This window comes from Diadema antillarum, unplaced genomic scaffold, assembly GCF_040938485.1.
Source record: "Diadema antillarum isolate AM-2024a unplaced genomic scaffold, OU_Dant_1.0 seq00000994_RagTag, whole genome shotgun sequence".
NCBI classification, from domain to species: domain Eukaryota; kingdom Metazoa; phylum Echinodermata; class Echinoidea; order Diadematoida; family Diadematidae; genus Diadema; species Diadema antillarum.
The window spans coordinates 438,227-510,315 of record NW_027271832.1 but is presented as its reverse complement, the minus strand read 5'-3'; the positions used below and the strand labels follow the sequence as shown (position 1 = coordinate 510,315).

Sequence of the window (72,089 nt, the reverse complement as noted above, 5' to 3'; positions counted from 1 at the left end):
TAGACACTAAATTTATAAACTATACACAGCGAATATACGAGAAAAAAAATAAAACAAAGAAATGCATATAGAAACTCTATTCAACGCGTCTAGGAATGAACACTACCGCTCGCGCTCCGACATGATTGGTAAAATGGTTCGTGATGAAACCCACACTATCTAACCTACCACCACCAATACTTCTAGTACCACTTCGATACGGAGGCGGTGGTTGCAACGACGCCAGGCTCTCTGGGGGTGCTCGGGTAAACAATCTGCCAATCCCCGTGCAGCACAGTTATTCTAACTTGCGGAGTTGAAGCCCCAGCCGAGTATCTTGAATACCTTGGTCTCGCGTTTTTAACTCAGCTGAGACCTAGATCTATCTCGTAACACCGGCATAAATGATCAAAATAATATATCCTCCTCAGACACAAGACTTACACATTTCCTTCCAAGAAGCTCGAAGAACCGCCTGACAGCGTACCGCACGGCGAGTTCATTTACCACCCGTACCCGCGATCCTCAATTTTGTCCACCCGCCGTACCACCAACACCTTTTTGCTACGTTTCTGATCCGCGTTTTGGTATTGGGATTTGATGCAGGTCAAACGTAGTGAGTGTGCTGGCGCTATCTTTCAGTGTGGTCTGCAGTGTAGATGGGGCATGGATAGTTTTGATCGCTGCGGATCTCAGGCAAAGACTCACACACACACACACAATACTTGAACACGATACACTAATAGTAAACACACGCCCAAAAATAGGACACCTGACACAGAATTTAAACGGTTTCTCGTTTCAGTTAGATGACAAGCTTGCAAATTCAAAGATGAACTGTTGCAAATTAACTTCACTTCAAACAATTAAAGCTACACATCCAATTCATCTTCTGCTGTTATTATAAAATTCATATGAAATTTACTTGAGTCTGTGTAGACAGATAGACTACTAGTATCAAGATGCAGTTTTCTCGTAGATGGCGCTATACCAGTGAGTGCAGAGCGATGTTTTGACACATTAGTGGAACCCATTTCTAGGACTGCTTGATTGTCCTTTTTACTCTTTCAGCTTCGCAAAACTGCTTTAGAAATCATTCTTAATGAAAAATTGTCAGCATGGCCGGCGGAACGGGGGGGGGGCACTTTTTGTGCACCATACTTGTTTGCAAAGGAATACATATGGTGTCATCACTTTGCCCCCCCCCCCCCCGATTTTTTTTTTTTTTACCCGGAAGTACGTAAGTGGCACTAAAGAGAAATAGATAGAGATCTTAAAGTGTGATCGCGGTAAGGTTATGTTTTTCCGCCGAATACCCTTTTTTTTCTTTGCTTGTCAGCTGAAGAAACCCGGAAGTGGAAGGGGAGAGATGAGCTGATGACCTTTTTTTTTTGCTTGTCAGCCCAAGTAACCTGGAAGTGGAAGGAAGGGGAAAGATGAGCTGAGGACATTTTTTTTTTTTTTTTTGCTTGTTAGCTCATCAAACCCGGAAGTGCCCCCCCCCCCCCTTTTGAAAATGCTCCGCCGGCCCTGGTAGGTATAATCAATCAATGAATCATTAAAACGGAATACCATGCATTGAAGCTATGAGTGGGTTGGGGAGGATGGCCTGAGGGCCTAAGTCATTTAGTTGGCTCTTTCCAGACCCGGGCTGCCCAACCTGGTGCCCCCTTACCACTCCAATGTACAATTTTCTGATTTCGAAAAATGTATTTGTGATTGAAAGCTGAATAAATAATAATAATGATAATGATAAAAAGTAAACAAGTGAAGAGTTTGTTCACAAAAACCAATAAGTCCATTTTTGAAGATTTTTAAGTATGGTCTCTGTCATAAAGTACAAAATAATACCTTTTAAATGATATATTGGTTACTACATATAAAGGTACATTTTTGAAGTAATGGTCAAAAGGAGCAAAAAAATTTTTGTTATTCTCTGTATTTTTCTTGACCTTTAATCGCAAATATCTCCATTTGGCAAATAAGGACTTATCGGTTTTTGTGAACAGACTCTTCAAGTGGTCGCGATGATAATGTGTCAATTTAAATACCAAATATCACTCAATGAGGAAACAGTCACGTCTACCTCCAGTGCAAGTCTTCAAACAGAGACTTCAAATGTGAAACACCTCTCCTGCCCTGCACATACACAACCATACTTCAATGTTGGTGGGGGTGCAGTTAATTCTGAGTATACCAATTCAATTTCAATTCAATTCAATTCAATTCAATTCAATTCAATTCAATTCAATTCAATTCAATTCAATTCACTTTATTGATAATCATAAAAATGGAAATATATACAGAGTAAAATGTGTCGGGGAGTTCGCAAAGAAAGCCAAAGGCTTGAGACAAGTGATCCCCTTTACGAGAGTTGGATACATAAGAATATACATGCAAATGCAGATTCAGAGTTACATTCAGATTACTTAATGACAGTTACAGATAACATAGACAAATAGATGAAATAAAAGACATATGCTACTACATTACACAAATAAAACAAACAGACAGAACAAGACTAACAAAGATGGACTGATACAATTCAATAGGTATTTAAAAGATATTGCTTATATCTAGACTTAAAAGCACTTTGAGTGGATACATTCTTAAAAATTGAATCCAACAGAACAGAAACTGAAACACTCTCACAATCAATTTGAAATGAAATATAAGAATGTATTTTCATGCATGGATGGGTGTAAACACACAAATATACAGTAGTCAATGAATAGGCCTATGTTTTGTGAGGTATAGCTCTATAGAGTAAGCAATATGATTTCATTTTTGGTTTTGTTCATTGGTCTAGGGGTGAACAGTAAGCTTTACTCTATCAAAAGCCAAACGGAGCAAGCTCGCCAACACTGCGTTCAAACTTCGCAAGGAAAAAAAACCTGTCAACGAAGATAGCCGTCGTCGGCACCGACGTAGTCTTGTTTTGCAAGGAGAAAGGTACGAGGAAATGGGAAACATACAGAGATTAACTCTCCTGATCACTGTGCAATGCTACCTTATATAACATAAACCTGTTTGTTCATTAATTTTGGTTGTTTTGTGATATCATTTTTTTTCTCTCTCTCTGCTGGCATCTAATAGGCACTTTATGAGAGAAATTTCTTGTTTGAATGATGTGTTTTTATTCGGATAAATCCTCCCGAATTTCTTATATAAAACTCATTACGATAAATCTTTCCTTTTTTCTTCATATGAGAACACGCTTTACGCATTATAGAACAAGCGAATCTAATGCATTTCTCTGGCATGTTGTTTGGTGCCATGTTAATGAACCTGGTGGTGGTGGGATTCCATTCCAGCCCAACTCTAGTCCTGTAGTTCTTTTTACGTCATTATTTCAGTCACACCAGATGTGCGTTTACCGTTCCATAATTCTGTAGCCTTTCGCCTCATCATAATGTTCCATTTATTCATAGCCATTGCATACACATCACAGAGTCTGTTTCTATGTAAACCGAGAATTCAGTTCACCAAAAGTCAAATGCCACATTTTTCTCATGCTTTCTTGTATGTATCACGTCTTGTCGAGATCATTGTACTTCAGATTTGGTATTCCCTAGTCTCCCGTGCGACGCATCATGCATCTTGTTATGTATTATGCATTGAAACACATGTATCCATGAATCTTCCGCTCTCAAGAAATCAGGTGCTTTTCGTTCACATATTTGTTGTCGTCCTGTTATTCATGAATTGGATGGAGGTGGGACTCCTTTTCACTTTCCCCCAAGTTCAATTTCATTGCTTTCCATCGGTCATACCAGATAGATGGTTCCTTAATTCTCTTGCCCTCGCCTTCTCTATGATGTCACTTATTTACAGCTTTCTTAGTCCTTATACTGAGCCTATTTCTGCTGAAATCAAGCAAACAGTTCATTGAAAGTTTGTTGTATTTTTGTCATACCTCCTCTGATGGTACGTGTATTGTCGATTGCACGATACGATATATGGCTTTATTGCAGTCAAGTCAACCGTGCGACAGATTGTGTGGCTTTACATGTTCACATTGTTACGAATTGGTTGACCAAACTGAAATGTCCTATGTTGTTGTATTCTTTAGAAACTCTGGGGGTGATTCCAACTAATGTTATATCATCTTGTCATCTTTCTCAGGTATGTCTGTTACAAAATGTTAGCGAATGTATGGAATGGAATCGAAGATATCGAAACTCTCAATGCTGATATGCCTGATCTTGATTTTATTCATGATAACCATGATATTTTTCCTCACCAGAAACCAAGAACATCTAGTTATATATTACCGCAACATGTAGCAAAGCTGAAGTCTTTTAAAACGGAGTATTATACTTTTTCAGTTTTGCACCATAACATTAGGAGTTTGATTAAAAACATTGATCAATTAAACTTTTTTCTTGATACTTTGAATGTAAAACTCTCAGTATTGGGGTTGTGTGAAACCTGGATGACCGAAAACCTCACTTCTCTAGTACAATTAGACGGTTATACACTGGTCACAAATAATAGAGTTTGTGAAAGGGGTGGAGGTGTGGCATTTTATGTGAAGAATGATTTAAAATTTGAAATGGTAACCCAGTTGAATTATATGTCGGATTCAATTGAAAGTATTTTTATTGATATAAGTATGCCAGACGGTAAGAATGTGTTAATAGGAGAAATTTATAAGCCACCGAACTGTAATCATTCTGATTTTATGTCAATCCTTGAATTTATTTTAGATTCGCCCTATCTCCGCAACAAACACAGTTATATAATGGGCGACTTTAATTTAGACTTACTCGATTATGAAAAGCCACAAACACGTGATTTTCTAAATACCATGTATCATCCTTTTTCACTCCTTGTATTACCAAGATAACAAGATTATGTGGAGCTTCCGCAACACTGATTGATAATGTATTCTCAAACAATCACACTTATGGTGATCAATGTATTGTTGTAACAGACATATCAGATCATTTTCCCGTTATAGTTTCTAACTTTCTACCAATCCTGTTATACCTGAATCACAGAAACAAAAGATGTGTAATAATTCATCGCAAACAAGAATATTTTCTGATTATAATATTCAGCTGTTTAAACATAATTTATCCTCAATGGAATGGAATGAAGTTTTTGATTCCACTGACCCGAATGATGCGTATGATAGATTTATGAACACCTTGTTACCCTTATTTCACTCACATTTTCCATTGAGAAATCAAAGAGGAAATTATAAAACAGTTCCACGTTCACCTTGGATAACTAAAGCCTTACTTAGATCCATAAACAAGAAAAATACTCTGTTTTACAGATATAAATCACATAACACAGCTTTGAATAAATCAAAGTACACCAAGTATCGAAATACCCTTACATCTCTGTTACGTAAAGCGAAAAAGGATTATTTTTGTTCTTTGTTTGAACAGCATAAGTCAGATGTAAAATCTACTTGGTTTATAATTAATAATGTAATTCATAAACATGAAAATAAAAGTGTAATTGATAAGATTGTTTATGAAGGCAATAATATAATAGATGATGGAGAAACTGCGGAAGCATTTAATTCTTTTTTTTGTTAACATTGGTCCAAATTTGGCACGCAACATTTCGTCTGCACACAGACCTTTCCACTCATATCTACTAAATTCCAATCCTCAGTCTTTATTTTTTCTCCCTGTATTTGAAGCAGAGGTCTTAGATATTATTAATTCTCTTTCCCCCAAGAAGAGTGCAGGTCACGATGGATTTTCTAATCATCTCATAAAATGTATTATAAATGAAATTCTTTCAACCTTAGTCTACATTTTGAATTTGTCTTTACTTACTGGCATTGTGCCCGCTCAAATGAAAATTGCCAAAGTTTTACCAATCTATCGAAGAAGGGTAGAGAGGATGAGTTGGGAAATTATCGACCAATATCATTACTGTCTTCTTTTTCTAAAATACTTGAGAAGGTGGTTTATATTCGTTTACTTAAATTCTTAAATGAATGTGATATTTTAGCTGATAATCAATTCGGATTCCGGAAAAAACATGCAACCACTCATGCTATATTATTATTAGTAGAGAAAGTTGCGAAAGCTATAGACTCAAAGTCGCATACAGTCGGCTTGTTTCTGGACTACTCCAAGGCCTTTGACACAATAGACCACGAAATACTTTTGTACAAATTAAATCATTACGGCATTCGTGGAAAGGCCTTGGAGTGGTTCAGAAGTTATCTTACCGAAAGAACTCAGTTTGTTACTGTGAATAACCACGACTCAGAAATAGGTTCGATTTGCTGTGGCGTTCCACAGGGCTCCCTCTTAGGTCCTCTTTTATTTATTCTTTATATTAATGACTTCCGCAACTCATCCTCTCTGCTGTCTTTTCTTCTGTTTGCGGATGACACGAGTCTTTTTTATTCTCACTCAGATCCTTATGTGTTGCTTGATTCTGTGATTAACGAACTGCAACTGGTATTTGAATGGATACAGGCGAATAAATTATCGCTCAATATAAACAAGACTAATTATATGGTTTTTAGTAATACAATAAAGTTTCTTCCAGGTTCAGTATTAGTGAATGGTTTGCAGTTAAATCAAATATATTCAACAAAATTTTTAGGTGTTTATATTGATAGTAATCTTTCTTGGAAGGTTCATGTTGATTATCTATGTAAGTTGTTGTGTAAAAACGTTGGAGTTATTCACAAATTGAAGTACCTCTTCCCCAAGCCAATATTGCATTCCCTCTATTCAACTCTATTATTACCTTACTTAAAGTACGGAATATTGGCCTGGGGTAATTGCTCTGAGACTAAAATCGATTTGTTATTTTTGATTCAGAAAAAAGCCTTGCGGATTATAAATCGTGCACATTTTTTGGATCATACAGATGAATTGTTTGTTTCCAGTAAATTACTAAAAGTTTCTGATTTGTATTTGTATCACGTTGGAATTTTTATGTCTAAGTTGAGTATTGGCGATCTTCCTAGTTTATTTTCCTCAATGTTTGTTAAAAACAGTGGAATTCATAATTACCCTACAAGACAAAGTGGATCATATCACTTTTCCCCCGTTCGTACAGTTCTAGCCCTTAAGACAATTACTTCTACCGGTCCTTCTTTCTGGAATGAGTTAGATTCTGTTCGGTTGCAATCAAGTTCTCTAAGTTCCTTTAAGCAAAATCTAAAAGCCAATTTTTAAAAATCTCATGTATAGTTACTTGCTGTGACCATTTTGATATATCTGTTCTTATTCTCAATGATGTCTCGCTCGGGTGTCTTTATTTGACTTCACTTGATCACATTTCTTTGACCAATAGTGCAATTTTATGGAGCATTGAAACCCTGAGTTTTACCTTGACCATCATAAACTATTTTGTACATTCTGTAGAGTTTATTATTATCTCGACATACCGATTTTCGCTTGTGTTTCGTCATCTTTCTTAATTAGCATGTTGTACTAAACGCTTATATTGTTTCTTTGGAACCTACATCCTACAAGCATTGCTTTTTAGTAGGTTCCTCATATTTACACATCATTTTATTACATGTCCTTATACATTTGTGAAATTATGTCTAAAATTGAATGTTGTGTTATACATATTTTACTCCGAAATCAAATGGGATATGAAGCCTGAATATGGAATGTGGAATATGGAACTTGAATTAAAAAAAAGAAAAGAAAAGAAAAAGTGTTATTATTTTTATTTGAGTGATTACTATAGGTTAGTTACAATGTGTTTTTGTTTTTTTCACAAAACTACCTCTACATGAAGTTATATTTACATTCACACCTCAATGTTGGTCTTTTTTTTTTAGATGGCTTAGTCTCAAACTATTTGAGACTTTGAAAATGAGAGCAAAAAGCAAAAAAACTATCAGCAAAGTGATGCCAATTAAGAAGTTTGAAACTATTGTAAAGAAAATGGAAACTTGTGAAGTAATTTATTCCTTTATCAATTGAGCAAAAGTCCATTTCTGAAGCCTATTGAACAGGGTCAAGTAGCCTTTTAGCTTAATATAAACAGAAAATATACAGCAAAGGTAATCCCATCCCATGGCTGCCTCGAAGAGACTCATATCTCATATTTCATACTTGTCTTTAGTAATTTGCCATCATTTATTTTGATTTTGGAATAAACACGTCTATAAATGTGTAAATCTATGACTGATTTTTAGATTGGAATGCAGTTTTTTATAACCAGTTGAGGACAAGCTGATTTAATTTTTGACTGTTTTATACAACAGTCAAAATCTATTTGAATTGGAACAAAATAAGAAAGAATTTTGAAGTCTAGCATTGCTCTTCTTGTAAATCTAAATTCTAGTCTTAATCATATATACATGAAGTGATCATGTCAATGTGCCCCACAACTATCTATGCATTCACACTGTACTTTTGTACTATATTAATCCACTATTAACATGTATTATCATTATTATTATTATTATCATCATCATCTGTATTATTATTATTATTATTAATATTATCATCATCATCATCATTATTATCATTGACAGTAGCAAGAACAATAATGCAGGCTGGTGATGATCCAAGAAAAGCCAAATCACATTTTATTATTTTTTTTAAATGATTGTCATCATTAAAGAGATAATTCAATCCAGATATTGATACAACTGGCCTACACAAAATAATTCTCATGATCAGTCCCCTTAAAGATCATCTTAAAATAGTAAGAGTTACACTGCTGGGCTCGTACCTGCACACCTAGTGATCATTGCTTTAGCTGTATGCAAACAGGCAATGGACAACAACAGTTTTTTGTTTTTTGTTTTTTGTTTCAAAATGCTAGGAGAGAGAGAGAGTTGGTGAAATCCAGAGCGGGTTGATAGATATATTTATCAACCCGCTCTGGTGAAATCCATATGCTGCCCTCTATTGGTGGAACATCAAGAATGTGTGATGTCACAAAACTCAGAGTGAAAGAAATATGTATTTACTAGACAAAAATGTAATCAGAACATTGTATTTTGTATGATTACCATGGGTTGCACAAATTCTCTTTACTTGTTACTAATCAAGGCTAATATCATTCTCCATGCCTTCTGAGTTAGCCAGATCAATTGCTCTTTTGATGTCACAGATGTGTAAAAAAATTGTGAAATCCTTATCAAATTTAAGTTATTGATCTGTTGGGAATCACATATTATTGTACAGAGATTGGCACATGGAACTAACCAACATTCTAAAAAATCAAAACTTTTGAACAGATTGCATAATACATGTATTCCTCTGATTTTCACTGGTATTTTCAATTATTTCTTGCGTTCACTAAAGCTTGCATAAGTTGACATGCATGGACCAGTGAAGCTCTTTTGATTGTACAGTTGACTAAAAGGAAAATTTGTGACTTTTTTATTCCCTTGACTTTCACAATTTGTTGACTTGTGCAATGTAGACTTATTTGAGGTTTATTGTGTATATTCTGAAAAATTTCCCAGTAACAAACAATACGTTAACCCATTGAGGACGGACTGATTTTGCTACAACACACATTTTCCATAGACACCTGCCCAAGTATACTCGGCACTCGTCCTCAACAGGTTAAGGTTCATTACCTAATAAATGTCAGATTTAGCATACACACACATACACCTACTCATTAAGACTAACAAACTTGCACACACACACACACACACACACACACACACAAACAAACAAACACCTCACACACACCTTTTTCCCCTCTAAGTGGTGGATCAAAAAACAAGCCACTGTTAATGTCCTTATGAATATGTTCTTTTTCTTGTTCTGAATGTTATATTTTGTTTTGTATCATGTGTTGTTTTATGCTTAACACCAACATACAGATTCAATGAACAACAGCCCAGGGGCTGATAGTGTTTTTTTTTAAACTGTATTGAAAACAAACACACCTAACTTTTTTTTTTTAACTCTATAGCCTCCCATAGAGCCTTACATACACACAATAATTTTCCATTGAGAAAGAAAGAAAAAACAAAACAAAACACAATGAAAGAAAACACCCTGTGCTAAAAGTCAGAAATCTATTAATTGGATTTCCAAGGTTGGCGAGTGTGCAACATGTGATTGACCAACATTTGAAGGCAGTCACAAAAAAAACTTTCACAAAGACACACTGGAGCATAGCCTTCCACCCACACCAACACACATATCACATTATCAAGCACAACAAATTTCATTCACAACAATCCCAATATTGAGTATTGAAGTATAAAATACTCTTTTTATTTTCACTCAAATTTGGAATTCGCACAGGATTACTGACGTAGAAAATTCTCACAGGTTCTGCTTCAAAACTGTCAAACCCTACTGTCATTTACAACACAGCAATTCAATGACATGACACATCAAATACAAAACAAAAAAGATTGGAAAAATTATTTCATAACAATTGCAGAGTAGAACACAGAAGTACAGTAAACTTTTATGTGAAATAAAATGCAAGATATCTCATATACTATAAGCATTTGTCATGCTTAAATCTGATATATAGCCCAATATGTGTGGAAAATATGAACCCTACACTTATGCGAGTCAAATATAAAAATAGATTGTGGCTTCTAGTACTGAAAAATACCTCACCTAGTAATACATTAGAATAAACAGTGACCTCAATTCTGTATCATTAGCGACCCCACAGAAACATGTATATTCCATGTCAAATACAAGTGTAAAACTGTAAAACTCAAGGATTGTATGAGATTCCATGCTCCAGTCATTCCGTCCATGAAACAGATGACGATTTTGACACGGGGCTAGTCACAGCAGTCAAAATAACAGTCGCAGGGCTTGCCCTATTTTATCATTGCCCCCCATTGCCATCACGCGCATAGTCTTCAATTTCATGTATCCTGTCTCACTTGGCTCTGACTCTCACTTGAATTTCTGGCAGCCTGAATGGCTATCCCTTTGTGTTGTTTTCATTTCACTTCAAACTTTTATATTCTTAGGGTGGACATTTTCCTCTTTAGAAATATGGCCCTTATCAGGGTAAACACTCAGTTACATGATACCCTAAGTAGGGCTTTTATCACATTATGAGATGAAAGTGAAAGTACACTTTAAAAAAGGTCTCCTCATTTACTGCAATTAAAAAAATACGAAGAAAACATCACAACAAAACAAAAACAAAAACTCAAAATCATAAAACCCCAAAGCAAACAAATCACACCTACTTTCAATTCCTATGACAAAATTAGGGACATGAACAATCATTTATCACACATGCTGCTTATGTTCAGCAAATTGAATTCATGAAAAGTACACGCTTGATGGTTGTGAGATGGTCTTTCATCATTCTTTGATGAATTAAAAAATATGTTTAAAAAAAAGACACCAAAAAAGAGCACCAGCAAGAGAATTCTGACAGGTAAACTCCAAAATATTACAAGAAATATCAAATAGAATGTAAACATAGACTCTGTTCTAATAAGAAATACAAACAAGCCCTACCTATGACTTGCAATGTTGGGCACTCAAGCTCTATATTCCTGAACACATGACAGTTTCACTGTGACTTGCTACAATGACAGAGTGTACTTCATTCTTTCATTGCAGTAAATGCACTCTGTACAATGTACATATAAAAAAGATACCCTGCAGTGTAAAGCACACATATACATTTGTTCTCCAGTACTGTAAGATTTATGTGACCAAACTAAAAAACACTGCCGTTTATTTCTACTTCTTTTTTTTAAAGCATGTGCTCTTCTTCAGTGTTCATTTTGTTTTGTTTTCCTTCCATGTCCAATTGCAGTCTCATGCCAAGTCTTTCAAATGGCGCTGCTGCTGTACTATTGTTCTAATTCACACACGTAAATGCAAACTTGTTTTACACAAAACTCCTTCCGGTCTCCAAGTCAATCACAAATCTTGCTGCCCATCACTCCTGCTGGATCTAATCTCTCTAATTCGCCCTCTATCTATATATTAAAAAAAAAACAACTGTCACATCAATAAGAGACTGTTAACTGACAACAAACAGCACTACAAATATTCAACTGTTTTGACTGCTATAATCTCCTACACATGGTTGCTATAACACTTAGAAGTCCATCGTTACAGACAGTAACAGGTAATTTTTCCATCATCTTTGCTGCTAATATCATGTATATTTTTTTCTGAACATTATCAAGAGATACAGTGTGAATTAAAAGATCCCCTATCTTACTAGGAATTCTAACAGAAAGCTGTACGTTATAAGGTTGACTCAAAGTGCTTCCTAATTATAGTATGCAACTGCTCCCTCATATAAAATACAATTGAGAAAACAGGGCGTATTAACAGTTTTTGTTTGATAAAAGGCGATGGTAGAAATTATATTCAAGGCACACAACTCTGAAAGATATTCAGCCAAGGCTTCAAGATATAACACTCCACAATTGCCAACTGATATCTGTTCACATATTTGACCTTAATATTTGTACAACTCTGGATATGACACTTTCCTTTATAGCTTTTTTCCCAATTATTCAGACCTACATACAAGATACAGAGTATGTCAATGTGCATACATCTGATTTTACAAGGAACAGTTATTCCAACATTCATTCATTCATTCCATTTCAAGGCATAATAACATTTACAAAATTCAAAATACAACTGTCATGCTATATGTCTGAAATGACGGAATAATAAGACAGAGAAGGCCTGGTAGAAACGATCCCTTACAAACAATTATCATGTTACCTGATTCCCAACACACCCCCCCCCCCAAAGGAAAAAAAAAATGTCAAGGCTTGGTTTGAGACTGGAAGCCATTACAAGGGAAAAGTTTCAAAGCGTTTGTGCTAGGATCATAATGGCTGCAATGCTAGACACAGAGCTTGTGTCTGCAGTCAAACCAAGGCTTTGCAAAAAAAAAATCCACATAGATTCAGGCCGAGAACAAGTGAATGTCTGCTGCAAATCCGGCATGGGAGATATAACACAGACAGCATGTTAATGCTTCCTGCAATAACCACAGTCAGTTGGAAACATGACCGAGCATGCACCCAACACTTCCGGACTTATGTGAAGAAAGGGAGCTAATGTTTTTATTCACTTTCTTTTTATTCTTTATAAGGAGAAATCTATGAAGGAATATATATTACAGAGATGATTCAACACGACATAGATTCCTGGATAATATTCAAGAAATGATCAAATCTAATTTCGAAAACAAAGATTATGGGCACAATTATGACAGAGGCACTGTAATAACATTCCTCATGAAATAAAAAAAAAAAGGTGCAAATAATACCCAAAGCAGTTATAGCCAAACGGAGTAATATTATTGCGGACAGAGATGTGTCATCTTGCATTTTTGCGGTACTCATCCGAAATAAAAAAAGAAAAGAAAGATGCACTAAGCACTTTAGAAAAGAGAACATTTAATGAGAAATAGATGAACGCAAGTTGATTCCTCATGTTACACATGACAATCAGTGCAAAAATATCCTCATCTATCGCCAAAGAGATATTGGCAAAATGTAACATTTGCCTGGTCATTTTTCTTCAACCACTGTGTCCTGATTTCTTTTTTTATTATGTGTCCAATATTTTCCATCCTAGCTCTCCTCAACCTCTTCACTTTTGTAATTCATTACTGTTGTCTACGTACATGTCACAAACCAATTTCACCCTATAAATGACACAAGTCAACATTGGCCTGTTCTCACACACATTTTTAATACCTGACAGTCATTTTAGGCAACCGTTATGCTGCATATCAACTAATTTCTGATGATAAAACTTCTTTGGATTCATTTAGACCTGTTACTCTCAAATAACGACATCAGTACGGATAAAGGACAAAATCCTCCTTGCTTTGAAGTATTTAAATATCCTATTGTTCAAAAAAAAATTTTTAAATACTGCTAAATAAGAGTTTTAAAAACAGTACAGGTTGCCAAAAAAAAAAAAGATGATAGATTAAACTGAATAATGTAAGTTGACATATCAAGCGAACGTTACAGTATTTGATAAGACAAATAAGTCATGACGCTTTGGGAGCTATTCAGGGAGCAAAAATAATGCAGCTGAAAGTGAAAAAAAGAAAAGTCTACATAAGTTTGATGTTTTCCCATCTACAGCTCTTCTTCTTTTTTTTTTCTTTTTTTTTTTGGGGGGGGGCACATTTTCCTATCTAATGAAGATAATCCATTTCCCTGTTGGGACAGCTGTTTGCTACAAATTTGTTACAAACGATCTAGCATCCATAAATACAATGAAGCTGCTCAACACCCTCAATAAACAGAACAGTCACAAAAATTGAAACAAACAAGCTCTTCATAAAATTCAGTCTTTATACTAACATCACATGGGACCTAGTGTCAGTTTTACAAACAATTTGGTAACTTGCAAAGGGAATTTTCATCAAATGGCAAAGGCATACACTTGGTAATCCATAAATGAGTGGACTATTATTAGTTTGCAGTCACGAGGTTAAGGTTTACTATTTGGTCTCTGGTTTGCTCATTCTGAAATTTCTTGCCCTGATCTTTCAAGTTTGTAGAGAATTTGTATACAGCTTTGACATCATAGAAGCCATTGAACCAGATTGAATGATAAACTGACTGCAAACGGTCAGTATCAGCTAGTTTTATATTTTTGGATTGTCATCTTGTTTCCGTTAAAGACAATGTCAGTAATCTGGTAAAACGATGTATCAAAACTAAATTGCTTATTCGGCATGGGGAACATTACTGATCAGCAGGATCGCTTATCTACAGTTTTGTTGTCAGCTGCGATGTGAAGTGGAAAACATGGATTTCATAGAAATAAAAAGATAACTGACCATATGTTATTCAAAACTAGTACCAGTATATGGACCAAGGATTCGGCATTTGGCAAAGGCAAATCTCAGATCTTAAATGACACATGAATACAAAGAGCCCCAAGTAAATTGCATTCACCTTCATACACTACAATAGCACTGTCTAAAATGTGACATAACAATTGTGATTGGTGCAGAAAGTCAGTGGTACCTAACAGGAACTTGTTGGCATCTGAAAAGGGCATAATTGTAAACATAGGTGTGTTAGTAAGTCGCGTATCACTCTAAGGGAATAATAATTGAACATTCCACTGTTTAAAAATATCTTTGATTGTCAAAGCAACTCATGACTAAAATATTTCCACATATTTAGAGGAATATACCACTCATTCTGTATATCCATCATCATTTCAAATGTTTTAATGCACTGGAGTTTGCTTGTTTGTCTTTTCTTTCATAGCAGCAACATCTAAAACAAACATGGTGCTGCTTCACGCAGAATTTGAAAAACCATCCAATCTAGGAGTAGAAAAACACATTAAAATGAATTGACAGGTAACCCTACATAGCTGTACATATACTGTATATTTACATGAGGTTTTTATTTTCATGAATTTCTCGAGTCAGGTGCTATTTGCGAAATTAAATGACTCTGATCCCAATATGAATGTGATGCACACGTATACATTTCTCCGTTCAGCACAGTACTCCACGATCACGATTTCAAACACTCGCGAAATCGTCGGGAAGTCCCGATTTGCTAAATATATGGCGTATACTATACAGTAACATTATGCTCTCTTCCCTTGGGGCAGTTAGTGGTGACATAGGACAGAGGGGATTCAGTGTGAAGTATTCACATTTTTGTAGATGGCGGTCAGTGTTTGAAAAGCTGGGAGAGATTATAGGTGATCCTGCAATTAATGAGTCAACAAATGGACGGGAGTGATGGATGTGCTGACTGATGAGACGGCATTTTCCTTCCTGAAAGTACTGATATTTTAGTGACTGTGACTGCTGGATATCTCACCACACGATACAGCATTGCAGCATGTGTAAGTGCATCTGACAAACCACTCCGAATGTAGACCCACCCATGCAAATCTGTGTGTGTGTGTTTTGCCGGATGTCTATGAAAATTTGGGCATTGAAAAAATTTTACAATGACAAGCCATTCTGTTGAGCATTTCTTTTTACATAATTGAGTATGATTACCTGGTATGCACTTCATAGAAGTTCTTAATGAGCAATAAAAGGTCTATTATTTTTGTTGAGTGTACTAAAAATGTCAAACAGACATCAAAATGTGTTTTAAATATTACTACTTCCATTGATAGCTGCATCCCAAAATGCAACAAGTAATGTGACTCAAGTCATGCTTGCTGCTAGATAAAAGATAAATTGTGAAAACACCAAAATATCTTTCTCCCTTGCTGCATCAAACCTGTATGTTGTATACTCTATCCAACTGTCCACAGGAAATGGGTATATCATGCAGCAAATTTGTTAGGAATTATTATATTTTGGATTCTAAAGGATACTCTTTGGACATGTGCTTCTGATAACAAAAGCATTTTTTTTTTAATGAACTTTAGTTAAAAGTAGGAGGCAATAACAGATAGACTTTAAACTACAATGGTATTGAGAAAGATTCTGATCTTTAAGGCAAATGGCACAATCATTACCTTGCACATTTTCCTTAAGTTAAGAAGATGAAGGATTGCCAAAGCCCTGTTGTATTAAACAACACAGGCTTTGCACAGAAAAGAGAAAATAGCTTCAGTAGCAAGACAAATTCAATGACCACATTGGTTCCTCTATGACTGAAACTTTGTGAACTTCATCACTTACAAATTCTTGTTTGTTGTCACTATGACACCCTAGTTTTTTGGTTTAGAAGAATGCTTTCAGGTCATTACTATCGACCAGGCATAGCAGTCTCTGCAGAAATGGATTCCATTTCAAGACAAGCAGCTATGACATGTAAAATGCAGTAGCCTTATCTTTCTCTTACCTCTTTTGACTGAATACTCTGTAAAAGGCAGAACTCTTCCTGATAAACTTTCTTCATTCCCATACTGCTTCCTAAAACTCAAAGACACTGGAATGATGATTGATTATGACATAACCAGAACTTCCAACCTTTCTGACTGATAAAACAAGATGATTTGGCTTCTGCATAACTCTCCAGTGCAAGACTAAATTGAGGGACATAAGGACTACATCTGTGGTGATATGTGCAATAGCAATGTGTTTTGTTTGTTGTTGTTTATTAGAATTATAATTTGTTCATCTGATGAAGCCAGATTTAACAAAATGGCTTGTAACCAAATTGCTATTACTGTTCTGCCCTTTAGTTGGTTAAGAAATTTGTCTCACAAAAATTTGTGCTTATATTATGAAATGATAACACAAGCCACTTCGGTATGAAATTCCTGATGTAAGATGGCTGGTGTAGGAACATTTGTAATCAAACGTTGTTACTATGGCCAATTAAAGTGTTGGGCTGCTTCTACAAGACTAGGAAGAGATTATTCACTGAATATTGATAGGAATCTAATCAGTACATATAAAAGGCAACAATATCAGCAAGAGACTAACTGACAAACTCAATCAAGGTTATTCTGACAATGTATAAAATGTCAAGATATACTCAGGGGGGGACTGTAAATATAAATCCAATAGCTCCCTCTATTGAAACGCCAGCACTACCCTGTGCTATGCTGAGAATGTACAGAGTGCTGTTTATGTGAAGGGGCCACCGGGGTATGAAGGGGGCTCCTGCGACTTTTCCCCCTCTCCCGTGGCAGCGGTCACTGTGGTGGTGGTGGTGACGGTGGTGGTGGTGGCTGCAGTGGCCCCGCCCCCATCCCGCAGGCTGGCCAGTCCACCCATGGCCATGAACTGGCGGAAGTTGAGGAAGGTGTGGACGCCGTACAAAACAAAGAGACCCCAGCCGCAGATCTGCAAGAACAGGGCAAAGCAATAAATATAAAAGATGATTGAAGGCAAGAAAAAGTCCAATACAGGCAAATAGAATGAGACAGTTGGGACCACAATATTTTTTTTTGTTTTGTTTTGTTTTGTTATAACAACATCTTGTTACAGTGGACAAAGTAGGTAAGGAAAATAATGACAGTTTTACTGGACCAATCCTTTCGTTCAAATAAAATTTCATTGTATTAGTGTTTGTCGTAATGAGGTTTGATGTACTCAATTAGGAACAGTGGTTTCACAAGGTATTATTCACAAGAAGCAGAAACAGTATTAATAAGGTAAGACAGGAAGCAGTATTGTTTCTACTAGTCCGACTACTGCTCATAGTAATGATCATAAACTCAAAGAGTTGACAATGTTGATGAAAAAAATCTTCAGAGTCCATGCCATCATGAACTCATCAAATTATGAGACGAGGTATAAGCAGCAGAATCCACACTGCACGGTAATCTATACCTCACAGAGAGAGAGATCTGTTTCATATAAAAACTGGTTTTACCCAACTACCGGTCTCATGTATCAGTTAAAAGTAGACATGCAACAAGGAAGTCAGAATTGTTTACATGCATGTCAGTGAACCATTTCATGTGGTGATGAGTGCCAAACCCAATCCCACTGTATTGTTCCAAAACATGATACAAATGCAGCATAGTATGCAAGTGACCACAAAGAATATGAAGCTATTGAATATACATCTCTCCTCAAGGCATGTTCTCTTTTCATCAGTTTTTTCCCTAATTCATTCAGTCCATAACCTCCCCACACCCCACCCTTTCAACAAAAGTGACAAAACTGTACTCTTCACTTTTTGAGCATTCAAGAATGACCCCAGTGCATTTCGGAATTTACAAGTGAATGTGCATTCTCTCCAAGCAAAACAGAAGCCATCCATGCACTTTATACATTACAAACATTATTGGTTTCTGCTTGGCTGTTTTCAACAGCTCTTGTTAAATATTAATCTATGTTTTGTAGAGTCTTTGGTTGTAGAGATCAGTGCAGATATTTGCCAACTGTAAGATGGCTTGGCTTCTGACTTATTAGCTTATACCACTTACCTTGCCACTAAACTGGACTAGCCTAAGGTCTATTATGTCAATGCATGAGAAGCAAGATGTTGGTATCTACTCAGATTTCTGCCATGTGCCACCCTCTTAGGAGCCTACAGAATGTCTCTCAAATACTCATCACATTATCGCATAATGGGAAAAAACCTGACAGGCTGATGAGCCCATAACATACTATAGTGCTTCCAGCAATATATCAATAAAAGCAATATAATGAAATAAATGATGCGGATTTACTCTTGCAACATGTATCTAGGTAATGGATTTCTATTCAGTTTATCCATAAGAATTTGACAATGGAATCACAATGATGAATGTTGAATTCTATACATGCATGCTCATGATTGTACACGAACAACTGAAAGTAAATGTCCTGCCTTTGATTTCTGTGGGAGGGATTTTTTTTTTTCAAATACTGGTACAGTAGCTCTTTAGCTTTGTAATATTCCCATCACACAAAGATATGTTTAAAACACAAAATGGTCTATTTCAAATGCATCAAACCCCACAGTCCACAAATGGAAACGTGGGAAGGGTCGTTTTGTCATCAGATTACATCTGAAAAAATGTAACAGCGACACTGTATTCATTAACATGTGTGGCTCTCAAATTTTGCAGACATCTTCACTGAAATTCCTTGGAGTTCATGTAGATAATAAATTGAATTGGTTGAATCATATCAATTTTGTTTGTAATAAATTATCAAAAAATATTGGTGTAATGTACACACTTAGTTTTCTTCCAAAGTCTGCTCTAAAATCAATTTATGCCATAATTTTACCTCATTTTTACTATGGAATAACTGTTTGGGGCAATGCTCACGAATGTTATATTCAAAGACTTTCACTGCTTCAAAAAGGCGCAATACGAATAATTTTCCATGCCTCTTTTCTTGCCCACACCCAACCACTGTTCTTATCCCTGAAGATATTGCGGTTGAATGATATGTACAAATATCAAGCTGGAATTTTTATGTATTTGTGTAAAAATCATTTATTACCAAAGACTCTCTTAGATTTGTTCACTTTTAATAATCAAATTCATAATTATAGCACGCGATCCACCAATGATTTTCACCTACCTCTATCTCGTACTTCTTTTTATCAAAGATCTATCATTTACATTGGTCCTTCCCAGTGGAATTCTCTCCCCTGTGCAATTCGTAATGCTAACTCTTTGAATACGTTTAAATCTGGTTACAAAAAAGCTCTTCCCCATAATTACAGCCAAATTTATTAAGGTCAGGAGTATATTTTTTACCCCTATGTTTCAAGACATCCTGTATTTTGTTATTGTCATTTTATGTTTTGCTTTGTCTTGTCTTGTCCTGTTCTAACGTTTTTACTTTCATTGGAACACATTATATATAATTGAAATTAAATGAATAATTTTAGGTCAGCTAAAAATAAGGGACATCTCCTTTCTGGCTGCTACCTACCATAGCATAACTGTTAACCTATGTATGTGTAATTGTCAATCTATTTATTTATTTTTGTTCCTTTTCACTGTCTTCCTGATATGTTTGTAATCATATCCGAATATTGATATATGGTATGTAATTTTTTTTTAATATGTTCCTTGCTTTGGTAAAATAAAGAAACTTGAAACTTGAAGTTTATAATTCATGCACATACACAAACACAGACCTCCCAACCTTTCTGACTGAAAAATAGGGATGATTTGGCTCAAACGTAGGAAAGAAAAAGCAATTCCCATAGGAGTGTGTAGTAAAATTATCCAGAGAAATAGGACACTCCTGTTGAAACAAGAGCTGGGAACTGGCAAAATTCAGATTCTTTCCTACAAATTCAGTATGGGTGGGAGGTCTGCAAACACACACAGACACACACAAACAAAAACATATAAAGCACTAACCACTCTCTCTGTCCATGTAAACCAACTATTGTGAGGTATAACAGGTACACTTACACATCCAAACACCAGCTTCCCATGCTCAGTGAGTCTTGACAGCTGGCCGGATCGCACACTGATCAGCACGGCGGCGATGAAGTGCAGTACACACCAGGCAGCATTGTTGATCAACTCCTGGATGAGGAAGCGGGGGAAGCAAGCATTGACAAACAAATATGGCAGAGTAATGTCAAAGTTGCTATCATCCCCGTATCAGTGGTCCTAGTTTTCTATCAAAAGAGCACTCACTAGTAAATGATACTACCGGGTCTAGGGCAGTAACTCCCTGGGCAATTACCCCAGACCCTTCCCTTGACCCTAACCCTAAGCCCAATCCTGAATCTAATCCTAACCCTAACCAAAACTAACCCTAAACTCGACCCATACCCTAATCTTTACTCTAACCTTTTAAACAACCAGTATTTAGCCGGGGTGGGGGGGGGGGGGGGGGAGGGGTAATTGCCCTGATACGGATGTTACCCTCAATATTGGTGGTAGGATATAATCAAATTATCTTTATCACTATTGTCATTAAAGATAATTATTACTGCAGGTGACTCCCACCACACAAAGTTCTTGGGACCGGCAATTTTCTTTTGCTACATCAAAATTTCAGTGTAACCAATCAGAATGTCTACTCTGTAGTGAGTGCCCTGTACTATTATTATCACTATTATCATCATCATAATTATCATCATTGCTTTTATTTCTCTTTGGATATGCTGTATCTTTAAAATGCAGTACTGGAAATCCAATCTATGGGCCTGCGTCATACAAAGATTTGCTATGTACACTAATGAATGGGTAACAAAATGTTATTATTGGTGCCATTATTATCATTATAATTATTATTACTATTATCATCATTATCGTTATCATTATTATCATCATTATTATCATTATCATCTTCATTATTATTGCTATTATAATTAATGTCATTAACTATCATCATATCATTTTCTAGTGAGTTAACGTCATTTGTTCCAGATTTTTGTATAATCCCTCCATAGTATAAGTTTATTTTCTTTATAGCTCGGCCCATATATCTTTTATATTCTATTCATATCTTATTTATATTCAAACAGTTTGAATCTTTTTATCCCAATATCATTATCAATTTCATGTTAGGACCCCATGGAAGAACAGCCATGTGTTCGTAGACTGAGCTGAATGGGTGGTCCTACCATACATATTCATTGTTTGTTTGTTTTTTTTCTTCTCTCTCTCTCTCTCTCTTGCTTTCTTCCCTTTTCCATAGTGTGATGTATTTCAATCCTTTTTAAAGTAAATATTCTTCTGTTGATTATGTGTTTGTATATTGTCAGTCATACTTTTACTGTACTCTTTTCTTAAGAATTTACGGTGAATAGATAAATAAATAAATAAATAAATAAATAAAATCAGCATCACTTTAGCAACATCTTCATTCATAAGCCTTCATGGGGTCATAAACTGGGCCTCATTTCAGCAAAACTATGATCTGCTCACCAAGATAGTTTTCAAAGCTTACAATAAAACAAGAAAACAAATAACAATATCAGAAGTGTGAAAATATGCACACAATATGCACCAGTGAGCAAAGTCAGCATGACAGGCAATCACTCAAATAATACACATAGGAACAGCACAAGACTTACAGTCAGGACCCAGTTGATGACGGTCACTCGTTGGGTCAGTGCGGTCACAAAGAGGACGTAGAGGATGACAGTGAAGACCCAGGCCGTCACTCCCACAAAAATGATCCAGCCTTTCCCGCTGAAGGACCAGTAGTAGCTGGCAATGACTACCCAGTAGAGGAAGCCAACCACCTGGCATTGATTAATTCACAATCAATAGTCAACAGCAATGAATTATAAAAATAAAAGTACATGTACCATCAGGTATACTGATGTTGCATTAACTCCTGAGATTGATCACAAAATAAAAATCTTAAAGTCCACTATCAGATGTAGAGGAAAAGAAAACCTTTACAATGATACCTCACTTGTTGGAAAACAGGAAATATTTTTGAAAAATATCCAATTTTTATGAAATTTCTATTCCTTTGTTTTAGTAGGTTCATATGCAAATGTCCAAAATAGACAAGAATGGAATTAACTCGTCTTGCAATTTAATGCTTCTATGCAGATGGGGGGGGGGGGGGGGGGTGTTACCCTGAAGAGACCCAGAGGTCTTGGGCTCACCAGAGCAGTGCACTTTGCTCCCGTGGAATTCCAAAATCCAGCTCCCATTTTTCCAGAAGAAGATGAAAATGTCATAATTATAGAGGAACACAAATTAAATGAGATGGCTCAAACTTTTCATTCAATTTATATGATTCTGACCAAGCATGTAATTTCTAAAGTACTTCAAATATTTTGTTAATGCTGCATAATCTGCTTAAACAGTCCAAATAATACCCAGTCCTCCTAATACACCAGGCATGTAATCATAATGCATTTTTTATGCATTTTTGTGCTCGAATATGACATTTACAGAACAAATGCATGAGCGATTCCATTTTTATTGCACGAAACATGTAGGTATTACACATGCTACTAGAGACTTGTGATACACAGCAAGATAAAGGGCAGTTCCACATGTAAAGATTTGTTTGCACTTTTTATCTGGAGCAGCCATTGATAAGCTTAGTATTTATGACCATTTCTCCAAGGAGGCAAAGTCAGGTTGCCATGGAGACTGTTCTTTGAGGACACAATATACACGAATACATGAATCCATTACGTACAGTTAGCATGACACAATCCTCTTCACACACCCAAGGATTAGAAGAAAAAAAGAAAGAAAGAAAAAAGAGCCATATAAAAGGCAAGCAGAACATCAAATAGCTGACATGAAAACGTTTATTTCCATTAAGTGGATATGATGTGACTTTCATATCTGTAATTTTGCTGGTACTGACATAATCTATCCACCTACACTTTGTATTCTGACAGTTACCAGATGAGAAAATAGTAAAAAAATAGCATGCTTGTACATGGTACACTGCAGATGTTTGTGGCCAAAAGGTCTGATGTCAGATGGGTTCAACTAGTTTGGCATTTTCTTTGGAAGAACTCTGCATGTAGGAAGTGGTCTTCATGAACCTACAGTACCACGTGTGCTGTCAATTATCTCCCCATTTAATATGTGAAAATGGCCTGATCAGACATGAGCAAATTAACTGCATACTAGGATGCAAACAGTAATATTTGTCATGAAGATAATCATCATTTAAAACCCCAGGTTGGCACATACATTCACAAACTAAACTGTCCTGGCAATAACTGGTCTAAAATGAGATGTTGTGCAGACCTAAAACATCAAGCTATTGAGCAACACTCACAGGCTATTACCTGTGCTTGCTATCTAAAAACAGCTCACGCTAAATCACACAGCGGCATTGCCAAACATTGCCTTTTTAGGTTTTCTCGATTTGAAATTATGAGTCACTTTGCCGATCTCAATAAAACAGAAAGTAAAACAGAAAGTTCTTAACTGGCAATTACACTAGGCTACTGTATGTCATAATGTACCTGAAAGTAGACATTTTGATTGCTAGTGGCACTTCAAAACTGCCTTTCTATGAAATCTAGGCTTTATATGAAATCTACAGTGTAGGCGTTGTAGTCATACCTTTATCACAACAAAATCATGAATGAAACTCAAGATAAATGCATAGAGAGTATCCACCTAAGGCAACAGTTATTCTTTACACAACTCTCAAAATACTGGGTTAATAAACTGTATCAAAAGTTGAGGAGCAAGTCTTTGTACAGGGTCAGAGGAAAAATACAAATGTAAATGCTTGCTAATGCAGAATAGCAAGAATGTCTTGGCAGGTACAAATGATGAATCTGTACTTCTTGCCTTTTAAAGGACAAGTCCACCTTCATATACATAAGGATTGAGAGAATGCAGCAATATTAGTAGAACGTATCAGTGAAAGTTTGAGGAAAATCGAACAATCCGTTCAAAAGTTACAAATATTTTAAGTATCTGCGCAGTCACTGCTGGAAGAGAAGACTACTACAGTGTATGATGTCACATGCGTACAACTATATAAGGAAAATAAAAGGAGAATTTGACAAAACTTTACTTTTTGAATAAAGTGCACATTTCTTCGACTTGCTACTGACGTATATTAAGGGTAATATTATTCCCCCTGCCTTCTGAACGAGAGAAGTCGAGTGCTCTTTTGTTATGCGAGAAAAATGGAAATATGTTGAATTTTCTTTATTCTTTCTTTACATCGTTGTACTCATGTGACATCACAAGCTATAGTAGTCTTTTCATCCAGCCATGACAGAGCAGAAACTTCAAAAATTCATAACTTTTTAACGGATTGTCCGATTTTGCTCAAACTCTCACTGATGTGTTCTACTAAATATTGCTGCATTCCCTCAACCCACACGTCTATGAAGGTGGACTTGTCCTTTAATTTCATCAACAAGAGTACTTTCTTCAGTCCAAAGGCACATTAACGACGACAGTGAAACTAATGGCTTAAAATTACGACAAGGTGAGAATCACACAGCAAATGTACAGTATTATGTACCGACAGCCCTCCACAACATTGCAGGAAAATAACACACTGGCAAGCAAATATCTTGTCACAATCTGCAGAGAAAATCTAAGAAAATTCAGAAGCCTTGACTGGATGTCATCTACAAAAGGACATGTGGGTTTTGTGAATGCAGTAATATCAGTAGGACACATCAGTGAAAGTTTGAGGAAAATCAGACAATCCGTTCAAAAGTTAAGAATTTTTAAAGTATCCTCACAATCACTGCTGGATGAGAAGACTACTACAGTGCATGATGTCACATGTGTACAACGATATAAAGACCGAAGAAAGAAAATTCAACAAATTTTCACTTTTCTTGCAGAACAAAAGAACAGTCCTTTTTTTTTTTTTAAGAATGGGGAATGATATTACCCTTAACATACACCAGTAGTATTCCTAGTAAGGCAAAAAAATGTGCACTTTATTTAAAAAGTACAGTTTTGTGACATTCTCCTTATTTTCCTATATTGTTGTACGCATGTGACATCATCCACTGTGGTAGTCTTCTCATCCAACAGTGACTGCACAGATACTTTAAAAAACTTAATAACTTTTGAACGGATTGTCCGATTTTCCCCAAACTTTCACTGATGTGTTTACTAATATTGATGCCTTCACTCAATCCACGTGTATATGAAGGTGAACTTGTCCTTATAAAGAGATGTACCTAAGAGGCCAGCACATGTTCTCTTGGACCGATACCAGCCATGTGACACATGAACCAAACTTTCAGGGTCTAGGCTGAAAATATCTGACACTACATGTACAATGTACACTCATACATTTGTAGGTATACCTTTTACAAATATAATCATGTGAAAAAGTCCTAAAAAGGCAAGAAGACATCTTGAACCAATTTTGAAGACATAGACATACAGTATGCTCTTCTTCCATCTCCACACCTGTTCTTTTTTTTCTTTTTTTTTTGAATACCTAAAAAGTGTAAATTTGTATTTGAACATGGTAAAAGAAGAAAGAAATAACAATACAAGAAAACAAATCTAATAAAGAGGGGAAATGGGGTATAAAATGGAGTTACACAGAAAAGCTGCGCATAATAATTTAAAAGCAGAATCCATCATTTCAACCAAATTATTAGACCTGTCAAACATATTGGCCAATATGATACCTGGTCCGTTCTATTGCCACTAAGTTAAATCCACCCTCCCCCCCCCCCCAACACACACACACACACACACACACACACTACTTACATAAATCTATTTCATATTATTATCATCATTTTGTTGTTTGTTTTTTGACCATGCACAAGAATTCAAATTCGTCTGGCCCATGACTAGCACTAAGTAAACTGGTAATGTACCATCACGTTAACATACTCGAGTAGTCTAAATTTCAGGGGAGTCTCACCATAATAAAGTGATTGTTGGGCTTGGTACATTTGGCCTTTTGTGTATGTGTCTGGTTTGCTCTCCTAAACCTGATGAAGCTTCTCAAGACACACAGATTCTAGTTGAAATCTGATATACCAGCAATCAATGCATATTGTAAGATTGTATAGCCTACAAGATGAAACTATCCATTAGTTTCTCCTTTTTTGAAGCACTATGAAACCAGAAGCATTAGCAGCACAAAACTTTGGCAAATTGGAGGTGATGGATCTTTCTTGAGCATTAAACTTCCGGGAATGAGTGACTGGCATTCAATGTACTGTATGCGCCATATATTTCGCGAGTCTAAATTTTCGCGAATCGAGAATTCCCAACAATTTTGTGAGTGGTTAAATTCACGATTGTAGAGTCCTGTACTGAACGGAGAAGTGTACACGCGTAGGTCACATTCACATAGGGATCAGAGTCAATAATTTCGTGTGTCTTTGATTTCGCGAATAGCACCTGTCTCACGAAATTCCCGAAAATAAAAACCTTGCGAAATATTCGGCGTATACTGTAATGCATCTTCCAGACATGAACTTTTGTGTGCATTTAACTTTTGCAAATCTTGGCTCCTCATGAAATTCAGGAAAATATCAGGCACACAAAAAATTCTTGATTCACAGTACACGTACGTATCCTCTTGGGCATAGCATAAAACGCTGACACTACTACTAAATGCGAAGTGCATTAAATATGCGTGAATGTTATGTTTGCGACCACCACTATTAAGTGCATTGTGGAATTACCAATAAAGAAAACTTCCTGAGAGTGTTTATGGGACATGTAAACACATTTAAGTGCAAAAACAAAAACCTGTCAGTTCACAAACAAGGAAAGGTTTCACTCATGAATTCTATAAATTTGTGTAGAGTAGTTCAGCAAAACGTGTTAGTACACCAGCCAATGTTACAATATTGTGGGATTTGGCTGACGTCCCAAATAGAAGGAATCACTTTGATGTTCTGTGTCTTCCACATTGTTCTGACTTTTCATCTTATCTCCACAACAGAACCACCACTATGCTAGATCATGCCAAAGAAACGTTGTGTGTGTGTGTGTGTGTGTGTGTGTGTGTGTGTGTGTGTGTGTGTGCGTGTGTGTGTGTGTGTGTGTATTTCCGTCACTCTACATCAGTCTATCCATTATCAATTTACTGCTATTGATATGTTTGCCTGTACATCCATCTCCCTACAATGTAATTCATGTACTTACACAGATGTGTAAATCTCAAAGAATGATGGTTTCATTTGCTTATGACAGCATGATAACCATCAGGTGATTATTCATTAAATGTATTATAACATCTGAACAAATTGAAAGAAAAGTTAATGAGAAAGCATCTTAAAAAGAGTAATATTTGTATTGGTTCGCTTTCATGTTATCTTATTTTTTTCTGTACAGGGCTGATCTCAGTGAATTTTACTATTTATGACTTTATGGATGACAATGTTCCTGTATGATATCTCCTACGATATCAACATGTTACCTCGTACCATCTTTTCCTTAGTTCAGCAGAGCATGAAATTCATTAAAAAAAAGTGTAGACAGTGAAATACTCTATGCTAATGGCATCTTGCCACGAAGAAGGCCAAACAGGGGTATGATTTGATTGCTTGAGAAGGTCACAGTGCCATCCAATCTGCTAAGTGAACAACAATGATCATGGGCATACAGGGTGAGACCATCATTACACGCATCCTGTTGGCTAGACTTGCGGCTGAGCACTTTCAAATGTGGGTGTATGGTACTTTAGGTAGTGTTTTATATTGCTGTTGGGGGGACAAAACCTCAAACTTCAAATACGTCAAAATGTTCAGAGAGTGAAAAAACATGGCATCCAAAGCACAATTGAAAACAATGGAATTGCCTTTCCCAGAGACTCCAACCCAAAGCACCCTCTGATCTGGAGATTCTCCGCCTGAAACCCCTAGCAAACGGGAGACTCCAACTTGATGTACGCAAAGCGCACATCACGAGCGCAAAGTCCTTTGCAGTCTAGGGTTCTACAATGCTCTCTCGCGCTATTTAAGGATTATTTATCAACATACAATGAAATTCTAAACAAGGCAATCGCCAAATTGTGTCTCGCCCATTCGCGCACAAGGAATTAATATTTTTTATCACTCCCAGAAGTTAATTGACCTGCTTATGACCTTTGACCTTGTGGTGACCTTCAACACCCTAAGGGACATTTACCATCCAAGTTTGGTCACAAACGGACAAAGGGATCAAAAGTAATGAGCCATAATCGAAACGCGCCATAAAAACTTAACATTGGGCCCTAAACATTTGTTGACCCCTTTCTGTGACCTTTGACCTTGTGATGACCTTTAACTCCCCAAGGGACATCTACTGTCCAAGTTTGGTCACAAACAGACATAGGAATCAAAAGTTATGAGCCACAATCAAAACGCGCCCTAAGAACATAACATTGGGTCCTAAAAGTTTGTTGACCCCTGTCTGTGACCTTTGACCTTGTGACGACCTTCACCTCCCCAAGGGACATCTTCCATCCAAGTTTGGTCACAAATGGACAAAGGGATCAAAAGTTAGGAGCTATAAACGAAATGCGTCCTAAAAACTTAAAGACCTAATAAAATGCTTGCAAAATGTTTTAATATGCAAAAGAAATGTAAAATATATGTCATGATTATCAATGTAAATATGTTGTCAGTGTTGTTCCGGTTTTTATCGCTTCTAGAAACTCCCCCAAATATCACATTTTTGGAGGACCCCGTTGCAGCTTTTGCGAAAAAGATAGTCACGTGACCAACACCCCTGAACCGATTGATGACGTATAAGCACGGAGTTGTGCTCAGTTAGCAGACGCCGCTCAGCACAAGCACTCAGATTACTAGCTTGGTACACGCGCGTACACGACAGCTAGCCCGGCCAGGCCCGGGCCCCGCGGGATGTGCGCTCCCGGTCGACCCACTGACTGTCGACATGTATGCATTACCACATACATTATCACTAAGTTAGCTTGCACAGATACCTGGTACCTCGAGCATAATGTCTTCCCCTATATGGGTAAACTTCGACATTGATGATGATGATGAAGACTGCAGCTCTGACGATAGCGGAGAAGAAGAGGAGGGACATGAAGTTGAAGGGGAAGATGGGGAGGGAGAGGCAGCCGATGAACCAGAACGTTATCTTGGGGCTGCATCTCCCCCGCTGCCAGTGCAAGAGCGTATGAACATGGCACCAAGCCCGAGAATATACCTCACGGAAACGATCGCCTGGAAATACAGAGTGGTATGTCTGGTATGCCCCCATATAGTTTAACGTTAAAAAGGATATACTGTTTTCTACATGATTGACATTGTAAGTTGTAACTGTTTGTCTAGTAAGTAGATTAGAAGAACAGGCCCAGCTCGCTCACAAAGTGAGCGGCTACTCCGGCCGCAGCAAGCAAGCGGGAGCGTCCCGGTCGTGGCCTGGCCCGTCGGCCGGCGCTTACAAGTTAAGTAGAAGTAGTCTAATAGTAGTCTAATAGTAGTCTAATAGTAGTCTAATAGTAGTCTAGTAGTAGATCTAGTAGCAGTCTACTAGTAGTTATAGTAGTCTACTAGTAGTAGTAGTCTACTAGTACTACTACTAGTAGTAGTACTATTACCACTACGACACTAGGTCTAGTAGACTAGTAAGTAGTAATAGCAGAATCTTTGGTAGTAGTATACAGAGGCTACACTCTAACGCCTAACGGTTAGGGGGATATGTTGTTACAGGGTGGGTCGTGGCTCCAAAAAAAAAAAGGCCTAACCTGTTTCCCATAGTCAGTTTCTGCAATATTTGTTATCAGTAATTTAGATGCGCTATTTTCTAAAAAAAACGATACCAAGAATGATCGTCAATTTTGGTCGAGTAGTTTTTGTTTTATGCTAAAAATCATACTGTGGAAGGAAGCCCAAACGCCGTGCTTATCTACCGATGAATGCCATGGTGGGACTGGATTCACGAGTAGGTCTAGGCCTATAAAGCAGGCGAGTCGCCGTAGTATTAGTACAGACACGCAGTGGTGGTGGGGCTATCTTGAAATAGGCCCACCGCAGTGCGCGTGCACCGTACCCGTTCATTTATAGCAAGCAATTGCCAAGGGTAGGTCCTCCTAGGGTTTAGGGTTATATAGGTAGGGTTGTATTTATGGTTAGATTGGCCGTTAAATTAGTCGAGGGCCATGAAGTCATTTTCGCCGCATTCACGAGTATTGACTGTGGAAGGCAGCCCCACCGCCGTGCTTACCTACCGAGATGAACGCCACACGGTGGGGCTGAAACAGGCGAGTCGCCGTAGTATTAGTACAGACACGCAGTGGTGGGGCCTATTTCACGAGTAATGGATATCCAAGCGTACCACAGTTGTAATCTGTATTATTGGCAGTATTAAATCTGATACAGTTCATTAAATATTCTTTTGTCTAAAGGCTTTGGTGAATAGCCAATGACAATAGTGCAGCGCAGCACCTGCTATCCGCTCGCTAGATCGCTCCCCCGCCAGCGCTAGCCAGTGCAGCCGCCGGCTGGCTGTCGCTGCAGTGCGCTAGAATAGCCTTGCCAGCTCGCTGGCTACGGCAGGCTAGACTGGTCGTGAACGACTCCGTTCTTAGACGTCATCACAATTTAGAAGTGATAGTGCGCCGCATGCGGCGAAAGTATAGCAAGTTTTTCAAAACCGAGGAAATTGCATCCATTATGTTAACAAATATAGAACAAAATTCAGAACAGTAAAAAACCCCGCACAACCATAGAATTACTTAGAATTTAACATTTAATATTATTACATCATTGAGAAAAAAATGCCCAAACCATTTTATTAGGTCTTTAACATTGGGCCCTAAAAGTTCGTTGACCCCTGTCTGTAACCTTTGACCTTGTGGTTATCTTCAACTTCCCAAGAGACATCTACCATCACCCAGGTTTGATTGCCATTGTAGCAACATGTGCTGAGTTACGTGTGATAAGAGTCTTGCAAGTAAACTTTAACGTATGACCTCAAATGACCTTTGACCTTATCATGTGACCTCTTACGGCACCATAACATGAAGGTACCCCCAGTGCATCCATCACCCAAGATTGATTGCCATTGTAGCAACATGTGTCGAGTTACGTGTGATAAGAGTCTTGCAAGTAAACTTTAACGTATGACCTCAAATGACCTTTGACCTTATCCTGTGACCTCCAACGGCACCATAACATGAAGGTACCCCCAGTGCATCTATGACCCAAGTTAGGTTGTAATCCAAGCAACTTATGTGAAGTTATTTGTCAAAAGAGAGTCTTGCAGGTAAACTTTAACATAGAAAAGAGAGTCTTGCACATACTCTTTAATATATGACCTCAAATGACCTTTGACATCATCACATGACCTCCGACAACACCATAACATGAAGATACCCCTAGTGCTTCTATCACCCAAGTGTGGCTGCCATTGCTGTAACAGTTGCCAAGTTATGCATCATAAGAGAGTCTTGCAGGTAAACTTTAACATTTGTGACGGACGACGGACGGACGACGGACGACGGACGACGGACGGACGGACGACGGACGGACGGACGACGGACGGACGGACGACGGACGGACGCCATTTGGATCCCTTAGTCTCGCCTTCACCTCCGGTGGGCGAGACAAAAAGTAAAAAATCGTTTCAAGCGACAGAACGGGAGATTCTGCAAAAATCGGCGGGAGAATTCCCGTCGAAAGTGGGAGAGTTGGAGTCTCTGCTTTCCTTCAGCATGTCATAATGGCTTTCATATTTTGGGGTAAGACAGGTAGGATTTGAAATAGGACATCACCTCATTGTGATTTTCACAAAAAATTTATGATACAAGGTCTTGTCATCCCGGCAATGATAAAGATGAAAATGGTAAAATTGCATTACAGGTATACAAAAAATTGCACAATTACTTATCCCAAAATGGAAGAAAAAAAAAAAAAACTATCGTGGGGGAGGGGCACTCACCTCCTGTACCCCCCCCCCCCCCCCCCCCCCCCTCTCGGTTGTGTGCAGTCTCCCAGGTACTCACTACTCGCTTCCAGCCAGTTGAAACACTTGGCATCTCTGGTACATGTCAAAGCCGGAGTGTATCATTTGAAATGAAAAGAAAAATGACACATTGTCACAGTAGATATATTTATGAATTATGTAAATATACACAATTAAACATTTCTCTGTTAACTGGACGGTCAAGCCGCTCTTGATACAGCTGGATACCTGTGGTCAGACTGTACAATTAAAGAGTGGTGGTAATGTGAGTATGTGGAAAAACAATGTACATAGTGTCGGTGGCAAGCTTTCACTCCTTTTCTCTATCACCTTGATCACAAAGATCTCTTGTGATTTTGCCCCCCCCCCCCCCATCCCCCCCCCCCCCACATGACTAGCATGAATAGCAACCTTGTACATTGTACTATATGAGTGAATAAATAGATAAATGAATAAATGAGGGAATGAAGTAGGAAATATGAAACCATTTCCTAGCACAACATTCACATATTCATGGGAATAGGCATTTGGGGAGCAAAACCAAGACATCTTGGAATTTATATGAGCAAAAATGAAACTGATAGCAAAGATGGACCACACCAAAAAAAGGCAACGAGCTGAGATTCAATAATACAGACATGAACAGTACCAATGAGTTATCAAACATGCACAAGTATGTCTACTTTAATATCTATTGCTTGTGGCAATATCTTTATCTCTTTTTATTCAAATCAAATCACATGTATGGAGATACTTGTATGGCCAGAAGAAATACCTTATTTCTACTCCTGTATACATGCACCAGGTGAATGTACAGTTAGACAAGTTCATCTTGTTCATAATAATATTCTTGAAAATAAAAGGATTTCTATAAACTATTCGCTTGCAATTTCTTTACACAATGGCAGAAGTTCAGGAGTTTCACAAACATTTTTCACACCCTCAAATGCTTCATATTTACAATGAATGGGATTTTCATATAAATTATCAAAAAGAAATTAAAAAATGCACTTTAAAGAAAAATCGGATCCTAGAAACAACACATCTCTGGTTTGGTGCTGTATCTTTCTTTCTTTCTTTTTTTTTTTGGGGGGGGGTTGTTTTTTGTTTTGGAAGTTTGGACATTCATAGAATGTTGGTGTTTCATAAGATTACATATAAAATATTCCCTCCTACTTCGGGTCCTTTTGCTGTTCATATATATCTGTATGATTTAGTTGCAGAATTTTCAAATGCTTACATGTAGTTCTTCTGATTCTGTGCAGATTTCATTTATACTTTATGCAGTTTCCTCTAATATTTCTCCTTCACAGAAAAACTGTTATAAGTCCATTTTCAGTGATTATATGATGATCATTTCTGCCCTTAAATCGCCCCAGGATATGATGGGCAAAAGACCTGATAGTATCGGGAGACAAGGTTGACTCCACTGAATCCATCTTCACTCACTGCCTGGTGGGGTACATTAACCCATTGAGGACAGGCTGATTTTGCTGCAACATGCATTTTCCATATAGACACCTGTCCTAGTTTACTCGGGATTTCAACATCTTTAAATTCTGTGAAGGGGTATAATTCCAGTAATATCGGCCTCATAAATGATTTGTAGAATAGATGAACACAGCACATTCGGTGCAGCAGTTGTAACCGTTTACTGAGCTGAGCACAAGTTTTACACGTAAAATGCAGGTAGCAAAAAAAAAAAAAAAAAAAAAAAAAAAAAAAAAAAAAAAAATCCGCCCGACCGACCCTATTTGAAAATCTCATGTTACGCCAATGCAACAATTTTTTTTTTTTGGCCTAATTGGCAAGTGTTCTGTACAGGAGTACCAACTGGAAGCAGCAGACTTTTTTATCACAGTCACAGCATCTTATGGGATAGAAGTTCTAGAATCTATTTCATAAATTGTATAAGTGTATGTTCAATTATGTATTCTATATTACCTTCAAACTAAAATGGGTCAATTATGTTCAATTATGTTTCTGTAAAGGAGGTCATCTTAAAACAAAGGCACTGAAGATAAAATCTATGAAAAAGAACAATTTTGTCCAACTTGAAGATATACATGTATTTCACCTGCATTGATAGCTTGTTATACACATACCAGGTACAAGTTTATGTAGTATTCTGTTACATGGCACTTTTATTTGGCCAGATTACAAATGATCACAACATACACGATAAAATATTAAAACCAGAAATTAATGCATTTGTTAGGGCATAGTGATAAGTGATAACTACTTTTGGTGATACCAACTGCACACAGCGAAAAATAGGGAGAATTGTGAGAATGACGTCATCAAAGTCATGTCCTAACATGAGTAAGTTAGCAAAAGCTGGTTCTGACATCAGCAAATTGGTGGAGTGCATCCATATTGTGCAATCTGATCAACTGGCTTGATTCTTGTACAAAGGACATTCTAACTTCTAAGCCATCTATCCATGGGAATTAGTAAAAGTGCCATTAGTGCAATAAATCCACTTTGAACAGAGTGTATAAAGCATTGAGGACATACTTGTAGAACAGGAAGCGTGGGAAAGCCAGAAGGACTAAAGGTCACATTATTGTCACACACACACACACACACACCCACATGATGTAAACTTGTGCATAGCAAACAAAATTGATTCCAAATGTGAATTTATAATTTGATGTACTGCATGCTGACTAAATATACAGAGTACAGAACTTGTGATAATTCATCTTATTTTGAGAGTAAACAGGTAAAAGTTGTCCCACACCTGGCTTGACATTGAAGCCTACACACCATTTCCTGTCTGTGAGAATTGTTTCATTGAACTGAGTCACACTTCCACTGGCATAGCATGGTACACTGGCTGACTCGATGTGACTATCACATACACTGTACTGGGACATTATAAACACTAAAATCAGACTCTACTCAGACATTCTCAGTGCATTCTCCAGAGACGAAAGGCATGGCAGCATTTCACAGATAATCTTCAAAACACAGGGAAATGATGAGTGTACCGTCTTAACAAGCATGCTCAAAGGCCTTCTCCAGGTACTACATGTAGGTGTTTACAAAAAAAACATTTCACACTTTTGATCCTTAATAGTTCAAAAAATATACATCAGAAAAACACGGTCATTGATATGAAGAATACTGTAAAAGTGGATATTTTCCCGTGAGTAATTTTTCGTGCGCGGCCGGGTAAGATGGATTTTGCGTGTTTTTAATTCCACAGAATCAGGACATCAACTACTGGCACATATGGCATGTACAAATATTTGCGCGCTTTTATTTTCACGCTAGCTTCTGGTTGCGCAAAATACGTGAAAATTTCAACACCGCAAAAATTTCCACTTTTACAGTAGCTGAATAGTGTACAATTTGTTAGAGGTAATTTAAAAATGAAAGCATAAATCTGTTTAATAAAATCTAACATTTATTTCTAAGGAAAGATGGGGTTCAGATTTTGCTTTATTTTCAACCCTCTGTACAAAATTTAAACTTTGCACAGGGGTCAATTGGTGTGTGTGGGAGTGTGTCTTTAACACCCATACAGACAGTGGCCCCTGAACAAAGGCCAGGGTTTGAATGCTCTATTATATACTATAAAAGTGGATATTTTTCGCGCAAGTAATTTTTCACGCTGGGCTCCAGAGCTCCAGAGGTTACCCAAAGTTTACCCTAGATGGTCTAGGGTAAAATTTAATAAGTACCCCATGGTCCTCTACAGCACAGGTTACCTGGAGGTTGTCAACTGTGTTTGGCCAAAACAGATGTCAAGTAACAATTATTATTTTATCTTGGTGTTCTCTGGAGGCTACTCTGAGTTCTGTGGTCTGTTCAGACGGGGTATCAAATAGCTCAAACACGTAAACCAGATTTGACTCTCCTGACAACAGACTGTCACGCTATTTCTTTCTAACTTTCTTTCCAGCTCATTACAAAATGCATTAAATAGATAAACTAGAGAGGCATTCTGAGAGCACAGACCTCCACCAAGCATGCAGCTCATTTCCACCACTGATCTTGTTCTTCCATAGAGATATCAGTGATTTCCACCCATACGTACTTGTGCTGAAAGTCGCCCGATTTCCCAATACAGAAACCTTTGTTACATCATAAACCCTCGGCTGCACGGCGAGCCTCGCCCTAGCAGAAACTAGAGCATGCACTTCAGTGTGCGCATGCAAACCTCAAATACGCGCAGCCTGAACTCCCAAGTTCATTGACCCTACCTGCCAAAATATCAAAAATCCTTCATAAATTCCCCAAAAATTCTTGGATCACTACCAAAATTTAATCATCTGTTACTTGTATCATTCTAAACCTTTCCTGCAAGTTTCATCCAAATCCGTTGACTACTTTTTGAGTTATTTTGCACACAGACAAACTATCTAACAAACAAACAAACAAACCAACACACAAACCAACGGTAACAAAAACATAATCTCCTCCCCTGGCGGAGGTAATAAACATAAAAGAAACAGTCCTTTTTACACAATTAATAAGAGCTCAGATTATGATGGAATTATCAAATATTTTGGAATTTTATCTTGAATGATAAAAATGCAATAGAAGCAGATGTCTTAACACCTTACTGTATCTTGTGTCACATAGCACATACAAATTTATGAACATAAATTGGTAGATATGATAAATACAGGTGTATTTTATGTACCGTAGATGAATGTGTATGTTAACAACCCCAAACATTATACCTGTACATGAGTGTGTACATAGAGGAACATAAATATTGGCTCAATCTCATTTCAAACAGCCATTAAGCAGTACACTAGCACCTCGCTGGTGATTGTTCCACGTCATAAAACGATTGGGCTATTTGACCACAACAAACTTGTATCAGACCAATCAGCTGACACTGACAGTGCACATCATGTGAAATGAGTGCACAAGTATCAGCCAAAGCTCCTTTTCTATATGTATTTTTTCTCTCTCTCAAGTTTCTTTTCCAATACTTGGAAAAAGATAGAAAGATGAGTCCATTACAAAGTAAATTCAACTACAGGCCGCAGGCTGGCATATTATGTCTTGCACCATTACGGGAATTACTCCTCACAACTCACTTGCATGCTATTTAAGTAAATTGTCTTACTTTAGGCTGACTTGCTATTTTGATATACAGATTTGCATAATAAAGAGATTTGCATTCAAATGACGTCTTGAAACTATGACGCAAACTGATCAGACACTTCATACTTCAATGGACCATATCAGCTGATGATTACCTCACCCTGTGCCCTATCAATTACCATTGATCTACCGTCTACACACCGCTGACGACGTAATTAAGAGGACATTGGACACCAGAAAGGGCGCAGCACCCCACAGCACAGCACGCAGCGAGCTCAGTGCTAATAATAGCTCCAGACCTATAAAAGTACAAATTCTCCAACAGAGCTCAAGTATGTACTGCAATTCAGCATACACTGTAGGCCATGGTACATTCAGAAATACAAGACTTCCATTACATGTGGCTTCCATAAACTAGAAATTTCAACCCTTATCTGCAGATCATGCCGTATGATTCATCTATTCATTCCAACAGCTCACTGGGCATGTACAGTTCTGGTCGAGGTGAGGATTTAGCTTTTAACATTTTGCGAGATATTCAGAAACCACTCAAAAGTTTATTTGATGAAAATCAGTTTTGAAATGACTGAGAAATCCCAAAACAAGGTGAAACAAAGAGATCCTAATAAAAGGCGTGGCCTGTCACCTTTTACTATTATCACTTTTTTGGATATCTCAGCCATTTGAAAATCAATTTTCATCAAATAAATGTTGAATCCTTCTTAAAATTACATGCTCTTTCATATTTCATAAGAGGTTTCTCATTATCTCACTTAGGAATGTTCAAAACATGAATCTCCACCTCAACCAGTACTGTACAGTCCCTTTAAAGGAGACCTCCTGATGACTTTCAGACTATTATATTTGAACAAAAATTGGTTATATTAGGTACAGGGTTTCAAAATTTATTGTGATTGGCATGAGGAGTAAGAATGTTTGCAAAATTCATAACAGGTCAAAACAACAAGGATGATGACATGGCAGCTTCACCATAATATGAATAGGGGCTCACAGAAGCAGAACAAAAGCATGCACAAATTCTACACAGGTGAACTTGTACCTATTGTAATGGAATTATGCTAAGCCATACTTCTGACATTAATATTATGTGAGCCTCCTAGTCATCATCCTTGTTCAGTGTAATTTGTTTGGGGTTTTTTTTCAGAATATTGGTTTCTCTGCTCAAGGCTCGATATAAAATCCACAAATCCATACATGAAGCTGCCGATTCATGTACTACATGATGTGTAATAATGAAAATTGCTTGGACTTCCCCTGAGGTTGTGCTTGACTGCTCAGATGTATTTCTGCACCATGAAACCCAGATAAGAAGCATTCCAGATAATTATGTAATAAAGTTTACACAGCGCTAGGGTACAGCTGTGTATTAACACACTGTGCAAACATTTTATTGAAGTTGTAGTGCACTGCAGAGGTCAGTTCCTCATTATATACAGTCATCCCACAATGTGCTCTAATGGACGAAGAACTAATCAAGTCAGCAGGGTTTTCCTAACCCATTGAGGACAAGTCCCGAGTATACTCGGGCAATCGTCTATGGGAAATGTGTGTTGTAGCAAAATCAGTCTGTCCTCAACAGGTTAAACTGTATGCACAGAGGAAATTTCAAGATAGCAAGGGCTCTGCATCTGCCATCATATTGAAGACTGTACTATATACACTTGAAGGTAGTAAGGGTTTTTTCCTACATGTATGATGAAAAATGTAATAATGTTGAGTTTGGGTGAATTAGGCGTATTTACAATGGAAATACTGTGGTATTAATGTACAACAATAGTTTGTTGTCACTGATCTCATTGGCGAAATACACCACAGTAATAGATACTGTGGCACAGTTCAGTTGGTACCCCGTATGAAATGCTGTGGTATTTCTGGCCGGAAAGTACAACTCTCCAAGGTCAACACTTCCCATATCCATTTTCCTATGTTGAGAAGACAGGAAGGTGTCAAGTCATGTGAGAAAAACACCAAAGTGCAGCGGGTGATATTTCAATACATGAGTCACACTCAAAGAAAAATACCACCTTATTTCACCATAAGTGTGAATGGGCCTACAGTCATCATCTGGATGTCGATGTTAAACATAATATGAGCACTATACACTGTATTGCTGAATGAAATAGGGAGTATAGAGTTTAGAGGGTAATTTTCATTTTATACCGGAACTCAACAATGTTGGTTTGAGCCATTCAGGAGGTCATATCAGGGCAGCAGATTTGCAAATTCAAGCTAACCCCACACAAGAACGATATATTTCGAAGGAAAATCCAAAAAGATTTGAGGGTAAGCACATGATCTCACATGGCATCTATAACAGATACAAATGACCATTGTCTCTCACATGAAATTATGTACAAATGGCTATGGACACTACTGACTGTTGAACATCTTAATCATTGAACAAAACAAAGAAAGAAAAAAAAAAAAGACAAAAGCAAAATCAAAACATTTGAGTGAACATGTTTCTTGGCTATGTCTTTAAGCTAGTGTTCTCAAAAGACCTGAATAAAGAATCAGAGTGGGCTGGCTGTTCAACAGTTAGCATCCAAGTGTCAAATGCCCTTATCATGGTCAAATCTTTCTCTGATGACTACTCATGTGAAACAACAACAACAACAAAATGTGATCATCATAAGCAGGTGGTCACTGCAGACATGTATGACACTGAAAGCCGTTGTTAAATAGATATTTTCAATTCAGCCGTATGATTACATGAACACCAAGATGCTATACTATGTACCAATATAAATCATATTGTGTTGGCTTGTTGGCCTAACCAGGTTGCCTCGATAAGCTGTAGGCATGTGCCAGCTGAGAAAGAGAAGAGTATTTACATTCAGTCATTCATCCTTATATCAAAATACTTTGCAGTGTATTTTCCTTGGATTGCTGTCAATGAGGACACAACCTCACAAGTTTATATTACGAGTGGAAATCTGGCAGCGCAAAATCTCTCAAGTTTTATCCAGGAGATATCTGACACTTCCAGCTGGTTTCACAAGACTTCATTTCAAGTACCATGTACCGCTAAGCTATGTGGTGTATAAATCATGTATCAGTCCTTCATGCTGCATAATATACCGGTACACAGTAAGAAGATGATGATACAAATGTAATACACGTCCTAAATGCCCTATGATGTTGTGACAGTCAATTGTTTTGAAGGAAGTGTGGACAGAGGAGTCAAACTACAAAAGTAAAAATTGCCATATTTTACATAATTGACTGGAACTCAACAATGTTGGTTTGAGCCATTTAGGAGGTTATATCAGGGCAGCAAATTACCAAATTCAAGCAAACCCATACAAGAACAGTATTTTGAAGGAAAATTGGGAAAGATTTGAGGGTAAGCACATTATGGCATCTATGACAGATACAAATGGGCAATTCCGCGGTTAGTAACATTACATTTTAGGGACTTTCTCATGATTTAGATTAGGCTCATTTCTCTATCTGTGGATGTGAAGTCTCATTAATGCCACCAGAGATCATTCTAGTGTAGACCTAGAACAGAGCAAAGAATGATATCATTTCATGAACTACTTTAGAAGAAAGGTCTGCTTTTAATGCCGGTTAGTAACGTTACAATAAAAGGACATAAAAAATTGATGAGCATCTTTGAACGAAAAGTTTGCTAAAACTGGTATAGCTTGAAATATATCAACACTTATTTTTCATTTCTAGCTTTAAGGGCAATATCTACCCCAAATATCCTTTCTCATTATTATTTTGTTTGAAAATTAAGTACAAAAATCATGGTTAGTAACGTTACGGTTAGTAACGTTACAGTTTGTCCAGTGATTACAGAATTGTGTGTTAACTCAAATCATTACATGTTTCCTCATGAGAATGTGAAGTTAAAGCTAAGAAACATCAGATAAGACATGAAACTATCATTTCAATCATCAAACTCATGCAGTATAGTACCATTGTACTTGTATACAAGGTGTTAAAAAAACACTAGAAAAAAAAGTTTGCATAAATTACAAACTAAAAAAAGTACCACTTTTAAAGACTGGGTCAAGTGATATCCACAGTTCCAGAACTTTCTTGATCACTGTTCATCATGACTCACAGTACAATGTAATTCACAAAAGTAGCCTGTTTTATTGAGCAAAACAGTACATACATATTATGTGTTCCTTATCAAGAGTACCTTAATAAAGAAAGGGAAAGAAATCAAAGAGCAAAAACTAATGTTCTGGTATGTAGTACACTGTATGTACAGTGTATGGCCAATTGTTGTGTGCGTAGTCATTGCACAAGTATAGGAATCCAGCATAATGCAATGTTTTATATTATTGTGAAAGTAGTTTAAGTCATATGACATGAATTCAAATAATATTAGATAAATTCATGTTTATTCAAGTCTAGAGACATGTATCTTTTTTTCCTGTAGACCATTTTGAATGTCTAATCTCTGCATTGCTCTGAAAACAAAAGTCTGTTTGCTGCATCTGAACTGTAACTAACCCTGACAAACCACTGTATGACAATTTCAAATTGGGACAGAAAATTTGAAGTGGACTTGATTGTTCACTACTTTCTACACAAAATGCTCAGCTGGCCCACACATTCCATCAATTGCCCCTTCCCATTTGAAGTGGAAAAAAAAAATCCGCTCAATGTGCACCTTGTGAGCCTTTTCTAGTGGTGCGAATGCTGCAGCAATGTAGCGATTTTTTAAATTGAGATGCTGACCATATCCACACATGTATGTGTTACTTGGTTAGTAAAGAAATCTAGAAGTATATCCACAGTGCCCCCTTTTTTTCTTTTGTTTTAACCCTATTCTAAAACTGCATGCTGACCTGAAAACAGCTCAAATTCATGATATTGAAGGCAAATCAAATGCAAATTGTGTTTTTTGTTAAATTGATATAAATTCGATTATTTCAACATTTGACCATTGGAATTAATCAATTCTAATGTAGATAAGCTTGAAAAAGTGCCTGCAACAAATTTTGGAGAAAAAAAAACAGTAGAAAACAAAAGGTCGAAAAAACAATAAATTACATAACAAATTAACAAAACAAAAGAAAACAAAAGAAACTGATTTTGATTTTGCTATTTTTTTACAAGAAAATTGTTCAAAGTGTCTTAAAGAACTCTTACACAAAAATTTAGCAATCCTTCAGTCTTTTATATGGAGTTGTAGGTGAAAATATAACTTCATGCGTAAATTTGCATAATTTATTTACTAAAAAAAAGTGAATATTTTTCTATTGTATGACCTCATAATCTTGTAGTTGACATCTGGCTCTATGGTCAGGCAAAATTTTGCCAGACCAGGACCAGTCCATTGGAGTCTTATTCACCTATTTCATGGTTAGTAACGTTACAATACACACAGGCTGTGGTTAGTAACGTCACATGGTTAGTAACGTTACACATTTTGACTGCTATTATTTCTAACTTCTATAATGATTAGTAATACTTATTTCTATATTTTAATTAGTCATTGGACACAGCAGGAAAAACTGAAATATTATCACTCATAGACACTTTATACTCTCTGGAGGTAAATAATTTCACTTTTTGGTTAGTAACGTTACATGACTGTACGAGGGTTGGGGAAATGCACACATGTTTGCATTTCGTAGACATGCACGTTGATTTTACTTAATCTATCCATGAAAGCACTACATTGCCTCAATGATTTCAATATTTGTGGCTAGAAAATGGCATTTCACTTGACTAGCTATCTTTGCCATTATGGAGATTTTGCTGATGAAATTTAATCTGAGAGATTGCTTGTACAAAATTGTTGAATTCAATACTTAAAACTGTCAATATACCCTGAGAAATAGTTTTTCCTGAATCATCAATGTGTTCTTTCTAAAGTCAAACACAAAAATCAAGGAAAAAAACAAATTGAAATTTTATGGTCATGTCCCTCTAACTGCGGAATTGCCCAAATGACCATTGTCTCTCACATGAAATCATGTGCAAATAGCTATGGACATTACTAAAAGTCTGTTAAATATCTCAAGCATTGAACAAAATGAAAAAAAAAAAAAAAAAAGAGACAAAAGCAAAATCAAAACATTTTGAGCGAACATGTCTTGGCTGTGTGTTTGAGCAAGTGTTCTCAGAAGATCTGAATAAAAAAGAATCAAAGATGGCCCTGGCAATAAACAATTAGCATAAGTCTCAAATACCCCTGATCCTTTTATGGTCAAACCTTTCCCTGATGACTACTCATCGAATGTAAAAACAACAATAACAACAAAATGTGATCATCATAAGCAGGTGGTCACTGCAGACATGTATGACACTGAAAACCATTGTTGAATTGATCTTTTCAATCCAGCAGTATGAGTAAACATTAACACCAAGATGCTATACTATGTACCAATATAAATCATATTGTGTTGGCTTGTTGGCCTAACCAGGTTGCCTCGATAAGCTGTAGGCATGTGCCAGCTGAGAAAGAGAAGAGTATTTACATTCAGTCATTCATCCTTATATCAAAATACTTTGCAGTGTATTTTCCTTGGATTGCTGTCAATGAGGACACAACCTCACAAGTTTATATTACGAGTGGAAATCTGGCAGCGCAAAATCTCTCAAGTTTTATCCAGGAGATATCTGACACTTCCAGCTGGTTTCACAAGACTTCATTTCAAGTACCATGTACCGCTAAGCTATGTAGTGTATAAATCATGTATCAGTCCTTCATGCTGCATAATATACCGGTACACAGTAAGAAGATGATGATACAAATGTAATACACGCCCTAAATGCCCTATGATGTTGTGACAGTCAATTGTTTTGAAGGAAGTGTGGACAGAGGAGTCAAACTACACAAGTAAAAATTGCCATATTTTACATAATTGACCGGAACTCAACAATGTTGGTTTGAGCCATTTAGGAGGTTATATCAGGGCAGCAAATTACCAAATTCAAGCAAACCCATACAAGAACAGTATTTTGAAGGAAAATTGGGAAAGATTTGAGGGTAAGCACATTATGGCATCTATGACAGATACAAATGGGCAATTCCGCGGTTAGTAACATTACATTTTAGGGACTTTCTCATGATTTAGATTAGGCTCATTTCTCTATCTGTGGATGTGAAGTCTCATTAATGCCACCAGAGATCATTCTAGTGTAGACCTAGAACAGAGCAAAGAATGATATCATTTCATGAACTATTTTAGAAGAAAGGTCTGCTTTTAATGCCGGTTAGTAACGTTACAATAAAAGGACATAAAAAATTGATGAGCATCTTTGAACGAAAAGTTTGCTAAAACTGGTATAGCTTGAAATATATCAACACTTATTTTTCATTTCTAGCTTTAAGGGCAATATCTACCCCAAATATCCTTTCTCATTATTATTTTGTTTGAAAATTAAGTACAAAAATCATGGTTAGTAACGTTACGGTTAGTAACGCTACAGTTTGTCCAGTGATTACAGAATTGTGTGTTAACTCAAATCATTACATGTTTCCTCATGAGAATGTGAAGTTAAAGCTAAGAAACATCAGATAAGACATGAAACTATCATTTCAATCATCAAACTCATGCAGTATAGTACCATTGTACTTGTATACAAGGTGTTAAAAAAACACTAGAAAAAAAAGTTTGCATAAATTACAAACTAAAAAAAGTACCACTTTTAAAGACTGGGTCAAGTGATATCCACAGTTCCAGAACTTTCTTGATCACTGTTCATCATGACTCACAGTACAATGTAATTCACAAAAGTAGCCTGTTTTATTGAGCAAAACAGTACATACATTTTATGTGTTCCTTATCAAGAGTACCTTAATAAAGAAAGGGGAAAGAAATCAAAGAGCAAAAACTAATGTTCTGGTATGTAGTACACTGTATGTACAGTGTATGGCCAATTGTTGTGTGCGTAGTCATTGCACAAGTATAGGAATCCAGCATAATGCAATGTTTTATATTATTGTGAAAGTAGTTTAAGTCATATGACATGAATTCAAATAATATTAGATGAATTCATGTTTATTCAAGTCTAGAGACATGTATCTTTTTTTCCTGTAGACCATTTTGAATGTCTAATCTCTGCATTGCTCTGAAAACAAAAGTCTGTTTGCTGCATCTGAACTGTAACTAACCCTGACAAACCACTGTATGACAATTTCAAATTGGGACAGAAAATTTGAAGTGGACTTGATTGTTCACTACTTTCTACACAAAATGCTCAGCTGGCCCACACATTCCATCAATTGCCCCTTCCCATTTGAAGTGGAAAAAAAAATCCGCTCAATGTGCACCTTGTGAGCCTTTTCTAGTGGTGCGAATGCTGCAGCAATGTAGCGATTTTTTAAATTGAGATGCTGACCATATCCACACATGTATGTGTTACTTGGTTAGTAAAGAAATCTAGAAGTATATCCACAGTGCCCCCTTTTTTTCTTTTGTTTTAACCCTATTCTAAAACTGCATGCTGACCTGAAAACAGCTCAAATTCATGATATTGAAGGCAAATCAAATGCAAATTGTGTTTTTGTTAAATTGATATAAATTCGATTATTTCAACATTTGACCATTGGAATTAATCAATTCTAATGTAGATAAGCTTGAAAAAGTGCCTGCAACAAATTTTGGAGAAAAAAAACAGTAGAAAACAAAAGGTCGAAAAAACAATAAATTACATAACAAATTAACAAAACAAAAGAAAACAAAAGAAACTGATTTTGATTTTGCTATTTTTTTACAAGAAAATTGTTCAAAGTGTCTTAAAGAACTCTTACACAAAAATTTAGCAATCCTTCAGTCTTTTATATGGAGTTGTAGGTGAAAATATAACTTCATGCGTAAATTTGCATAATTTATTTACTAAAAAAAAGTGAATATTTTTCTATTGTATGACCTCATAATCTTGTAGTTGACATCCGGCTCTATGGTCAGGCAAAATTTTGCCAGACCAGGACCAGTCCATTGGAGTCTTATTCACCTATTTCATGGTTAGTAACGTTACAATACACACAGGCTGTGGTTAGTAACGTCACATGGTTAGTAACGTTACACATTTTGACTGCTATTATTTCTAACTTCTATAATGATTAGTAATACTTATTTCTATATTTTAATTAGTCATTGGACACAGCAGGAAAAACTGAAATATTATCACTCATAGACACTTTATACTCTCTGGAGGTAAATAATTTCACTTTTTGGTTAGTAACGTTACATGACTGTACGAGGGTTGGGGAAATGCACACATGTTTGCATTTCGTAGACATGCACGTTGATTTTACTTAATCTATCCATGAAAGCACTACATTGCCTCAATGATTTCAATATTTGTGGCTAGAAAATGGCATTTCACTTGACTAGCTATCTTTGCCATTATGGAGATTTTGCTGATGAAATTTAATCTGAGAGATTGCTTGTACAAAATTGTTGAATTCAATACTTAAAACTGTCAATATACCCTGAGAAATAGTTTTTCCTGAATCATCAATGTGTTCTTTCTAAAGTCAAACACAAAAATCAAGGAAAAAAACAAATTGAAATTTTATGGTCATGTCCCTCTAACTGCGGAATTGCCCAAATGACCATTGTCTCTCACATGAAATCATGTGCAAATAGCTATGGACATTACTAAAAGTCTGTTAAATATCTCAAGCATTGAACAAAATGAAAAAAAAAAAAAAGAGACAAAAGCAAAATCAAAACATTTTGAGCGAACATGTCTTGGCTGTGTGTTTGAGCAAGTGTTCTCAGAAGATCTGAATAAAAAAGAATCAAAGATGGCCCTGGCAATAAACAATTAGCATAAGTCTCAAATACCCCTGATCCTTTTATGGTCAAACCTTTCCCTGATGACTACTCATCGAATGTAAAAACAACAATAACAACAAAATGTGATCATCATAAGCAGGTGGTCACTGCAGACATGTATGACACTGAAAACCATTGTTAAATTGATCTTTTCAATCCAGCAGTATGAGTAAACATCAACACCAAGATGCTATACTATGTACCAATATAAATCATATTGTGTTGGCTTGTTGGCCTAACCAGGTTGCCTCGATAAGCTGTAGGCATGTGCCAGCTGAGAAAGAGAAGAGTATTTACATTCAGTCACTCATCCTTACATCAAAATACTTTGCAGTGTATTTTCCTTGGATTGCTGTCAATGAGGACACAACCTCACAAGTTTACATGAGTGGAAATCTGGCAGCATAAAATCTCTCAAGTTTTATCCAGGAGATATCTGACACTTCTAGCTGGTTTCACAAGACTTCATTTCAAGTACCATGTACCGCTAAGCTATGTGGTGTATAAATCATGTATCAGTCCTTCATGCTGCATAATATACCGGTACACAGGAAGAAGATGATGATACAAATGTAATACACGCCCTAAATGCCCTATGATGTTGTGACAGTCAAGTGTTTTTGAAGTGTGGACAGAGGAGTCAAACTACACAAGTAAAAATTGCCATATTTTACATAATTGCAAAGTGAAAACTGTCCGTTCAATGTCCCAAAGGAGGTGTTACTCAACCTGGAAAAAGATACAGAAGTCAAATCACACCAGCAGCATAGAATCTATAGGGAAGGTATTCACAACTTTGTTGGTCTGCCCTTGGTAGGGTGGTGAAAACGCCTCTGCCGACCAGTTGCTGAATCACTCAGTCACATTCTACGGTCTGGCCTACATGTCCCCTTCAATCACGTCTCGCGAATGTAAATGAAATATCATTGGTCTTCATCACCAGTGCAGGCTTCTCCACACTGAGCTAGCCATGTCCACAAATTGGTACCATCAATCAATTTCCTTACATTCTCACTAAGAGGAGGCTCTGGGTGATTAGACTTACTGGTGAATGAGGAGTTGCTCTATGCACACAGCTTGTAACATTGATCATTCCCAAATTTGTGCATCACATTCACGGGATGGTACAGACCGATACTTTATATCAAATATATACAGTAGGGTATCTGCTCTTTGTCTTTGAGCAGAACGAAAAAGAAAAAGAAAAAGAAAAACAAAAACTTGAAGCTATGTAAATTTGCACACGTTACAGGATTTTGTCCGGTCCCTTCGGATGCAATTTAGGGTAGGTTGACTGTAGAAACAAAACAAACAAATACTCAGAGAAGAATCTTTTATCAATCAAGCTTGTAGGATGCACATTACAATGATGCCACATCCCTATGAGCAACAACCCATCTGCACACTAACAAACTAACATACAAGTCAATGCATGTAAGTTAGATACTGGTAATCTATTAATACCCGTAGTTACACAATGCCAAACAATACTATTCAGATGATGTATTGGATTTGTTAAAGCGTGAAATCCCTTTAGACCTTGTCCCTGCACTGGACCTAATCCCTTGTCTCAGCTCAAGTTATTGTTCGCGGACTCTAATGGCTGTTGGTCTTGTGCCTATCAATACTGATATTGGCCCACTGGGCAACTGATGTCATATGCTAATTGCAAAGATTTGTATGGTGTAAGACTAATTGTAATAGACTCACACTATGAAACCCTGTTGCTAAGAGTAAAGGGTGCAAAATTAAATGGGAGGCGGCACAGCACAGTGGATTAATTTACTAAGCACTTGCATCCAAGTGGGGTTGGTGTCTTTCATACTCAATGAGCCCAACTGAGCTGATGCATGAACACAATTTGTGAGACCAGGGAGGTGAGACAAAAGGCAAACATAAAATGAAAACATAATATTCTTCAACTTTTCAGGGCATCTTAAACAAATATTAAGCATGACTCCACAAGGGGATATGATAACCTTGTACAAAATTCAAAATTAAAACTGTCAGATTCACATTACTTTCATTTCTTTTTTCTTAAAGCTGGAGATACAATGAGTGCTCAAACGATAATCAGGAACCCATTTAAGTGTAATTAAATGTAATTTAACAGATTTCTTATGCATTATTTTCAGTGCTTAATCGAAACGACAAACTGCTTTATCTGGACACACTTTAGCTGAAACCTCAAAACGGATGCTAACTGTGGAAATTTATCAATACTAGATGAATGCATTTAAGCAAAGTTTGAGGAAAATCAGAAAAGCAATTCTAGAGATATGAATTTTTTTAAAATTTTAATGCAGCAATCGCTGAATACGGAGATTACAACACTATGTAGCATCACATATGGACAGCAAAATATTTTCATTTTTCTAGCAGAATGAAAGAGCACTAGACTTATACTTGACTTATACTTATACTGCACTGAAACCTTAAAAACTTTCAATGGAATTTCCAATATTAATCAAACTTTGCTGATGTGTCAAAGTATTAATATTGCTACATTCACTCAATCCACATACTATTTGGGTTTCATTTCCCTTTAAGTGGGAGCCCTGCTTACAAGGGGTAGAAAAACTTGTTTTCCAACCCCTCTACTGTACTAAGAGACTCGGACAAACAGGCTCTTTGGATCATCTTTAGTAAATATGTGTGATGAGCATGGAATACATTCACATTCATATTTGCAAGGAATCCCTTTCTTGGTGATAAATCACTAACTTTTAGCATTTTTTTTTCCTAAGAGTGATAAAAACACTTTCAATTTTCTTTGTTAAGTGTAGCTTGAGCTTGATGGAAATCTGCTTGATGGAAATCTTTAATACACTGTACATTGTTTGATATAAAATTCCCTCCAGAGAAGCAACTTCCATAGAAACTGAAATGGCTATTACTAGTGAGTGCCAGTGATGTATGTTTAAGAGTGCCTTCAAATAGAGGACTTTGTCGAGAGTGCCATACTCAGGAATATGATTACGTTGAATATGTGAGTCAATATAGACAATAGCAAGTATTGTATCAGGAAAGCTATATCCAAGTTGAGAGGTGGGATTTCACTTCATTTCAATCATTTTTTGCTTTCTATCTCTGAAAAACAAAAAAGGAAAGAAAGATAAAAAGAAGAAGAAAGAAAATAAAATGCTGGAGACGTATATGGGGTTATTACATCCAAGACTTGTAGCACATCTTGATATTCAAATTTGACAGTCGATCTCACCTCTTGTACATTGTACAGTCAACCTCGCTTTAGTTGAATCTATTTGGAAAGAAGAAATAGCTTTGACTTAAAGAAAATTCAGCTTATGAGGGATTAAAATCAACAGTATTGAAAGGAGACTTGAAAGATCTTCAACTTATGCAAGGCTGACTTAAGCAAGGTTGACTACTGTAGTAAGCAAAAAGAAAAAAGTTGGTTGGACAATACAAGGGGGAAAAAAGAAGAGTACATGATCTGTCTTGTAACTTGTCCTACAATTTTGGATCAATATCCCTCATGTTATCTGGATCAGCTTCACAGATTTAAAGACAGGACTGTTTGGTTACAGTCTGTGGGTTTGCTTACCATCTCCACAACCCTGAGTATTCCTGGAAGTGACAAGGCATATGCCTTGTCGAAAGTGCACTGCATGCTTGTTGATGTGGTCTGGTAGGTACTGGTCGTGTGTGTCGTGGTTGTATGAGAGTCGGGAAAGGCAGCTGGTTCTGCTGGGTAGGGGTCAGCCATGGTTGCAGATGGAGCTTGTTATTCCACGCTGTATAAAAACTGCAACTTCAGACCCTGTTTCTGCACACTGTGTATGGGCAAAAACAATGTTCAGTAGCAGCTTGAGTGTAGGAAAATAATGCCTTTTATACTCTCACTGTGGAAGCACAAAATGCATCTTTCAGTTCAAACAGAAGAAGAGGATTTGTATCAAGTGTACCGGTATGTAAAATGCATAGTTCTCTTAGGTTTCTTCACTAAAAGCAATGTGCATATGACAGTGTGGTAGAAATAATACTAATAATACTAATAATAATAATTTAATAATAATAATAATAATAATAATGATAATAATGATAATAATAATAATAATTATAATAATAAAAATAATAATTTGATAACAATAATAATAAAAATAATAATAATTATAATAATAATCATAATAATGACAATCTTAAAAGAGAAAGCACAAAATAATAAATGCTGACAATCCATTTACAAGCAGTAGAGAAATAAAAAATAGAATGAAATCAAACTATTATTTGTGAAATCTACGATAAAGTGTAACTTGAAAATAATCTATACTGCCTTCTTGGTGGGCATCTGAATGTAATCATCACTCAATTTTCTATTATAAAGATGAGAAAGATCATTATCATTGAACAATTTTATGTAATATAAAAGAAGGAGAAAGCATATTTCAATGAGAGGGATTTGATTCAGAATTTATCAGAGTAATACTACAGATCTATAATCTGAAGATCTTTACTACAAACAAGATTATTACACAGGCTAGATGAACAAAAATGATTGCATAAACTTTTACACTATGTTTTAGCTTTAAAGTTAAGAGTAACATCATAGAACTAGACTACATGTAGCAGAAAAAACTACTGTAAATGCTATTATTTTGGCGAGGGTTTGGTTTTCATGAACTTCGCAAGTCAGCTTGCGAATTTATTGCCACACACTGTGTAGTATGGTATGTACATCTTTGTGCACATACTATACAATACTCTTGGTGTCAATTTTGCAAAAATAACATCTCACGAAAGTGTCTGTGACCTCCTCATTCGCGAAAATACCTGTGTGCAAAAATAACAGCTCTTAGTTACAGTAGGTTTTGGCAATCCAGGGCCATACACAGTTTTCTTCTTCCGGTGAGAGTGACCACAATATACTTGCTGATTACTCTGTCACTTTCAGGGATGTATAAGTTGCAAGAGTCTTTGAAGGGTTCAAGTAGTTGCAGAAATCACCATCCAAATTTGGGCTAAGGCTCGTGACATGGATGTGTCAATGGCATTGGCCTCAAACACCTCCTGGGGTAATCTGTTCACATCTTTGATGGTTCTTGGTAAGAAGGAGTTTTGGTGATACGAGTTCTGCGGCAGGTGGAACCAGGTATTGGTGGCTGTGAGTTCTTTCACTGATATGGAGGGAGTAGTTGGAGCTGTTCCTGGATTATTGACCTCAAAATGATTCTTAATTAATATTTTGGATATTTATATAGAATTTATACATTCTCATATGTTTTAACTTCCCTATGATGTCATCACAATGCAACTTTGGTCATAAACTCATAAATAATGAAATAATTGCAATAAGCATTGCCGACTGCCTACACAGAAACAACAAATACCAGTTCAAGAATTGCTCACTGACTCAGCACATGTGTAGGTGCATGGGTAATTAGCCAGCAAATATGTGATGAATTGTCAAGGTACATGCTGAATTCTGTAATGCTTACTGGATCATGCTGCTAGCCCAACCACACCCTACCAGACACCTTTGCGCATGCAGCTGTGCTCTGACAGGCTATGTATAGTTACCTGTTGCTAGAAACTCAAAGCAACTTCACATCACATCAAATGCACGATTCGCCCGAACTTTGTGTTTGATCAGAATCAAACACAAAGTTATGTTTGATATTTGCGTTCAAAATCAAACATCCTTTCAGCTTTGCTTTGGACTTGCTTTTAAAATGCAAAGTTTGGGGTACCATTTGTTGGTGGACTTGTGTGTGATTTTTGGAGTTTCTCACACTTGGACCCACAGGTGATAGATGCATGCCATGCCAGGGCAGTGGTCAGCCTTACAATGCATCAGAGCAGCTGGCGAATTTCAGCAAATAATGTGTGTACGTGAGTCATACAATGTATGGGCATTAGCATTGGGAGTTGCGAATGAATAGTGAATCGGTAACTATAAACCTCTAGGCTCTATAGACTTAATTAAATAGCCGATACTTTTAGTGATAGGTTCTTAGCTTAGACAGGCATCTGGCAATATTTACTCATAATCATACTGTAATTATATAAATTCCTTAGATGAATTGGTTTGCAATGCAATGGCATCACTGAAAAGCTGAAACATGTCAGAATACAATCCTGTAACCTAAAATATGGATCAGCAAGTGTCATTGTATTAAAATTCAAAGGTCATAACAGTGTGTGGCCTGGACTGCCATTGAACTAGATCTAGTTTTAGTATTTTCTTTCTAGAAAATCTAGACATCTAGAATGTACTAGACTAGTACTACTCTAGAGACTATGCACCGTCACTTTTATTGTACATTAGTGACATTAAAAATCATCCTGTTCACCATGTCACCTCTCACTGACGCACGATACTTCTACCATCCCAGGATAGTTTCAAGGAACTGCTGAAAGGGATTACTACTTCAAGGACAAGGTTCAAGGTCCAAGACCCAACCACAGTTGTACAGTTGTGAGTTTAAATAGATTAACGTTACTGATTAAGCCTAAGTTAGACTCTAATTCACCGGCATGTGTGTCTTGATCAAACTCGACTACTGTGTATGGTTGGGTGTCCATAATACCGGACACCTAATGTTTTTCTATCAATAGAAACGTGAAAAATCTCACAATTGGCCTGAAATTTTACTCACGTGTGGAGAAAATACTCCGTATTCACAAGCGCGCACTGAAAATGCGATCTGAGGTACGCGCTCTTAGATGGCGGCTTCGAACGCGTGGGGTGTCATTTTTTCCGCACTCAGTTGCCCTGCTCATTTCCACCGACCACCCTGAGAATACGTATAAAGGGCACTTAAATGCGTTTTTTCGACAGGCCGCTGTTTTTTTCTAGCCGTCAATTTTTCCCAATAATATTTGAATATATTTTGAATCCTTCGATATTACTTTTGAAGGACCGTTTGATGAATTTGAATTGATTTTCATAAGGAAACTTTTCATCGTAATTGAAATAAATTAGATGAGTCGGTTTGTTTTTTCACATTCATTTCTTGTTTTCTGCATCAACTCGTACGGTCGTAGCGGGGCGACAAAATGTTTATGTCATGTGTATGTGTAACGTGTGTGCTCGATCGTACAAGCGGCGGTGACAATTTTTGCGGTCAAAATCGTCAAATTTATTACGGAAGGATACTCTACATCTAACAACGAGTCAGCAAAGGTAGGCCTAGTTATAATATATGTAACGTTAGTTACACGATAAACCTTATTCGATTTTGCTAAATTTCGGTAATTTAGAGGGAATACTTAGTTGTTTTCGCGGCATACTCGTGAAATAGGCCCCACCACTGCGTGTCCATACAAATACTACGGCGGCTCGCCTGTTTATACTCGTGAATTCAGCCCCACCGTGTGGCGTTCATCGGTAGATAAGCACGGCGGTGGGGCTTTCTTCCACAGTATAATACTCGTGAATGCGGCCCCACCAAACGGCGTTTACGCGAGATGCATACGGCGGTGGGGGCCGATTTCCACAGCATAGCATCTTTCGTCCTCCCTTTCTCCCGTTTTTTTCTTTGGTCTTCTCCTTTTTATTCTCGGAAGGACTCCCTAATGTCCCTTGACTAATTTAATGGCCAATTTAATCATAAATACAACCCTACCTAACCCTAAACCCTAACCCTAACCTAACCTTGCTTGCTAACGCACGGGTGCACGCGCACTGCGGTGGGGCCTATTTCACGATTTTGCCGTTTTCGCCACATTTTACTCGGTAGCGTAGCCAAGTGAATAATCGAACACCGTTGCGCGTAGTCCCATGCGTACATTTTCTTTCTGTACGCGCAATGCCATTATAATGCGCGGCCGGTCGTTATGGACCCGGTCGGTAGGTTGGACACCTACCATACTGACTGTAAATTTACATGATAAGAACATCAAAATCAGCCCGATGTCATTCACTAGATCTAGATAGTTTAAATTACTTTCGACTTATGTCAAACACCCTCAAACCGCATAGGTTCTAGAACTATGTTGATAGGAATATAGGTCGTCTTCTCTGTATTGCCATGTTCTGCAGTCGTCGTCTGTCATCGAGTGTGGTGTAGCGAAGACGCCCCTTCAATAACAACACCACTCCACACTTGCTAGATACCAGTAGCCCGTTCCGCGTCCCGCGGCCCGCAGCGCAGCACGCCCCTCGAATTCAGCCAAACCTCAACTCAAGCGTCCCGAAAGTACAACAATCGCTTCAAGAGCTACCGTATATTGCACTTGTCAGCTAGCTCCAGACGGTTCGACAGGTACGGTTCCCGGTACTAAGTACCGTCGTAGTAGTCTGCTGGTATAAATTGACTTTGTTTCAGTTCAAGTGCCTCCATTGACTCATTAACAGAAGGGACGATTTTTCATCAATACTAGTTTGCCCTAGTTTGTCCTAGCAAACAAACAAGATACTATAAAATATGATTTCTTACCAGAAAATTTCACTGTGGTAGAGATGTCACCCCTGTAGTCAAAGAACATTCACGATATACTTATACATGTACAATGCAATATGTATACTAAGTAGCTAGATCTCGATGGATGGGTACGGGTATATGGATGTGTACGTACGGTACGGTACGTACGTACGTCGCGCATACCACGAAAACAGAGACACAGGTACACACACACAGACACACACACACACACACACTGTGCACGTCACACTGATAGGAAGCGTTAGCGTGCCGCGCGCGCACCGCAGGTTTAGTTTAGTTTAGTTTAGTTTAGTTTAGTTTAGTTTAGTTTAGTTTAGTTTAGTTAAAATAGGAGTGTACTGTAACCTTCACAAGCGTGATGTTGGTGGCGCAAGGATCGTAACGACAGCCACGACAACTTTCAATCTTGGTTTTGTAGCTGAGGTACCGGTACACGAGTTGAGAACGTTGTGACGTGCAGTGGCGTATCTAGGGGGGGGGGGGGGGGGGCAAGGGGGGCACGTGCCCCGGGCGCCACCCCTTGGGGGCGCCGAAAACGAAAAAAACGAAAAAAAATCGAAGAAGAAAAAGAAAAAGAAAAGAAAAAAAGAAGAAGAAGAAGAAGAAGGAAAAAAGAAAAAAGAAAAAAACCTCGCCCGGACCGGGAAGGGGGGGGGGGGGGGGGGGAGAGAAAACTAAATCAAACAAAATAACAACAAAAATGACAATGTTTATTGTGTTCACACCAGAATTCCATGTTTTGTAAGCTGAAATTTCGGCTCGCTCGCTGCGCTCGCTAACTGCTCGCAAAAATTTATATATATAAAAAAGAAGATAAAGAACAAAACGTGATGATGACGTGGACAAAATGACAATGTATATTGTGTTCACACATGCCATCGTTAGAAGGCTTTACACGGAGCAGCGGCTGCAATTTTATTTCTTTCGCTCTGAAGCGATCGCCTATTGAATCAAACGAGGGCGCCAAAGGTGTCAAACATACGGGGGGGGGGGGGGCGCAAAAAAACCCAAATCAAACAAGATAAGAACAAAACGTAATGATGACGCGGATATAAACAAATTTCGGCTCACTCACGCGTTCTAATTTAGAGTATTTTTTTTTCAAGTCCTCAGTTTGTTAGTATAAATCGTTATCAAGGCCGTCACTATATCTTGATTAGAATTGTAAGATTTGATAGACAAAAAATGACAAGAATTCCATGTTTTGTAAGCTGAAATACAGCAATTTTCGGCTCGCTCGCCAAAATTTATCCAAAAAAAGAAGATAGGAACAAAACGTGATGATGGCGCGGAAATATACAAATTTCGGCTCACTCGTGCGTACTAATTTAGAGTATTTTTTCAGTACTCAGTTTGTTGGTACAAATCGTTATCTATAAGGCCGTCACTATATCTTGATTAGAATTGTAAGATTTGATAGGCAAAAAATGACAAGAATTCCATATTTTGTAAGCTGAAATACAGCAATTTTCGGCTCGCTCGCTGCGCTCGCTCGCCAAAATTTATCAATATGCTCGCCTCAGTTTGTTGGTATAAATCGTTATCTATAAGGCAGTCACTATAATATCTTGATTAGAATTGTAAGATTTAATAGGCAAAAAAATGACAAGAATTCCGTGTTTTGTAAGCTGAAATACAGCAATTTTCGGCTCGCTCGCTGCGCTCGCTCGCCAAAATTTATCAATCCGCTCGCGTCAGTTTGTTGGTATAAATCGTTATCTATAAGGCAGTCACTATATCTTGATTAGAATTATTGTAAGATTTAATAGGCAAAAAAAATGACAAGAATTCCGTGTTTTGTAAGCTGAAATACAGCAATTTTCGGCTCGCTCGCTGCGCTCGCTCGCCAAAATTTATCAATATGCTCGCGTCAGTTTGTTGGTATAAATCGTTATCTATAAGGCCGTCACTATATCTTGATTAGAATTGTAAGATTTAATAGGCAAAAAATGACAAGAATTCCATATTTTGTAAGCTGAAATACAGCAATTTCGGCTCGCTCGCTGCGCTCGCTCGCCAAAATTTAGCACACAAAAAAGATAAGAACAAAACGTGATGATGACGCGGAAATATACAAAAATTTTCGGCTCGCTCGCTTCGCTCGCTCGTCAAAATCTATCTAAATTTATTACATTTAAATCACCCTCGAAAGACCCCTTTTAAGTGCTTGAAAAAGCACATGTGGACTTTTTTGTAAGTCCCTACCGGGATGGGGTTGGGGTTGAACACTTTTTCAGAAATTAGGGACGCAATTTTCGCGCTTGCCCCGGGCGCCGTTTTCCCTAGATACGCCACTGGTGACGTGAACAGGAAAGTTTGAAGTTTGAAGTTTATTAACTCAACCATCCATCAGAGTCAAAAAGTGTAATACGGGAGTATAACAGTATACAAATATATACAGAAAACAGATTACATGTAATTGCAAACAAAATTATAATATGTATGACATACACGTATACATGTGTAACATATAGATAGAGATAGATTATAATCGTAGAGAATAGTCTGTCTCTACGTGAATTACTGCATGCAGGCACTGCTTGATGCATGTTGTGCCAAGAGAATACTTTAGATAATCAAATTTGGATCCTAATTGAAGGAAAAAGTACAATAATGTACGACAACTAAAATGTATTGGCAAAAGGACATACTTTCTATACAAAACCTCGAGACATTCTACAATGCCTCTCTTTAGCGGAACTGTTAAACAATTCGTCGTGTATTTTAATACGTTCGGGTATACAATTGTCGTATTTACATAGATGATTATACTAATGTTATAAGGTATTTCCGAAAATGCCTTTTGAGATATTTTCGCGCTTCATCTCAAATAGTAGACACACAAACAGATAATGGAATTCATCGACAATTATCATTTTCAGAACAGTGAGTACATTAACGTTCGCGTCCAGTGGATTTGTCACGACCACATTCTAATACTGATACTGGCAATAATGATAATGATGATGATGATGATGATAATAATAATAATAATAATAATAATGAGAATAATAATAATGATAATGATAATAATAATAATAATAATAATAATGATAATAATAATAATAATAATATTGATAAAATAATAACAATAATAGCTGGTTTTGACATAGCGCATTTCACACACTAACTTGTTAAGTATCTCAATGCGCGCTTTAGACTATTTCTTTATATATATATACAGACAATGAAAATGAGATATCGAGTTTTTTTATCGTTTTAACAAATCAGATACTTTTCAAAACACATTCTCTGCTTAAAATTCTATTAACAGTAGGCCTACACTGATTGTTTAACCCAGCATCACTGTGCCACTCCTGCTGACCTTTGTCTTGAATCTTTGGATCTTGACTATCTTTTTTTTTTCGGAACTTCGATAAAGTCAGATTACTGACTTGACTCTCCCACAATTCAGAAAAATCTGAAGCTATCGAGAATTATGACTTTGTGAATCCGACCCATCTTATTATTTCCTTTCGAATGGAGAAAGAAAAAAATACTGAAAACTGCAGATAATGTTTGATAATCTTTACGAGACGATACCAAAACATTAACATTCGACTAGCAACATTTTTTTTTTCCGCGTTTGTACCTATAAACCGCCCAAGTTTACCATGAATTAGCCCGTGATAACGGGATACTTGTTCAATGAACCCGATGACTACGTAGCCCAGGTTAATGATTTTGTCAGTTGGTGTGATGATCATCACCTCTCCCTAAATACAAAGAAAACCAAAGAAATGATCATCGATTTTAGGAAAGGTACTGCACAACACGAACCTCTACGGATTCATGGGGGTGTCATTGAACAAGTTCACGAGTATAAGTACTTAGGAACAGTTGTTGACAACAAACTCTGCTGGAGACAAAAATTGTCTGTCTATTCAAAAGAGATCAAATCAGAGGATTTTTTTTTCTCCGAAAACTTAAGAAGATGCAAGTTGACAGGACCATCTTAACCCTGTTCTATCAATCTGTCAATGAAAGTGTGGTCACCTTTAGCATCATTTGTATTTTTGGCAATCTAACGAATGAACAAAGGGGCAAAATATGATCGAACACGGAAAGTGGCGCAGAGGGTGATAGGCACCAGTGGCGTATCTAGGGGGGGGGGGCAAGGGGGGCACGTGCCCCGGGCGCCACTCCTTGGGGGCGCAAAAAAAAAAACGAAGAAGAAGAAAAAAAAAAACGAAGAAGAAGAAAAAAAAAAACGAAGAAAAAAAGAAAAAAAAGAAAAAAGAAAAGAACAAGAAGAAGAAGAAACTCACCGGAAGGGGGGGGGGGGGCAGAAAACCAAATCAAAAAAAGATAAAAACAAAACATAACGATGACTCGGACAAAATGACAATGTTTATTGTGTTCACACAAGAATTCCATGTTATGTAAGCTGAAATACAATTTTCGGCTCGCTCGCTGCGCTCGCTCTCTAAATTTTATATAGAAGAAGAAGGTAAGAACAAAATGTGATGATGAAGCGGACAAAATGACAATTTCTATTGTGTTCACACATGTAATTTTATATTTAGCAGGCAAAATGTTTCACTGAGCAGCGGCTGCAATTTCTTTCGTTCTGAAGCGATCGCCAATTGGATCAAAAGAAGGCGCCAACGGTTTCGAACATAGGGGGGGGGCGCCAAAAAAATCAAACAAGATAAGAACAAAACGTAATGATGACGTGGAAATATACAAATTTCGGCTCACTCGCTCGTACTAATTCAGAGTATTTCTTCAAGCCCTCAGTTTGTTGGTAAAAATCGTTATCTATAAGGCCGTCATTATATCTTGATTATAGAATTGTAAGATTTGATAAGCAAAAAAATGACAAGAGTTCCATGTTTTGTAAGCTGAAATACAAAAATTTTCGGCTCGCTCGCTGCGCTCGCTCGCCAAAATTTATCAAAACAAAAAGGAGATAAGAACAAAACGTGATGATGACGCGGAAATATACAAATTTCGGCTCACTCGCTCGTACTAATTCAGAGTATTTTTTCAAGTCTTCAGTTTGTTGGTAAAAATTGTTATCTATAAGACCGTCACTATACATTGTATCTTGATTAGAATTGTAAGATTTGATAAGCAAAAAATGACAAGAGTTCCATGTTTTGTAAGCTGAAATACAAAAATTTTCGGCTCGCTCGCTGCGCTCGCTCGCCAAAATTTATCAAAACAAAAAGGAGATAAGAACAAAACGTGATGATGACGCGGAAATATACAAATTTCGGCTCACTCGCTCGTACTAATTCAGAGTATTTTTTCAAGTCTTCAGTTTGTTGGTAAAAATTGTTATCTATAAGACCGTCACTATACATTGTATCTTGATTAGAATTGTAAGATTTGATAAGCAAAAAATGACAAGAGTTCCATGTTTTGTAAGCTGAAATACAAAAATTTTCGGCTCGCTCGCTGCGCTCGCTCGCCAAAATTTATCAAAACAAAAAGGAGATAAGAACAAAACGTGATGATGACGCGGAAATATACAAATTTCGGCTCACTCGCTCGTACTAATTCAGAGTATTTTTTCAAGTCTTCAGTTTGTTGGTAAAAATTGTTATCTATAAGACCGTCACTATACATTGTATCTTGATTAGAATTGTAAGATTTGATAAGCAAAAAATGACAAGAGTTCCATGTTTTGTAAGCTGAAATACAAAAATTTTCGGCTCGCTCGCTGCGCTCGCTCGCCAAAATTTATCAAAATTAAAAAGGAGATAAGAACAAAACGTGATGATGACGCAGAAATATACAAATTTCGGCTCACTCGCGCGTACATGGGGGGGGGGGGGCATTTCATGAAGCAATTCGTCAGATATTTCGTCTGACAAACTGTTAAAAGCTACTGAAATCCTTGCTTCTGATTGGCTGAAAGCAAATTTTGTCCGACAAGTTGTCGGACAAAATGCTTCATGAAATGCCCCTCTGATTTAGAATATTTTTAAAGTACTCAGTTTGTTGGTATAGATAAATCGTTATCTATAAGGCCGTCACTATCTTGATTAGAATTGTAAGATTTGGTAACAAAAAATGACAAGAATTCCATGTTTTGTCAGCTGTAATACACAAATTTTCGGCTCGCTCGCTGCGCTCGCTCGCCAAAATTTATCAAAATTCATTACATTTAAATCACCCTCAAAAGACCCCTTTTAAGGGCTTGAAAAGCATATCATGTGGACTTTGCTTAAAGTCCCTACCGGGATGGGGTTGGGGTTGAACAATAGTCTTTTTCTGAAATTACGGGCGCAATTTTCGCGCTTGCCCCGGGCGCCGTTTTCCCTAGATACGCCACTGATAGGCACATGCATGAGAGCTCCAATCTACGCAGTCGTTGTATGCCAAACGTGTACTATCCAAACTGAAGAAAATAATGACAGACACCTCAGATCCACTCAATGACTGTTTTGTGTTCAACCGTTCTGGAATAAGGTTGTGTCCACTTCAAACTCGTCGAGCACGTTTTGGGCAATCTTTTATCCCAAACTCAATGCATATGTGCAATGCATCAGTTAGACGATAATATTTTGATGGTTTTGGGAATATTTGAGTGTGAAGTTGATATCAAGGTACCTTAGTATTTATGTGAGGTCACTGAATGGCTTTATGTTTTTATGAGTGGATGAGGCTGTGTTGATTGAAGGTATTGTTTGTCAATGGAAACAATTATTGGAATGATCTTTAAATGATCACATTGATTTTTGATGGATGTAATTTTGGATCAGTTGTGTTATAAAATATTCTGTTATTTGGGAGTTTTGTAGTAGGGCTTGAAGTGTAAAGTTTATTGCTATGAGATCTGGCTGTGGATAGTTTCATTACACAGCTGCTGTTCATTTTTGTATATTTGACAGTGCCCGACATTATTGTCCTGATTGAAATGTTCACCGTTTTGTTGGTAGTTTTGTTTGTAACCAGGCTTGTTTGTAACTCATTATTTTGAAACAGTTTATTACAGCTGCGGTTCATTCTTTTTATATTTGGCAGTTTTTGATATCATACAGTGCTTATATAGCGCTTTAAGGAGAGGGATATTTTTGATTATTGATAATAGTGTTTTGATGAAATGTTTATTGGTAGGTGCTTATGTTGGTTTTGTTTGTAACTCATGTTTTGAAACAGTTGTATAGCTGCTGTTCATATTTTGTATATTTGGCAGTGTCTGACAATATTGCTCTGATTAAAATGTTTACCGGTATGATGATGTCAGTTTTTGTTTGTAGCTCATAGATTCTTTTTTTCCCCTTGTTTCATCTGCATATACGTGCTCCAGGGAACAGAATTATGGGCCAGGGACAATAATTTCAAATTTCTCTCTCCTCCTCTCTCTCTGTCTGTCTGTATCTCTCTCTCTCTCTCTCTCTCTTCCTCTATCTCCTTCCTTGGTGTGGGTTATGGAGCAAAGGGTTTTGGGTATATATTGTAAGCATAAATGTTGAAATAGTATTATATATAATTATGTTTGGAGGGATTTGATGTATTTATTTAACCTTATAATAGGGAATATTAGAGGGTTTATTTAGTTATGTTATGTTTGATATTCAACTGGTTGTTATGCTAACTGAGACTCATGTTAGTTATTTGGGTGTGTGTGTGTGTGTGAGTGTGTGTGTTATTTTGAATTTTCTGATATAAGTTTTGTTTGTAGTATTATGTTATTATTTTGTAAATTCAAAATTGGGGGCTGAGAATGGTTGAAGTATAGTTTGATTTATATATAGGGTTATAAAGAATTGATATATTGTATATGAATTGTGTAATAGATTTGTATAGGGTGTTGTTTGTTTTCATTGTGCTTATCATAGACGTATAATTATGTAATTGTGATGTAAACTATGTGTACTGTTACGATCATTTTGTTGCAATGTAAAGCCAGTGGAAGCCAAATTTCTATGTCTGACATAGACCAATAAAGAAATGAAATGAAAAAAAATGAAATGAAATGAATTATACAATATTGGGAGTTCTTCTGATCAAACAAGCAATTCTTTACAGAAATCCAGGTAACGTGTTACAGTGTGGATTACGTATATTTCAAACCCCAAAACTTACACCCAATTTTTAATATTGGCAATCAACTCGAGATGAATGTGAATTTAAATTGTTAGACAAAGAGATGCAATTTCATTTTGATCTTCAAGGAATATAAGTAGCTCTTTGTGCTTGAATTAATTATTTATTCATAACTTTTTAAAAGCTAATTATACTTAAAAGTTGCTCCTAATATACGTAATATCACGGGAGAAATGTTTCCCACGTTTCCTCTGAAAAAAACCCACTTACATTTGTCTTCGTGGAATAGCTACGGTATAAGATGTCACATAATTATGGCTATAATCAGAAAGAGCGTTTAGAGCTAGCATCGCGTATACAATCGTTCGCACTTCCTGCAATGATTAGGACAACAATATCATCAGCCTATACAAAAGAGTAAATGGATTCATATTAATATCAATTTCATTCTCATATAAAACAACCATGGACTGACAAAGAAAGAGAGCTCAAACCATTGTATCTCTCTTGTAAAAATGATCTAAAATCATTAAGGTATACAGAGGAGAGCAAATAAGACTGGAGGCTAAATTCCACCTTGCCTTATAGTCTATACATTGCTTTAAAAAAGGTTTGATTTCTTATCACTATGAATGCAAAATTTAAAGCATTGTCATAAACTTTCATTTTTACACGCAGCAATAAGTATTTTACCATGAACTTATAATATTGTAATAGTCCCTTGTACAGTCCCAATGAACTTCTATCAAGTAAGTCAAATGTCTTTTTATAGTCTACAAAAGCACAATACATTTTCCTTTTGTTGTTGTTGTTGTTGTTGTTGTTGTTGTTGTTGTTGTTGTAGTAGTAGTAAATGCCAATTAACGATTGTATGCGATGAGAAAATGTGATCGATCGTAGAATAACCTGATAGGAAACCGGCCTGTTATACTTCGCGGAGCAGATCGTATATTAAGATTCGATGAATAAGCCATCTCAGTTCGGAGTTACACTTTGCGCATGAGCAGACAAAGATCATTTGTGCCAACAGGGCAATTTGGTTTTGAAATTCACTGAGTTAAAAATCTGTGACGTAATGATTATTCAAGTATCTTTCTAAATGTCGCTTGCCATCACATCCACCTGACAGCAAAAGTGGTATTTGGCAATATCGGAAAATGTGTGTTAAGCCTTCAATGCCAATTAATGCTATGGATGCTTCACAATGACTGCGTTGATCATGGATATTTTCTGACCACCTGGTCTACGCAAGTTCAACCTTTACAGTGGATTGAAGACTCCCACGTATTGTTAAATTATGTCGGGCAAGCTACAAGCAGCTGCATTTTTTTTTTTCGCTTTGAGAACAAGTGAAGTGCCTAAACAACTGAGAGAAAAGAAAGGTCATTTGTCCCGTGTGCACATGAGCTAACTCCGAACTGGCTTACACGAAGTAATGAGCTCAGGCAGTGAATTAGCTTTAACCGGAGGGCCAAACCCCAAAAAGTCGCTTACTTAACGAGTGAGTTGCACTCTCTCTACAAACTAAGTAGACCATGCTTATTTTCAAGTTTTTATTGTAACAAACAACATTCCACTGGTCTACCTCAAAAAATTTGTTGCGAAAGCCTCCAAATCCAAGATGGCGTCCAAGATGGCCGCCATATTTACTGAATTTGTTATTTGAAAGATAGAATTTGATTGAAAGATCAGATTTCAACAAATGTGATGTCATATGAAAGAAAATAAAATTTTCTACAAGTTGATACCATTTTTGTGGGTTATTGTGATAAGTGGATTGAGATTTTAAGGAAAAATACTCATTTTTTGATATTTTTCTGAAAAAAGGAAAATCATGAAAATGCTTGATTCAGCATAAATCAGAGAAAGACTGAAGGATTATCTTGAAACGTTTCAAGAATTTTGTTTGACATATAATTAATATTTGGAGAAAATTAGGGGTCATTACCATTTTTGGTTCAGGAGTTATAATGTCTCAAACTTGAAAACTCACTATGTAAAAATGGCCACTTTAGTTGTGACAATACCTTGTTGGTCGTAAAAAGAGCCTGCGCGCGCCAAGACTACTACACGTACCACTGACACTGGCGCTTGTAGCAGTGCCAGTGGTGCGTGTAGTAGTCTTGGCAAACGCAGACATTTTCTTTGACCAACAAGGGTTTGTGCCTCCAAACTAACTTTTCATACCAAGTGGTAGCTCAGGTGACGCTGATTGCTATTATTTCAAAGTAGATTGTTCTGAAGCAGATGAGATGAAGCAAAAATATCTTTCAAATAGAGGTAGAAGCTTGAAACAACCTTGCTATAGAAAGTTTAAAACAAAATCTGGATCAATCACTCAAAAAATTCAAGATTGCAGGCCATCAAAACTGACATAGTGTATTGCGCCAAAGTAAATGTATCATTTCGATTTTGATACAATTTTGTCTGTTTTGCTGTCTATTTATATGGTTTTTATATATTCTGAACATTTTAATGCTATTTCAAACCAGTCATCTTAGGTTTTTACGGAGACATTTTTTTTTTCAGAATGCACCATGAATATTTCTCTAAAAAGTAAAAAAAGAAAATAGATTAAAAATGTTTATGAAAACCATGCAGAAATTAACATCTTTCCCATGTAATCAATATTTGGAGAAAATTAGAGGTCAGTATTGTATTTGGTTCAGGAGTTATAATGTCTCAAACTTGAAATCCCATTTTACATATTATGCATTTACACGCATCTGTTCCCAAAGACGTCACAGAGGGTCAAATCCAAGATCGTACTTACTTTTCGAGTTCCACTCTCTCTATAAACAAGACCATACATAATATTAAGCATACTAAGCAATGTTCCGTAAGTTCACCTCAATAGATTTGTTGCAAAAACCTCCAAAGTACAGATGCGGTCCAATAGGGCCGCCATTTTTATTGAAGTTAACATTTCAAACATAAAATTTGATAGAGACATTGGATTGCAACATATTTGATGTCATATGAAGGAGAGTAAAACTTCCTAAAAGTTGATACCACTTTAGCTGTGTATTGTGATAAATTGGGGGGGGGGGAATCCATATTTTTATATTGTTTTGAAAAAAGGAGTAATGTGAAAATGCATGATTTAGTATTTATCAAAGAAGAACTGAAGATTATTTTGAAACCTGCGATTGAGATTGAGATTTACTGAGATTGAGACATAATTCATATTTCTGGAATTACAGGCAATATCATACACTATTGACAAGTTAACGTCTAAAACTTGAAAAAAAAATACATTTATGCATTATAAATTTTGCATACAATGTGTTTACATGGTCACATGTAATACTGTAACGGTCTAGTGACTTGCAAGTACCTGCAAACTAACTTTTCACGCCAAGTGGTAGGTGACGCTGATCGCTATTACTGTAGCATTTCATCATAGTAGATTGTTCTGAGGCAGATAAAATTGAACAGAAAGTATTTTCCAAAAAGAGATAGGAGCTTGGAATTTGGCACAAATTTTGTCAATGTGTAATATTTAGCGATAAAAATAGTATCCACACAAAATTCAAGATGGCGGTAATTAATCGAGGTTGTCGTTCAAGGCATTATTTACCATTAGTGCACGTAAAACAAAAACCCAGCTTTACTTAATTCCTCAAACTAGTTCTGAACTGTGAGTTAATTAGGGATAGAACAACTAATGTACAAACTGAAATCAGTATACTAGTAATTAAAGCTAAATATTGTTAAATATACTAATTAGATCTGATAAGAATGTTTTTTTTAATATACTAAATTGTCAACAGTTATGGCTATGGTTTCTTGAAAAGCAATGGTGATATCTCCGTTTGTTTTAGGCTTTATTATAATTTTTTTACATGGTAGAATGTTTTGTAATACAATAACCTGCACATATAAATGTGATATCTCTCCCAATGGTAGAATACCTTTAGTGTGTTGCGTCAAAGTTAAATCTCAACTTATAACTTATAATTTGATATATTTTTGTTAATCTTCTATTACATGTTCCTATACATCCGAACGATATTGTGCTAGTGTAAACCATATTGAGGGTCTTTTTTTTTGGGGGGGGGGGGTGGAGCTCATTCCAGTGTTTGGGTAAGGCCCAATCTTTGATAAAAAAGAAATGCTTCTGTATCAAAGATATGCTTTTTTACTTGTATGTTACTCTGCTGTTGTAGAAACGCCTGAATGATGATGGTATATGTGTAATAATGTCTGATCCGTAGATGTCCTTGAAAGCCCTTCTGATCCGAACCCCCCCCCCCCCCAATTAAAAAAAAAAAATCCGACATGGCGGCAATTTCTCAACTTTGTTGTGCGAAATGTGTTGTGCGAAATTACTTTTCAGTATATTGTTCGAATAAAATTGTCCAAATTGATTATTCGTGCTGTATATTCACATTTACAAATAAGCATGCTGAAACTGTATTTTCTGTTACCAGATTTTTCTTACATTGTTTTTAGGCTGATTTCATGTAGGTTATAGTGTCACAATTGATCTGAGCTTATGCCATTGGTAGATGCTTTCCCATATTACATATCAGGATCACTCGAGAGTGAAAATGTTCATTTTCATTCATTTCAGAGTAACCTCGGGGATCACTCGAAGAGTGACAAGTGATCCCTAAGGCAGGGCTCGACACTAACGGTGGTCCGGAGGCTCGGGGCCACCAAAAACGCACGTCGGGCCACCAAAATGTCAGAAATGAAGAACATAGGTGGCCTGATCAGGCCATCAAAAAAGATCGGATATTTGCCTTTGGGCCACCAAAAATAAAAGTTAGTGTGGAGCCCTGCCTATTAAGGTCACTCTAAAATGAGTGAAAATGAACATTTTCACTCAAAAGTCACTCCAATTTCACTCTAAATTCACCGTTTTCTTGTTATTCACTCCTCACATCAAAAGCAAAAACTTCCACTCGATTTGGTTGTTTTTTTTTCTTTTTCGGAGAGTAGAATATCACTGGTCCTAAAAATGTGTCCATAAAAACCTAAGACGGTTTAAGATAGCACAACAGACGAAATTGTATCAAAAACGAAATAATACATTTACTTTGGCGCAATTTTATACACTATGTCAGCTTTGATGGCCTGCAATCTTGAATTTTTTGAGTGATTGATCCAGATTTTGTTTTAAACTTTCTATAGCAAGGTTGTTTCAAGCTTCTACCTCTATTTGAAAGATATTTTTGCTTCATCTCATCTGCTTCAGAACAATCTACTTTGAAATAATAGCAACCAGCGTCACCTGAGCTACCACTTGGTATGAAAAGTTAGTTTGCAGGCACAAACCCTTGTTTGTCAAAAAAAATGTCTGCGTTTGCCAAGACTACTACATGCACCACTGGCACAGCTACAAGCGCCAGTGTCAGTGGTGCGTGTAGTAGTCTTGGCGTGCGCAGGCTCTTTTTACGACCAACAAGGTATTGTCACAACTAAAGTGGCCATTTTTACATAGTGAGTTTTCAAGTTTGAGACATTATAACTCCTGAACCAAAAACGGTACTGACCCCTAATTTTCTCCAAATATTAATTATATGTCAAACAAAATTCTTGAAACGTTTCAAGATAATCCTTCAGTCTTTCTCTGATTTATGCTGAATCAAGCATTTTCATGATTTTCCTTTTTTCAGAAAAATATCAAAAATGAGTGTTTTTTCCTTAAAATCTCAATCCACTTATCACAATAACCCACAAAAATGGTATCAACTTGTAGAAAATTTTATTCTCTTTCATATGACATCACATTTGTTGAAATCTGATCTTTCAATCAAATTCTATCTTTCAAATAACAAATTCAGTAAATATGGCGGCCATCTTGGACGCCATCTTGGATTTGGAGGCTTTCGCAACAAATTTTTTGAGGTAGACCAGTGGAATGTTGTTTGTTACAATAAAAACTTGAAAATAAGCATGGTCTACTTAGTTTGTAGAGAGAGTGCAACTCGACCTCTGTTTTTAGCTTTTGGCCCCCGGTTATTTCCGATACAACTCAAGAGGGTGCTATACCGATACATCATTCTGTTATTATCGGTAGAATAAGGTGAGCATTTACCTAAGCTATATATATCACCCAACTTGAGAGTATGGATTTATAACTATTTTTTTAACAATTCGTTTAAAGTCATATCATCCCCATACAATGATGAGCCTTGTTATTGGCATTTTTGAGACGTTTGAGTTGCTGTATACTTCAGACTCCTCATTGTTCATATACCACAATGTCATAATAAAGATCTTTTAGGATAGGACAATTATGAAATAATAATAATAATAATGATAATGATAATAATAATAATAATAATAATAATAATAATAGTAATTATACAATACAATGATAAATACAATTTCTATAGCGCCATTTTCCATTCTGATTAAATACTCAAGGTGCTTTACACTACTGAGCAAAAAGACTGAAAATACATAATTATAAACCATAAAAGAAGAAGACTGATTACCAGGTTTAAGCTCTTAAAGTATTGATGCAAATTTTCTATTGAAATGTTGGAAGAAGCTTTAGCTCCTTTATTGTGTACTCTTTCGAATTTTCATTTTCGAATTCCTTATGTTATTACGAAGTCAGCTATTATAGGAAATATACTTTCTTCTTTGATCCCACAATGCCCTTGCCGAATGCTTTCTTCTCATCCATGTTATCTGATCTCTTTTCTCGACATTTCTTGTTTAATTTGCATATAGGCTTATTATTGGCCGCTCAAGAACTGTTTCGGGGAAATTTTAGAAACTTCAAAATTTCAAATGTGATTTTTTTTTTCATGCGATTTGATCAACTTTTCAAAGTTGCACTAAAAAAAAAGATACTCCTTCTTTTCAGACTATAACTTTCAACTGCACTTGAATTCTACTTAACCCGGGTCATTTTTGCGCCCGCTCCGATGAGTCGAGTTTATAGGACTATAATACAACGGTATAAAAGCAGAGAGAGAGAGAGAGAGAGAGGAAGGGAGCTTTCGCTTTCCTTTTATCTGACTATGCATACGTCGTGGCCTTATTGAAATAGCACAGAAGGGAGAACGGAATGCTCCATTCGAGTGGATTCGAAGCTGATTCGGTTCCGGTATAACCGAGGCTAAGTACGGTTCCGGTTAAGCCTCGGTTACACCGGAACCGAATCAGCGCTGCGATTCCACCCGAATACAGTACATGTGGATTCGGGAGCATTCTGTTCTCCTTCCCCGAATGGGCGAATTTCGGGAGGGATTCTGGAACATTCGTGAAGGGATGCTTGTTTTGAAATGTTCAAAACCAGCCGAATACCCTCCAAAATACTCCCGAATGTGGCCCCGACAAATTCTATTCGGGCCACATTCGGGATGTATTCGGATGGAATTCGGTTGGATTCGGGGAGGCATTCGGGGCATTCTGGGAAGATTCGGCCTACTCGTATATCATTCGGGGAATAATGGCCCGAATCATCTGGCCCAATAACCCGAATATCACGAATAGAGCCGAATCTGCTCAGAATGCCCCGAATACCACCCCGAATTCATCCGAATCGTTACCCGAATACAGAGCAGAATACGGGCGAGTGAGCCGAATAGGCAGAATAGCAGCCGAATAGGTCGGATGAGCGACCAGTTAGATCCGAATAGCCTCGCGAATATAGCGTGTATAGAGTATAGGGAGGCCTCGTATTCGGCGCATTTGGCCACACAGATATGTATTCGTCCCGATTCGCGGGTCGACATTCGGGTCGTCATTCGGTTCTGTTCGGCTGTAATCGGGTCATTCGGGCCACATTCGGCTCGATTCTGGCCACATTTGGCTAGCTCGATTCTGGCCACTATTCGGGTTGGCATTCGGCTTTATTCGGGATGCCCAAAATTGATTCGGGTCAATTCTTGGCGACTCTGCTCTGATTCGGGACCTATTCGGAACTTATTCGTCTCTGATTCGGGAGCTCCCCGAATCAGAGACAAATAAGTTCCGAATCCATCGAATCCATCCGATTCAGGCCATATTCGGGCAGAATCGGTCCAAATCTATTCGGGAGAATTCGGTTCTTGTCTAACCCTGGCTTTAACCAATAATTTTGTTAGTCTCATTAGCATATTCAACTAATTAGCGCAGAATGTTAATGTTGTTAATTTCATTGCAGAAAGCCCGAGAACACAGGTAGATAGTACGTCTTTTCAAGGGTTTTCTATATGACCATGGAACCCATTAACACCGGAATGTACTTAAACGAAGCAAGTGTCTTTATCATCATAATTAGC

General features: G+C 37.0%; 1 protein-coding gene across 1 annotated transcript; it reads right to left on the bottom strand.

The window, feature by feature from the left end:
* Window positions 1-14,571: 14,571 nt before the first annotated feature.
* Window positions 14,572-55,934, bottom strand: LOC139742284 (MARVEL domain-containing protein 1-like). The gene is made up of 5 exons (XM_071652862.1): window positions 55,855-55,934; window positions 51,021-51,249; window positions 22,316-22,486; window positions 20,697-20,813; window positions 14,572-17,667 (listed from the first exon to the last, which is right to left on the bottom strand). Exons 2-5 carry the CDS (start codon window positions 51,180-51,182, stop codon window positions 17,449-17,451), a joined length of 669 nt encoding a protein of 222 aa, XP_071508963.1. The 5' UTR covers window positions 51,183-51,249; window positions 55,855-55,934; the 3' UTR covers window positions 14,572-17,448.
* Between the last annotated feature and the right edge of the window lie 16,155 nt (window positions 55,935-72,089).

Coding starts and splice junctions, on each gene's coding strand:
- LOC139742284 (XM_071652862.1), bottom strand. CDS start 51,182: ATGGCTGACCCCTACCCAGCAGAACCAGCTGCCTTTCCCGACTCTCAT. Junction 20,814..22,315: donor TCATCAACTGGGTCCTGACT/GTAAGTCTTGTG, acceptor TTCCTCATCCAG/GAGTTGATCAACAATGCTGC. Junction 17,668..20,696: donor GGAAGCTGGTGTTTGGATGT/GTAAGTGTACCT, acceptor CTGTTCTTGCAG/ATCTGCGGCTGGGGTCTCTT.